Source organism: Euprymna scolopes, chromosome 46 (genome assembly GCF_053919585.1).
Source record: "Euprymna scolopes isolate OS-2025 chromosome 46, ASM5391958v1, whole genome shotgun sequence".
NCBI classification, from domain to species: domain Eukaryota; kingdom Metazoa; phylum Mollusca; class Cephalopoda; order Sepiida; family Sepiolidae; genus Euprymna; species Euprymna scolopes.
In genome coordinates, this window is record NC_136527.1 from 44,480,214 (window position 1) to 44,547,061 (window position 66,848).

At 34.3% G+C, this 66,848-nt stretch overlaps 1 protein-coding gene across 1 annotated transcript; it reads left to right on the forward strand.

Annotated features, from left to right (window-relative positions):
• The first annotated feature begins 24,500 nt into the window (after positions 1–24,500).
• On the forward strand, positions 24,501–38,170 carry LOC145270956 (uncharacterized). The gene is made up of 2 exons (XM_080126501.1): positions 24,501–24,602; positions 35,941–38,170. Exon 2 carries the CDS (start codon positions 36,100–36,102, stop codon positions 37,552–37,554), a length of 1,455 nt encoding a protein of 484 aa, XP_079982627.1. The 5' UTR covers positions 24,501–24,602; positions 35,941–36,099; the 3' UTR covers positions 37,555–38,170.
• The last annotated feature ends 28,678 nt before the right edge of the window (positions 38,171–66,848 follow it).

The window sequence follows — 66,848 nt, forward strand, 5'->3', positions numbered from 1 at the left end:
TCACAACATTTTCTTTATTTCTTTAGGTGTATTTTTTTACATGTTGAAAAATTCTTTTTATTTTTCCTCGCAATAATGGAAATTCCATATTTACTTACGAGATTATGATAGATTTTAACTTTAATTTCGTTTTGAAGACAACATAAAATTAAATTATTTTTTATTTTGTTGAACATTAACTGTGATAGATGAAAACGGTCAGAGTTATTATTAATGGGTTTTCATAAGTGGATGTAATGAATTTGTGTAGGGAAAATCATGACTTACTTGGCTAGCATGTGTGTGTGCTTCAAAGTGTTGGTTGTGTAACAAAAAAGAAAGATCAAAATAGCAGTTGGTTTTAATGTTGACATGTTACTATGTATGTTGTGATTGTTGTGTAACGGCCTATTGTCATCAGATCTTTAATGTCTATTGTAGTGACCTGTGATTCTTCTAGGTGGTGGTGTGTACTTTCATATTAATATATGTACATATATAACATAACATGACGTCATACCTGTTTCTGCTACTTCTGATAGATGTGTCATACGTCCTTGAGGAGCTTGAATCTGTTTAAAGGAACGCTTCAAGACAGGGCCCAAGACAATGTAGGATTTTATATCTTTGGATTGGGGATTTCTTCTATGCTTCCATATTGAGACTTTAGTCATTACATTTTAGTCATTACATTTCAAAAACTCAGGCCCGCATATTGTCTGGTACCATCGCGGGAACAAAAAACAAGGAAAGACATTAAAATACGACTCCGCATTTTTTAAGTGCATACAAAAGCATTTATTCCAGTAATTTCCAACAACACACTTTGTGTTTCAGAATATCACTTTGGTGTCGAACATGTTTCTCAGAAATGCCCTTTCATGCATGTCTTTTTCATCACCCTCCTTATATTTTTTTCTAACATGCAGCGCATTTTCTCTGCAGATGAGTCAAAACCTGTCTGATTGCTTTCTTTTTGCATCGTGCTGTCCTTTTTCTGACTGTTCTTCTCTGTTTTAGGACATCAGAAAGAAGAGAAAATTAAGAATATGCAATCAAAAATGCAAACTGAAGTCCTAGAGTGATATGATCACTGTTAAAAGGAGCCAATATTATATGGGATATGTTATTGATATTATTAACCAACTCAATAGCATTCAGATTACCTTGTATGAATGAGCATCAAGTTCTGTCCTTTTTTTGCCCTTTCCTTCTCTTTTCCAGGACATCAACGTTGGGCACACTTTCTTAATTTGCATATTTGCTAAGATGGTTTCTGCTTATATTTTCACTAGTGAGCTATCCAGCTGCTGATTGTCTCACACATATGCCATGCAGGTTGTATTACAAGAACGTGTTTGTGGACAGTTGAATTATATATGCAGCATTTAAATCAAATTTGAATATTATATCTCTTGTTTCTTTCATAATTTATTTCAGCTGGTAAGACTCTTCTGGAAAGTTTTTTAATCCAGGGATTTTGAAAGTTGTTTTAAAAAAGTGAGATTATTTCAGTTTTTCAATAAGTGAGATTAATTTATTGGATTGTAAGTTTCATTGTTAATTCTTTTTGATATTTATTACTATTGCTGTTACTCCCCCTTTTGCTATTGTTATGGAATTTTATTTTTCTTGTGGTTATGACTGAAGGTAGCTTATGATAAAAGTACCTTCTTTCTTTAAGATCACTAGCCATTTATTTGTTATGAAATTTGGATGCGTTTCAAATGTTACCTATGGTAATCATCTGGGAGGATGTAAGCAAGTAAACTTTTTATCACTTTCCTCATTTTGAGGACAAAGAAGATCAACTCTTAGTTAATGTCACTTGTTAGATCTGTTTGGATATAGGGCGTCTTACTTTTCATCGGTCACTAAAAAACATCATTTCTCATAGTAACATATTTGCTGACACATGTGAAATATTTCAACTGCAAAATTGTCAAAATAGTTTTCTGTCCAAAAATTTTCCCCTTAAATGATATGAGAAATTTCTTCCCTTCCTCCCCTCTAGTTCATATGAGAAATTTCTTCCCTTCCTCCCCTCTAGTTCATATGAGAAATTCCTTCTCCTCCTCCCCTCTAGTTCATATGAGAAATTCCTTCTCCTCCTTCCCTCTAGTTCATATGAGAAATTCCTTCTCCTCCTCCCCTCTAGTTCTCTTTTGATATAAGCCACCTTATTTCCATCCCTCCCTCTTTCCACAGCCGACTTTATGCCTACATAGGTAAAAGAACATAAGAAAGAAGAGAAAATTAAGAATATGCAATCAAAAATGCAAACTTAACAGTCCTAGAGTGATATGATCACTGTTAAAAGGAGCCAATCTTCTATGGGATATGTTATTGATATTCTTTACCAACTCAATAGCATTCAGATTACCTTGTATGAATGAGGAAGGCTTGATTGTCGGCTGTTAATATATTCAGAAACATACTTTGCTCCAGTTGACTTTAAATTTGTCATGTCGAGGAACTTGATTTATATTAAGCTTAGGTGCATGTTATTTACCGTTTTCTCTGTGATCCGTCCAAACTGATGCCTGCCACTTTATTTATAGTTGCAAAACTGATTAAGTTAATCAAGAATGATGAAAGTCAGAAAAGATTTATTCAATTTGATATTCAAAATGACTGAGATGTGTGCTAGGGGGAAACAGCCAATCCTTATCATGTTCATTCATTGTTACAACATTTTTCATTTACAACAGAAAAAATCGTTTCTTTACTACATCAAATTCATCACTCGACTTCTTTCTCATTTTCCAAAAAATATCCATGTGTATTTTTTCTTTCCCCAGTCTCAACGCTCTCTAGCGTCCCATAAATTTACAGTTTTTTTCATAATTCAACAAAACAATAATTACAATACATAAATAAATACAATAATAAAACTGTCCAACAATGAAAATCAGTATAAAATGCATATTATGAGTCTGCAATTCCTTTGTTAATTATATAAATCAACAAAACACTATAACAAAACATAAATAATATCGAACATTATACAGCGTTTGAAATTAAATTTCATGGGACACTTTTCCCTACATTATGATATGCGTGTATTTTTTCTTTTTCTTTTTGCATTTACTTTTTTCTTTACTTTTTTTTATTTACATGAACATAAGATATTCATTTACATCAACATAACCATATTCACATTTGATAAAACAAAAGCTGCATTCAAATACAAATATATATATATAATTTATAAATTTATTTATTTATAATTTATCGACTCGTTTCTGTCTTGTTAACTGACGTCATTACAGTATTATTTATTTATTTTTGTTTCCAAAAATAATTTGTTTTTTCTTTTGTCAAATGTCTTAATACGGGAAACACCCAATGGCTGGTCATTGACCTTTTTCACTTACCTATCTTAATGAATGGTGGAAACACGAATGAGTAGGATTACAAGTTGGTTTTTCTTTTGTACATAATTGTTATTTTATCAACTTGTATGAAAAGAGGTTTGTAAAAGATGCCTACAAACTCTTTGAATTATGCAAATACTATCATTAGTTCAAAAGTTATGAGAATTTTAAGTGGCAAAATTTATGCTTTTCCGTGGACATTTTTCTTTATTAAAAATGGACTAAATTATGGACCTAAACATTTCAAGAAATTCGATTTATTTTTCAAGCAATTTGGTACTCTTATGTAAAATTATGAGCTCTTTCTGATTATGCAGTCAAATCTGATGTATCTCTTTACCATAACCCATGAATTATAAATTCAGATGTACAAATTTTAATTTTTTTAACTCACGCATGGTATCATACAGTTGTTCTATTCATAAACAAAACTTTTATAGTGTTATTTGAATATAGCGTTATTGAGAGCAGACATTTTCCTGCCTCATCACCAAAGGAGAGCTTAATCTGGGTATAGCCATTGAAGAGCTTTCATGGCCGGTATTTACTACTTCCTCAAAGAAAAAAAAATGAGTAGATATGAATTAATCTCTGAAATAAATCGAAGAAAATTTTTCATATAGATTTTAGATTTCTGTAAAAGATGGAAATTCCCATAGTCAACCAGAACTTATGCATTTTGGGACCAGTCCAATTTTCAATTTTGTAAATCCTCTCTATCTCTTGGCCCAAAATATACCCCTATTTTCTGAGATGCAACCAAATATCGTACTCTACATGAATCCTTGATGTAGCTTTCACAGTAGCAGGATAGCAGGAATCCTGATAAGCAACAACTATATATTCACCAGTTGATGGTAATTTTTGTTATTTCTATTCAGTTGTTTTGCTGAAAATTCAACTATGTAAACAAAGAAATAAAACGGTAATGATTTACCTCGTTTCCACCTTAACATTTAAAACGGTTACTTTTATATGTTTTGGGGTATGCTGAAAACGAATATAGCATTTAAATTTTCAGCAAAATAGTAGTTTTCCGGATAAGCAATGTCATTTCTTATGCTATTGCTAGTGGCCATCTTGGTACACGCGAGTGCACAAACCTAACCCAGAGAAACGCATGTACCAAGATAGCCACCAGCAATAACATAATTAATGACATTGCTTAATATCCGGAAAGTTAATTATTTGCGGAAATTTCAAGTGCAATATTCGTTTTCAGCATACCCGAAAACCTTAAAAGATAGTCATTTTAAAGAAAAATGTCAAGTTGGAAACCAGGTAAAAATTTACTAAATGTATCACAATTAAATTCTTTATCGAACCGCCCAATTATTGTTATTATTATTATCATTAATATTATTATTATTATTATTATTATTATTATTATTTAGGTATCTTCAGTTAAAAAAACGGGTGTGTTTTACAGATTCGAAAAAATAGTCTTGACGGTGAGTTAAAAATAAATTCAAGTTTCACAATATAATTAAGAATGTGTTTCTAAATAATAACATTATTATTTCAGCATGGTAGCATAAGTGCACAAGTACCTTTTATTTGTAATATATTTGTTTATTTTTTGTTTGTTTTTTTTACCACTAAAAAACAAACGCACATATTTAGTACATTTTGTTGTTTTTTAACGCTTTTAGTACATGTGTACTAAAAGCGTTAAAAACAACAAAATAGTATTGTTTGGAAATCAAATTTGAAAAACTTGATAATCATTTTTTTAAATTGATGAACACAGAATAAAAAACTGAAACTTTTTCTGCTTTCGTTTTGAAAGCAGAAAAAACAGTTTTTTTTATTTTTAAGAGAATACAAACTTGTTAATATGCTGACAGCGATTGTTAGCGGATAGCGAGCTGTTATCTTTAAGTGATTTGAATTTCTATAAAAGGTAGCACATTAGGTATGTAATATTGCCGATGTCCACGAAAATACAGCATATGCTTGTAATGCCAAAATTATATTCATTTAATTTGAATTTCATTATTAAGAAATGTATATTTATAAAAATTAACATAACCAATACAATTTAACTAAATTAACTGTATTTTTAAAATTTTATATTTTCAGAATTTGCAACAATGAAAACAAATATATTAAGGGAGAAGAAGGACCTTACGTCATTGGTGATTTAAATCAGTTTATGATAATATAATTTCTTCATATGAATTTAAAGTCGAAATTTATTAGTGTCTCATCAGACTATCCATTGCATATATATTTTGTGGAATTAAATGCGAGCAAACATGGGCGACAAACCTCATTCTTGTGAAGTATGTGGTTATCCATTTGCACGGAAATCTAATTTGTTAAGTCATATGACTACACACATGGGAGAGAAACCACATATTTGTGAAGTATGTGGTTCTTCTTTTGCACGGAAGTCATATTTGGTGAGTCATATGAAAACACATACGGGAGAGAAACCATATTCTTGTGAAGTATGTGGTTCTTCTTTTGCACAGAAATCAACTTTGTTGATTCATATGAAAATACATACGGGAGAGAAACCACATTCTTGTGAAGTATGTGGTTCTTCTTTTGCATTGAAGTCAAATTTAATGACTCATATGAAAACACATACTGGAGACAAACCACATTCTTGTGAAGTATGTGGTTCTTCTTTTGCATCGAAGTCAACTTTGTTGCATCATATGAAAACACATACGGGAGAAAAACCACATTCTTGTGACGCATGTGGTTCCTCTTTTGCACAGAAGTCTACTTTGTTGCATCATATGAAAACACATACAGGAGACAAACCACATTCTTGTGAAGTATGTGGTTCTTCTTTTGCATGGAAGTCAACGTTGTTGCATCATATGAACACACATACGGGACACAAACCACATTCTTGTGATGTATGTGGTTCTTCTTTTGCACAGAAGTCAACTTTGTTAACTCATATGAGAACACATACGGGAGACAAACCACATTCTTGTGATGTATGTGGCTCTGCTTTTGCACAGAAGTCAACTTTGTTAACTCATATGAGAACACATACGGGAGAGAAACCACATTCTTGTAAAGTATGTGGCTCCTCTTTTGCACAGAAAATACATTTGTTGCGTCATATGAAAACACATACGGGAGACAAGCCACATTCTTGTGAAATATGTGGTTCTTCCTTTGCACAGAAGTCAAATTTGTATAAACATATGAAAACACATAAGGGAGAGAAATCGTATTCTTGTGAAGTATGTGGTTCTTCTTTTACATGGAAGTCAAATTTAATGACTCATATCAAAATACATACAGGAGACAAACCACTTTCTTGTGAAGTGTGTAGTTCTTCTTTTGCATTGAAGTCAACTTTGTTGACTCATATGAAAACACATACGGGAGAAAAAACACATTTTTGGTAAGTATGTGGTTCCTCTTTTGCACACAAGTCAAATTTGTTGCATCATATGAAAACACATACAAGAGACAAGGCAAATTCATGTGAAATATGTGGTTCTGCCTTTTCACAGGAGTTAAATTTGTTAAGTCATATGAATATACATACGGAAAAACATAGTGATATGGGACAAGAAGGAGAATGTAGCAACCCAAGTTGAAGTAAGTGAAACAGAGCAGAGAGGAAGAAAATAACAAAATACCAAGGACTTATGCACGACATGAAAAGAAACTTGAATCTTTTGGCGGTATCAATTATACCAGTCATTATAGAAGCAAGCCGGCTAATGAAAAAGAATTTCAAAATCTATCTGGCAAGTATAACCGGTGAACAAAGTGCAAAAGAAATACAAACAATAGCACTTAAAGGGATGGTTAGAATCTTTAAAAGATCTCTCAGTTGGAGTAACTAAACTAATGGGAGAATGTTTTGCATCTGTTAGAATGCCCCATCCCCAGGAAAAACAAAGTGATAAGAAAATCAAAACAAAAGAGACAAACAACATTCTTGTGAAGTACGTGGTTTCTTTGGACAGAAGTCTTATTTATTGCATCATATTCTAACACATATGGGAAATAATATCTCATGATCTTCCAAAATCCATACCTCAAAATTGTATACAACCTCTATCACATAGCAAACTATTTTTGCACAATACCGTCTTACAAATATGATAGAATCAGAAACAAGTCCGCTACAAAAATCACGAAAACGAGTCTTTAGCTTTCATTACAGAAAATTGAATAAATAAGCCAGACAATAGCATGACATTTTTTTTCTGGATTTCTTCACTCAGAACTTTATAAATAAGGAAGCCTTTATAGACATTATAGCGCCACTATTATCAGGAAAGTTTTATGGCCAATGCTTCTAAGATGAACCATCTAAGAATGACAAGTGTATTTTGTGCAACAGAAAAGTTAGTTTGAGCCATTTGACATTTGCTAGAAATACAATGGATTGTGCAAATATATCCACATCATCTGTAAAATGTTGAATATTGAATGCTGCAGCAAGTTCTGGGAACAACAGTTGGACATATCATACACCATCGACTATAACTGTTGGATTTCTACAGCTACATACTTAGAAGATGGAGTTTTTTACATTTTAATATCATGTATGACAATAGATAGAACTGCATTTAACTATACAGTATAACACTTAAATACGGCATTAAAAATTAGTAACAACATACAGTACAGTATAAACAAAATACAGCACCGTCTATAATGCACATGTATATAATCAAATAACATAAATAACATAAGTCTAAAACTCACTACATTTCAAGTTTATTGCATACATACGCAGCACATTTTCTTTTAACTCGCCCTCTATTCTGTATACATATTTTAAAAAATTCTTTGGAGTAGAAATGGCGACATTCTGCATCATTGTTATGATCGTTACCCGTAAAACCGATTTTAGGCTTTCTTTCTATTTTTATTACACAACCGACCTTTTAAAGCATGCATACATACTAGCTAAGTAAGTTTCAATTTTCACTACAAAGAAAAACTAAAAAGCTACATTTTTATAATTTATGTGACACTTCTCTGACGAGAAAAATAATATGATCCCTTGATTTAGTTTATAATTTTCTTTAAATAAACAAACTTTTTCTCATGTAAATTTTCAAAATGAAAGAACATACAACTTTTATGCTGAGATCACGTCTTAACAGTTTTTAGGAAATCAGTTTAAGACAAACATTCTTTCTATTTTTTTTACACAACCGACCATTTGAAGCATGCACATATGCTAGCCAATAAGTTTTGATTTTCTCTACAAAGTAAAATAAGAAAAACTGAAAATATTTTTGAAATGTAGGTCTACTGTTTATATGAAAACAGCTTTAGACAAACATGCGAACACATAATTGTACTGTTTTGAGATTTTTTGAATGTCTGACATCTGGTAGAATGTTCTATTTACAAATGATAAAATTTTGAAAAAAATTAAAAACCATATTTTGGTATTCTTGTTATATATGTGTGTGTGTGTTGGTATTCTTGTTATATGTGTGTTTGTTAGTATTCTTGTTATATGTGTGTGTTATATTCTTATTATATGTGTGTGTTGGTATTGTGTTAAAAATTTCTGTTACTTATGCAAAAACGAAATAATCTGACGGATTTTCTCACAACTTTCCCGAAGCAAAAAACGCGTCGATTACCATACTGTCCCCAAGCAGCATTCACTCTATGTGTGTTAAACTGGTATCCACATATACAGGAGGAAATATATGTAAACTATAAAAATCAAGAGGTTGGGCCGGATCAGCAAATATCCCCCTGCAAAATATTACACCGATGCACAACACACTTGTTTGAGATCAGAATTGCAGACGTCTATGAAATCCTTTGCCATGCACTTACTCTGCATCACATTGTACCATCCGATGTTCACATTTTGAAGCCAGGAAATTGTTTTTTGAAAGGAAAGCCTTTGCCAGATTATGCAGCTTGATTTCTAAATTTTTGCATTTTCTACAAAAACTATCTCAGGTCATGCATTAAACGATGCAAGAAATGTGTAACTCTGTGATGTTTTTATCAAGGAAAACAAACTAATAAGTGGCAATTTTTGTTGTTTTACTTATATTAGAAATTAGACTGTGGCATTATCATTTACTGTTGCAGCATCAGGACATCGATAAAAATTCAACAAGTATAAACTGATGAGCCGTATACAGCCTCGGCATAGATTATTTTATATTTATGTTAAATCTTTCTACTTAAAATTATTGATCGATTATTATTGGATTAAACTACTTTGTATGGGATGTACTTCTACTTAGTTACTTACAACTTCTCTCATATCTAAATCATTTAAGCGTGTCAAAGTAGCGAAAACATGTAATAAATTGAACAAAATGTTAAAATAAACATTTTTATTATTTCAACTAAAGTTAACAAAATTGTGTTTTTCATTGACTATTGCTAGATTAGTTTAAGAAGAACACATTGTGATGTACATTTTTATCGTAAAGGCAATTAATTTAACATTAATGAATATTACGGTCACCAGTTAGCAAGTGCTAATTAAAACATCAGAATTTTTAAATGATAATTTGAGGAAAACATCTCCAATTTTATATGGATATAATAGTTATTTTACAAACAGTGAGCGCTCTTTATTAAAAGCCGCGTTTGATGCAGAAAGCAAAGTAATCACAATGCTTAGATATGTATAAGTCAATATGTTCATAGTGTGAATAATATACACATATAAGTAATATATTTATGTGAGTGCGTGGCACTGTGTATGTGTGTTGATTTACCTTGCTGTCATTCTCGTGATTGTTGAGCCTGAAGTTGTATGTGAGTTATTGAAGATTCATTTTCGGCCCAACAAGCTTGAGAAATTTGCAGAAATCTGATTGTCTTACCCGAGGTACTAGTTATATATGATTGGTTAATTTTAATGTAACATTTTAATGTTCAACACCTGTCTATGTGTGTTGATTTACCTTTTTCTTTTTAGTTTGTGTATAGCTGTGTGTTGTAATTATTTCTGTTCGCCAGATTCTCGCTAATGTGTAAGAATATATACATTAGATAAAGGCATGTATATAAAAGATTCATTTTCGCCTCTTTTCCTCCTCCAGTGCCGAGAAAGGTTTATTGTTTGGCAGACATTTTGGGTATTTCGGCCCAACAAGCTTGAAAAATTAGCAGAAATCTGATTGTCTTACCCAACGTACGAGTTATATAGGCTTAGTTTTTTTTTTACCTTAATGTAACATTTTCATAAACTGTTTGTTTTAATGTTCAACAAAAGTTTGTAAACGGTCTTTTTTTCTCACTTCACGGTCTTTTTTGCCTTCAAGCGATCGATATTTTTGTTTTATAGTCGATTTGATTATTGTGCCTTACTTTTACTATGCTTGTGATTGTTGACCCTTGACCCTAACTGTAACTAAATCTAATTAAACTCTCTTCTATCCTCAAACACACAAGATACTTCTTTGCCATATCATGTGACAATTGCATATCCTATGTGTTTATCTAGGGAATGAAACTTTAAACCCCGCCACCTGCAGCACGGCATATTTCGTTTGTCGACAGGTTATCCTGACATGTACGACTCTAACCCTTGCTTAAATGTACATGACTTAATAAAATTGTTATGGAGGTACGGTTCCAATATATAACAATTAGACTGAAATTTTTCTAGTTTAAAACAATCGTCGAAGGTTATGAATATTTTGGGTTAACACATTCTTGCAAGAACCAACTTGGTTTGGAAATGATGGTAGGAATTTATCACCACCATAAAGTATACGTAGGTAGTATGCCAAGTTTCTTCTTCGATCCTCAAATATAGCACATCCATCCATACACTACATAAAATTTAGTCACCCTAATAAACTCATTGGTAATAATTTTATGGTAGAATGTGATTCATCGTTTACTGTCCCAATGATGCGCTTGTTTAGAAACATACGATCCTTAAACAGTTAGCATAAACGCGTACTAGCAATCAAAACTCTGAAGACAGGAAATCCCATAAACAGGTTTATTGAAGGTAGATACGGAAAAAAAACTGAAAGAAAAAAAACATTGTTCAGAATACAAAGAGAAAAATTCCCGAATGAAGTTATAAAAGGGCTTAATCGGGGAGTTGTATGTGTAAAGTTCGTAGTTAAAATGAAATAAATGAAAAATAACATTAAGGAAGTAAAATGTGTCTTTAAAAAGGGGAAATATAATGTTTCTTACCAGAGATGACTTAAAACAGAGAAGGATAATGAGAGATAACAAACCTTACCAGTTAAAAGGCAAAACACCGGTCAATCTGCCAGGGGAAACTCTATAAGAAAAATGTCCGGCCAAGGGAGATAACTGTTTAAGGAACAAAACTGAGAGACATAACATATAGTTATGTAGAGTCGAAGAAAATGAAGGGAGGAAGCGCCCACGTGTCTGCGTGTCATGCCTTACCTTGGAACGCTCCTACGGTGTGCGTACGTGCATGGCCGAAACATGAAAGAAATTCCAAAATGGCGCCGTCCTCATCTTGTAGATTGTGCGATCATCACTGGGCCCCACGTGACCGTTCTTTGGCTGCTGATTGGCCGAGGACGAACGCCGGAAGGATAAAGGGAGTGTGTTTGGAACATGGGGGGTCTTTTCTAGGATCGACGTCAGTGTGATCGTATCGGTGAACTGCTGCAGCTTTAAGAGTACTTTAGTGTGTGTGTGATTTTTTGGGACTTGCTCGTCTGCTGACTTTACAGGACTTTCTTTTCTGCTGATTCTACAGGACCTGCCCTTCTGCAGAACTTGGAACAAAACTTCAAGCCTTTTCTTTCTTTTCACACGTAGTCGCCTAAAAAGGTAGAATCCGACTTACTTGTGAAACGGCTTTAAGCTATCTCGGCGAAATGGGGGAAAAAAATTGACCTCAAATTAATACCGGAGTTCGATGGATCAAACCCGGTACTTGACTGGGTGGAAAAGTTGGAGTTACATTGTGTTTTGTCTGGCGTAAAGAACTTCAAACGTGTTGTCCCGCTGCGCTTGTCCGGTGGCGCCTTTGCCGTGTATCAACAGCTCAGCCATGAGGGCAAACAGGACTACGAGACAATTTAAGCGGCGCTATTCAAGGCGTTTGCGATTGAACCCGCCACTGCTTGGTAGCAACTTGAGGCAAGGACCCTACGTCCGGGCGAAACGGTCGATGTATACGTGGCAGAACTGACCAAGTTAACGGTCTGGTTTGGTGGACTGCCCGAGCAGGCCTTAGCATGCAAATTCCTAGCAGGACTCCCGGCAGAAGCAAAGCGACTATTACGAGCCAGCTCAAGTGCGGATTCGTTGCCCCTTAATGACCTAGTGGATCGGGCCAGGACTGTAATGAAGAATTATTCCGAGATGAGGGAACCGGTAATTGCTGCTGCCTGGTCCACGCCGAATGATAAGAAACCGTATCAGGGACCCGGTCCACGTGGCGGAATCATATGCTACAAATGCAATGGACAGGGCAATATTGCAAAGAACTGCCGGCAGCAACCAATGGCCGTTTGCTGCTACCGGTGTAAGGAAGCCGGCCATATAGCTCAAGACTGTCCAGGAAACAGAACCGGGGACAAGATTTCAGCATCAACCTCTTCCCCACGCAGAAATTAAATGAGACGCTGCCGATCGTTTCGATATATGTCAACGAAACACTGCGCTCAGCACTCCTCGACTTCGGGTGCTCCCGCACTATCATATGTGCAGATCTCTGCCACACTTGGAGAAAGAAGAACGTCCGAGTGACTACCATCAGTGGAGAGACGCGCACATGTTGCGGGGTGGGCAGCGTAAACATTTGGACGAAAAATGGAATCTCCGCTAATCTTGAGGCGCTGGTGGTACCAGAAAAACCCCTGAGTTTTGACCTGCTCCTAGGATATGATGCCATCAGAGCTCTTGGTGGCGTCTACATAACGGCGACGGGGGCGGTACATTTTCAGGAGAAATTCCCAGTGTGTGCTGCACTAAAGATCGACCAACCAGACTTCACCGTCGAATTTGACGAGCAAAAGAGGGCCTGGACTGCCTCATGGAAGTGGTCGGAAGACCGAGAACCGGCCAAACTGCAAAATGGCATAACGGAATACCATGTGCCCGACCACATGAGGCCCGCGTATGAAGAAGAACTTCGCAAATGGATCGAGGATGGCTGGTTGATTCCCTACCCCTACAAAAAACTTGGACCCCCCAAGGGTCTGATCCCATTAATGGCAGTTGCTCAACAGAAGAAAGCAAAAGTCAGGCCGGTGATGGATTACCGAGAACTGAACTCATATGTTTATGCGTTCACAGGCGATGCCGACGTGTGTGCTAGCAAACTGCGAGAATGGCGCCAGCTGGGTTCTAATGTGTCCCTGTTGGACCTTAGAAGGGCATATCTGCAGGTCCGGGTTAGCAAGACACTGTGTCCGTTTCAGACGGTAGTGTTTTCCGGTAGGAGGTATTACCTCACGCGACTGGGCTTTGGGCTGAACGTTGTGCCCCAAATCATGAAGACGATCGTCAATGCTGTATTGTCACAGGATAAGACCGTAAAAGAGGGGACATCAGCATACCTTTTTTTTTACAAAGGCATATACGTGAATGAAGACGTTGTGCCATCATCACGTGTGAGGGCTAAGCTTGCCGAACTTTGACTGATTTGTAAGGATCCAGAACGCTTGGAGGATGGCGCTCGTGTTTTGGGGTTGAGCGTTCAACAGGAGCGAGGGACCTTGAGGTGGGGGCGCGGAACTGCAGTCCCCGAAGTGCCCCATATCCTCACTAGGCGGGCCATATTTTCCCTGTGTGGAAAACTGGTAGGACACTTGCCAGTATGTGGATGGACCCGGGTCGCAACAGCCAGCATGAAGAGGAGGGCGAGTGCAGTTACTAAAGGCTGGGATGACGAGACGGTGGACAATCTGTTGCTTCGCATGGTAAAAGAAACCATCACAAGAGTCAAGCAGGAGGACCCCGCTGAAGGAGATTGGTGCGTCCAGAGAGACAGACTAAATGTGTGGGTGGATGCGAGCTCCCTCGCAATCGGGGCACTATTGGAGATGAACGGGTCTGTGATTTAGGACGCCTGCTGGTTGCGACCACTGGATGATGCAACTCACATCAACCTAGCGGAGTTGGATGCGGCGATAAAGGGAGTAAATATGGCACTCCAGTGGAAGGTTAAAGAATTGTGCTTACACACAGATTCGCTGTGCGTGTACCACTGGATAGTTGACACACCAACAGGCAAAGCGGGAGTGCTCACCAAGACGGCTACCAAAATGCTAATCAGACGAAGGTTGGAGACTCTAAGGAAGTTGGTGGAAGAGTACAACCTATCGGTGAACGCGGTGCTTGTCGCTTCCACCCGCAATCTTGCAGATAAACTCACCCGTGTGCCCCAGAGGTGGTTCGACGCAATGAAGAAAGAAGCCGAACCAGGATCGTTATGTGCTGCCTCTATTGAGGAGACGGATGAGATCAAGAGGTTAAACCAGGACACTGGACACCCCGGAGTGAGACGGACATATTATTTCGCACACTTAACCAACCCGTCAGTGTCCAAAAACAGAGTAGAATCAGTGGTCAAGGAATGCCAAATATGCCAGTCAATCGACCCGGCTCCCACCAAATGGCAGAAAGGTCGGCTGGAAGTCGACGGGACTTGGAGCCGGCTGGGCATGGACATAACCCACTATGGTGGTCAGCACTTCCTCACACTAATGGATTGGTTTGCGATCTGGCGACTGTTTACAAGACAGGATTCGGCTAGTGTCATCCGCCAATTAGAGTCTATATTTTACGAGCGGGGGCCACCCGAAGAGCTTCTCACGGACAACGACACAGCCTTTTGCAGCGGGGAATTCAGGCGTTTCATGGAGGAGTGGGGGACCCGGCTTAAACACAGGTGTGCGTATGTGCCGAGTGGCAACGGTATAGTAGAGCGGTGCCACCGAAGTGTGAAACCTATAGCAGCAAGGAAGCAATGCACGATTGCGGAGGCGGTATATAGGTACAATACAACGCCAAAGGATGACGCGACTGCTTAAAGTGCACCTGCTAATGCGATACATCGCTATCGAGTGCGTGTTAAGGACATTGACGCCTTCCCACCTAATCAGAAGAAGACGCAAGGACGGTACAAGTCAGGGGACACCGTCTGGGTAAGGCCTCCCAATAACCGATGCACGACCAGGTTCAGACAGGGACGGATCACCGAGATAATCGGTGAGCAGGCTGTGCTGGTTGATGGTGTCCCACGCCATGTAAGGGATGTCTGGCCCGCCCTTGATATAAACCAAATGGTGAACAGTGAAAGTAATGAATCATCCAGTGATGAAATGTGGATCCAGCCTATGGCTGAGAACCTCAGCATGGATGGCGATAGGTCCAGCACCACTTCTGAGAGCTCGGATGAAGATGAAGATAAAGCGCAGCCGGATGGTAGGACTGTGGACACTGACCCAGGTAGCTCGGAGGAAGATGAAGTGCAGCCAGATGGTAGGACTGTGGACACTGACCCGGGTGGCACTGGTGGAGATGAAGAAGCCCAGCTAATCCCCCTCTGTAGGACCGCCCGCATCAAACGACCGCGGCTGCAATGCTGCATGTGTGATCTTGAGACCAGGGGGGGGTGTAGAGTCGAAGAAAATTAAGGGAGGAAGCGCCCACGTGTCTGCGCGTCATGCCTTACCTTGGAACGCTCCTACGGTGTGCGTACGTGCATGGCCGAAACATGATAGAAATTCCAAAATGGCGCCGTCCTCATCTTGTAGATTGTGCGATCCTCACTGGGCCCCACGTGACCGTTCTTTGGCTGCTGATTGGCCGAGGACGAACGCCGGAAGGATAAAGGGAGTGTGTTTGGAACATGGGGGTCTTTTCTAGGATCGACGTCAGTGTGATAGTATTGGTGAACTGCTGCAGCTTTAAGAGTACTTTAGTGTGTGCGTGATTTTTTGGGACTTGCTCGTCTGCTGACTTTACAGGACTTTCTTTTCTGCTGATTCTACAGGACTTGCCCTTCTGCAAAACTTGGAACAAAACTTCAAGCCTTTTCTTTCTTTTCACACGTAGTCGCCTAAAAAGGTAGAATCCGACTTACTTGTGAAACGGCTTTAGAAAAGTTACAATTTTACCTACCTGGATAAGTTATGTATTTTTATGCTTTTATTCGGTTCGATAAGTTACTCTTCTACCTACCTGGATAAGTTATGTGTTTTATAATGTTTTTATTCAGTTCGATAAGTTACCCTTCTACCTACCTGGATAAGTTATGTATTTTTATGCTTTTATTTGGTTCAATAAGTTATGTCGGAATTTTATCTTGCTTCCAGATAAATTCGATGCTAAAGTAACTAACCTGAAAAAAAATTACCGCATGGGATAAAAAGGGGGGGGGGTAAAGAATAAAATATAAAGGTTTTGCTTTGAAACGAAGAAGAGATTTTATTCACAATAAAATTAGTTGCAAAGTTTTCCCTTTGTGGGCATTAAATTTATGAAATGCCAAGGTAACATATAATAATAAAAAAAACACTGGTTCTTATAATGAAATATGAAATAAATTTGTGGAGTGTATCTACAAATTGAAAGCCAGTCAGGCACGTGCCTTTTTCCTTTTTTTTCTTTTTTCGTTTAAAGTCCTTTTAGAATTTTCTCTCCTCCATTTGCGTGCAAACTGTAGACACACAGATGGATTTCAGAAGTATGGCCGCGTCGCATAACCGGGGTTTTCTTGCCAGGTTTTCTTCTTTGTAGGAGGTTCCAAAATTCCTTGTCACAGAAAATAAAGTCTTTTCTAAAAATAATTGCCCTCCTTCAAATTATGTGGAAAACCGTAGCCACATAGATAGTTTTCAGAAGTATGCCTCGTCGCATACCCGGGTATTCTTGCCGGGTTTTCTTCTTTGAAGGAGGCTCGTCAAAATTCTATTTTCAGCGCCGAGCAATGAAACAAACGTCCAATCTCCACGTCGGCGGAATTTCAAAAGAGGCCGAAATTGGCGCTGGGCTCGTGACGTCATCACAGAGCTAGCATTCCTCTTTTCTCCAAATAAAAGGGAATTTCGTACAAACCCAAGATATATGAAACTAAAAATCATAAAGGATACGAAATACAAAAATCATATATAAGAACCAGATAAAGTAATAAATGTAAACGGGGGGGATGCACCATTATTGGTACAAAAAATAACAACATTCTCTCCCAACAGGAAATGGCAGTCAACCTACTGTTGGATGACACCTGTAAAATTTACAATACAAAATTTTTTCTATATATATACATATATCACACAATGTATGGTCAGAAGATCTCCAGGAAACAAATATCAGAACAAAAAAAGAAAAATTCAAATAGGCTTATTCTAAAAAACAATTCACATGAAACCCTTCCTGTTTTAGGTTTGAACAGAGAAGTACCTAACCGGATTCATAAATTTAAAACGAAGGATCAGATGCAGGTTTGCAACAGAATTTTGAACTGAGAATATTTCGCCAGATAATTAATTATTTGCATATAAAAGAGTATAAAGGTTTGAGGAGTTCACATAATTTATCATCCAAACTCCTCATCCCTATAGGATCTCTAGCGAACACCAAAATATATCAGCTCCCTCGTAACCACAAGAGCCCAGTGAGATCAACACTTGTGCTACAAGAGGGACGAACCCAATCAACCCTATACTTTGATAAGTTCTTCAACTTAGTGGAATGAAATAAAACTGAAACCCAAATTCTGCACAAATTCTGCAAGGCAATTACAGCTTTAAACGTTTGCATAGCCATATACATATAGCAAAACAAAGTTGAGTATAGGTATATATATATATATATATATATATTATTCCTTAATTGGAATTTTTTATTTTGAGATGAGCATTTTTATGTTAATTTTATTTTTATTTCGGACTATTAGTCTCATCTTTATTAGTTGTTGTTTGTTTTTTTTTTTTATTGGTTCACAACGTTTCGGCCAACTTCCTCTGGCCTTCGTCAGGTGGTAACCGCGACGGATAGGAACTTCGAATCTCCCAACTGCATTCTCAGCCATTCGGGGCCCGTGGCGCAGTTGATAGAGACGTTGAATCTCTACGGTTCCAGATGAACATTGTCTGAAGATAGCGGTTTCAATCCCACCCAAAGCGTGCCAGAGGTAATTGGTCAAAAATGTGGTGAGACGACGACAACTACGGATGACAGTGATGGCTGAGAATGCAGTTAGGAGATTCGAAGTTCCTATCCGTCACGGTTACCACCTGACGAAGGCCAGAGGAAGTTGGCCGAAACGTTGTGAACCAATAAAAAAAACAAACAAACAACAACTAATAAAGATGAGACTAATAGTCCGAAATAAAAATAAAATTGAGTATAGGTGTCAGAAACTCCTAGGCAACTGGAGTTGTAATACTTATGGAAGACCCCTAGCAAGCAGAAATCCAATCTTTTTGTGTTCAGCACTGAAACAAACATCTCAGCATTAGAAAACTCACTTCTAAGTATAAGATGGTCCTGAACGCCTCAGAAACAACCCAGGACAAATCGAGCTTGACTTCAATAGCTCTTGCAATTCTGCAGTAGGCTACGTCAAGGCAGATCTTCACAAAACATTTAAAAACAATGACACCTGCATGTGACTCCAAAGCAGGAAATGTTATGCCTAAAGGAGCAACTTCATAGAATGAAGGTTCTGCAAGTAATGTCTGCACAACATATCCTACATTCTCGTAGGAGCTGAACTACACACCATGCAGTCAGCAAATTCGACAGGATCCCTCATGGGATTCTTTATCGAATTACACTCAACCTGAATCTGGACGTCCCAGTCCAACTTGAGTTCACGTAACTCTTAAAAAAACATTCTTCTCTTGGTTTTTACAAGTCCACATGTGGATATAGTGCTTTTTGCCCTATACCCTTGATGAGGAATTTCTCTCCCAGTGCTAACATTAGCACTTAAAGAAGTGCACAAAACTTGCACTTTCACACAGGATAGACTCCTGTCCTTTAACTACTGGCTACTGTCAGAACTACATGACCTGAGTAATATCTCACCGTCATGACTAAGATATTCAGTATTCTGACAAGGTTGTGGAAGATAACCACACATGCAAGTTTTCGAACTCACATGGTTAGAGGGTAAAACAATTCCAACATTCCATGGAAATCCCTCCATGAATTTCACAATATTCATGCCCACGCTTAACAAGTCGTGGACACGAGTGGTATCATTCATGATACCTGGGAATCTCACTCCCAAGACATTTTTCTTTAAAATATTACTGGCAAACTGCCTGCCAGAAAAATCAAACTTCAGCACCTGACTACGCAGATCCTCTGAAGTGGAACTTGCAAAACTGCTTTCAGACTGAGATGCAATATTTTCCAAGCCAAACTTGCCAGCACTCAGCAAATCGTCTTCCGAGTCTGGACATTTGGGCCTAGTAGTCGGTAACTCGCCAAGCATCTCCCTAGGGGTTTCGAATATCACAGGGTTGCACAAGGAATCACACTCCACACCATCTGCCAACCTCGAGAGAATGAATCGAACCTGGGACGAGCACACTACAACATTAACAGCATCCGCTTCTAGAAACGAACAGTCCACGTCCTCACGCAAGGAACGATCACTGAACACCTCAGTTATACTATCTACTGATGCTAACCATTCATCAACATCGGCTTTCATTGTCATAAAATAAGGCTTACGTAATTCCTTCTGCAACCGCAACAAATCTAAGACAACGGTAATCTTCCCTAAATAAAACTTCTGTTTCCTTACAAGGAATCCGGAAGAACGAGTGACCAACATCGTGCAGCGTTTGTTTGTTTTTTCAAAAATATAAACTAAATCAAAACAAATACAAAAAATAGGCGTTCAAATATTTTACACAAAAAATGCACACACAAAGGTTACAAAGGTATTTGCATAAAATTCCTTCCTCATAGCACAAAACTAACAAGACCAATACAGCATGTTGAACCGTGAAAATATCAAGGGCTACAATCCCCAGTTACAAATTAAAAGGGTCACTATGACTCAAAATTAAAATTAAGTGGATTTAAAATGCAAATTTCTATTTGGAAGTTAATTGACTAGAAAATGAATAACGTTTAACACTTTTATAGCAATATCCTCACTGCAATTTAACCTAGGAAAAAAGTGGGAAGAGAGTTTAAATATACTACGTCGGGGGAGGGTACATGCCACTTATGTCACATGTGTATCTTCAAACGAATTCAAATAACCAAATGCAAATACAGGTCAAGGTAAAGAAAGGGGGATTGTTTTTTCACAAACTCTTTGAATAACACAGTCCGCAAAACAAATCGGTATAAACTCGCTATTGAAAATTTTAAATATCTTCAACATATAAGAAATCGTTTTCTACAATAAAATACGAAAGTAATCGCACATATGCGAATGCAACAAGTTTTAGGTAAAGTAGACTTCAACACATAATACAATATCTGTGATACTATCGTCCGGTTTCGGACACAGCATCTCTATTTACTAGGCACCCCACGAGGGTATAGTTAGATAAAAGTCGTTTCTTAAAGTGAGGAAAATCCAGCTTCCAAAAAATATCGAACACGCTGAATTAGGACGAAAAATAAAATTACCTCAGTCTAGCAGGATCTCTTATTCGCTGACTAGGGAAGAAAATGCTATAGTTTCTCCCAAGATAAATCGCAATACCCGTGGAATTTACACTAATGCGATTAAAATGTAGATTATATTTCGAAAGATGGTTACGAAAGTTACAACTTCAATTTTAAAAAGTAGTAAAAGGAAAGTATATATGTATTCCTTAATCTCTTTTTATAAGGAAAATATGTGCAAAACTGTGTGCTAGGCGTACGTAAAATATATTAGACAGATATAAATAAAGACATTAGACGTACATAAAAATGCTAAATTCAAGAATAAACTAAATATAACATTGCAGTCCCTGTACAGACGTACTATGATAAATTCAGGAATCTTTGTTAAGCTAATGTCGAATATTCGAAACATACAAATTACATTACACGTTTTCTAAACTAAGGACATAGTAGGCGTCGTGTCTTTTAATGGGACGTTGAGATACATGCCAAGTTACAACTTAAGTGGGAAGGGAATTTAGTAGTTGAAATATCTATACAGACCGTTTCTAAATACAGGCGTGGGGTACGGGGGGGGGCAACAGAAAGAGTCAACAAGTGGGCCAGTTTATTAACCCTAGCTAAGTAACGCATTGACAGAATGAGAATAAAACGGGTCTCGACATAGGAAAGATATACTTAATTTGAAAAGTAATCTGAAGGGACATGAATTTACAAAATGCCTTCAAATAAAAGCAGTAAACTTACAAAATGCTTCTTAATAAGGGAAAATAAATTTGGAAAATGCCTTTAAATAACGGAAGAAATTCACTATAGTCGAACGAATCTAAGAGACAAATTGATAGTGTCAGGTAGCGGAGGTAGCAGAAATTTCAAGAGGTTAAATTTAATCCTAACTTGAAAGAAAAAGAATTAAAACCTATCTCGATTAGTAAAGGGCACACTTAACATTCAAAGTGTCTTAAATAAGGGACAAAATTTGCTAAATGTGTTTAATAAGGGGGGAAAATTGCAAAATACATTAAATATAGGGACAAAATTTGCCAAATGCTTTCAAATAAAAGCAGAAATTTCCCAAACTAAAGTACTTTTAGAAATTTCTTTCCTTCCATTTACGTGCAAACCGTAACCACACAAAATAGAAACCTTTTAAAAAATTATACTCCTTCCAAATACGTGCAGACCATAGTCACGTAGATAGTTTTCAGAAGCATGCCTCGTCGCATATCCGTGGTATTCTTGCCGGGTTTTCTTCTTTGAAGGAGGCTTCAAAATTCCTTGTCTGCGCTGGGCAATGAACCTGCATCCACTCTCCACACCGCTGCAACCAAAAAAGAGGCTGAAATCCTTACTGGGCTTATCAAACCCAAAATGTATGAAACTAAGAATTATTACAGATACGAAATACAAAAAATCAAATACAAGAACCAGATAAAATATAATAAATGTAAACAGGGGGGGGCACTATTATTGGTACAAAAAAATTCGAACAATAGAGTGATGTGGTTCTCGGTTGATTAACTGTGTCGGATATATACTCGAGAGTCAAAACAATGATAAAAAGGTTCTCTTGTCACAGCCCTAGTTATAAAATAAAATGGACTTCCTGATTTTTTTTTTGGGGGGGGAAGGGTTATAGAACTTATGAGCGACGCGTTATCTTTTGTTTTGATTAAGCAAAGCTGGATCTGTTACGAACTTGACGGGTTAAGCTTTTTTTCTAAAAACAATGTCTTCTTTTTTTTAATCCAATAAATATCTTAAGACTTTATTTTATTAATTATCTTTGAAATAGTACCAGAAAACTAATATTTATATTTCAAGGGATGTTTTACAATAAATTTAATTTCTAAATTTGAATTTGTCAGTTTCTGACACCACCAGGAAAACATTTTCATTACAACTTTTTTTTTCATGTATATTTTTTAAACAGTTTTTACGTTAAATTAATATAGAAAAGTAATCTCCAGTAATTTTAAATTTGAGGGTGGAATCGTTACTTAAATAGAATCCCCCCCCAAAAAAACTAATAAAAATAAAATAAAAATAAAACGAAAACAAAAACAAATTTCATTTCGATAACAAAAGAAAGAGACAAAAACAAAGCTGTTTCATTTCATTTCATTAATAAAAACTGAGAAAAATGTATTTTTTTAAAACATTTTTTTTGTTATAACTAGTGGTCGTTGTTGTAAGCACAAACGCTCATTTTTGCTGGTTGGTTGGTCACAATTACCAAATAAACACTCTCTTAAGAAAATTACCCCCCCCCGCAAAAGGTGGCCGTAAAGAGGGTGCTTATTTTACGTTACATTAATATAAAAAGGTGATCCCCCTCATTTTCACACGATAATTTTTTCATGTCTGAAAAAATATTTGTTTACTGAAATTTTAAACGTTGTTTTCGTTTTCAGCAGCCAGAAAAACCTTAGTAGTAGTAATTTTAAATTTGAGGGTGGAACCTTTATTTATATAGAAGACCCCCCTCCCAAAAAAAACAAAAAAACTAATAATGTGAAAAAAAAATTAATTTTCCCTAAGAATCCAATGACTGGGAAGAATCTCCCTTTAAATAACAAAAAGCTCATGTGATTAACTGTCACCTGACCTGTGAAAAAAAAGCTTTAAAAAGGCAGTCTCTTTTTGTTAGTAAGCAAGGTAAATGCACAACGCTCTCCCTCTCGTGAGCAATCATTACCCCCCCCTTTTCTTTCACAATAAAAATGAAATAAAATAAAAATAAAAGGAAAACAAAAACAAATTCCATTTCGATAAAAAAAAGAGACAAAAAAAATAAAAATAAAGCTGTTTCGTTTCATTTCGATAATAAAAAACTGAGAAAATTGGGGGGGGGGGCGGGGGAGAAACGAAACGTTTCGATTCATATTTACATTTCCGATTCGATGTTTTGCTGTCTTAGGAGAATTCGGGATAAATTATTTCCTTGAACCGAATTTAAGTAACCAGTCAATATCATCGATTAACTTTAAGCTTTAATCTTTAAAACACGATTAAAAAATATGATAAGGCTTATCATATTATCATTGATAAGCTTTCAAAAATATGTTAAGTTATCTGTTCCCGCCATTAAATTGCACCTACAACGAATTAGAGATTTAACACGATAATGTATATATATATATATATATATATATATATATATATATATATATATATATATATATATATATATATATATATATATATATATATATATATATATATATATATATATATATATATAACTAATGTTCACCAATATCTTCATTTTTAATGAGTTTGGTAAACTGCACAAACATCAAACTAACTTTAGGCTTAAATGTTTCAAACAATTTAAAAAAATCAGGGATATAAAATAAATAAATAAATAAAAATACGAAAAGGCGGCTTTAAATCAGTGTCAGCCATTAAATTGCACGTGCAACGAATTAGAGAATTAATAAAAAAAATTAAACTTGTAATCTGTTCTCTCTCATGTAAATATTAAAATGTTAAATAAAATAATACTAATTTTATCCGTGATATTCACCAAATAGATCGGCTCTATTTCGAGATGATTTCTTTTTTATTTTTCCTCTTCAATTTTGTTGTCTGTGAACTTGCTCTTCCGTTCGTCATCTTGAATGTTAAGTTGAGCTTGTAAAGTCAATCACATTTGAAAAATCGTTTCCTTTATAAAAGCAGATAAAGTTAATCGAAAGCAGATTATAAAACAAAAACGTAAGTATTACTACATGGCGCACGTATGTGTATTTTTTTATTTTCATGTTTTTTTCATCGGATTATTATCGAATGGTCACTAATTTATCAGATTTTGTTTTCAATACTGACTTAAACATAAAAAAAAACGTTCAATACGTAATTCTTTATGTTATCAGTGGTGACCAATTCTGTATGATAACATTTTTCTTGTTTTTTTTTTTGTTCTTTAATATCGTGTTGTCTTTATCAAAACATGAAATCAGAAAAAAAACAACAAAAAATTTTTAAAAAAAAGGCCCGCCTTACTAAATGGCCATAAAGTAGGTGCTCATTTTACATTAAATTTATAATGAAAAGTTATCCCCCACTTTTTGAAAAAGTAATTTTTTTATATCATGAAAACTATTTCTCTGCGCCACTTTTAATGTATATATTCGTTTTCAGAACTCCTGAAAACCTTAAAAAGTCGTCATTGTAAAATATTTTTTGAGGATTGCAAAGCTTTTAGATGTGGACTAAAACAACCTATTTATTTATAAATTTTCTTTTTTCAATTTTTTTAAATTTAAATGTTTTTCACTGATTCATATGTTTAAAGTAAAGTGTATTTTTTTATTTTCATCTTTTTTTGCATCGGATTATTATCGAATGATCACTAATTTATCAGATTTTGTTTTCAATACTGAATTAAAAATACAAAAAACGGTCAATACGTAATTCTTTATGTTATCAGTGGTGGCTAATTCTGTATGCGTTTTCACGTACAGAATTGATAAAAATTTTTCTTGATTTTTGTTTTTTAATGTCCCTGTGTCTTTATTGAAACATGAAATCAGAAAAAAACAAACAAAAACAAAGTGTCCGCTTTGCGCTTTACTAGGTGTCCATAAAGTGGATGCTCATTTTACATTAAATTTATAATGAAAAGTGATCCCCCACTTTAAAAAAAATAATTTTGTTATATCATGAAAAATATTTCTCTGCGCCACTTTTAAAGTATATAACTCCTGAAAACCTTAAAAAAGTCGTCATTGTAAAGATTTTTTTGGAGGATTGGAAAGATTTTTGACGTGGACTAAAACAACATATAATTATAATTTTTTCTTTTTTTCAATTTTTTAAATTTAAATGTTTTTCACTGATTCATATGTTTAAGGTAAAAAAAAATGCTCGATGCACGTATGGAAGTTGTACCCTTCCACTGTGTATATTTTTTATTGTCATCTTTTTTTTAAATCTTTTTTCAACGAAGTCTAATACTCAGTAATCTACCAGATTATATATAAAAAAGAATTCAGTATTTACTATTTTTAGGTGTACTCTGTTTCTAATACAACACTATAGTAAATCAAACCCCCATTTTGGAAACATCGACTTTTTTAGCCAAATTTCACAAATTAAGTAATGCAGTTATTGTTTTCTCATTTTTAAAAATTAAATGTTTGTATTCTTGTTGAGTTTTCCTGTTAATTTATTTGGAAATGCAGTTATTAAATTTTCTGTTCGTTTGTTTAAAGAATGCTGATAATTAAAGAAACTTATTATGTATTTTTAAGTTCTTTCAAAAATACATTCAACAAACCTTACAAATAACTTTGATTAAATTTTAAAAAATAATAATGTTTTTTAAACAAATTACAATATTACGGTTCTGAATTTCTTTAGATGAGGAATGATTCTTTGTCTTATTTAGATTATTCAGACTACTGTTCTCATCTTGAGTGTTATTTATTGTGCAAAAATTGTAAAAATAACATTTAAGATGAGAACAATAGTCCAAATGATACGTGCCAATAACATTTTTCTTTCTTTACATTTTTTACATGTTGAAAACTTGTTTTTGTTTTTCATCACAATAATGGAAATTTCATATTTACTTACCGGATTGTGATAGTACCCTTTAACGTTTTGAAAGGTGATGATGACATAAAATTAAACTATTTTGTATTTTATGAAACATTAACTGTGATAGATGAAAAGGTTGGAGTTATTATTAATGGGACTTTCATAAGTGGATGTTCTGAATTTGTGTAAGGAAAATCATAACTTACTTGGCTAGCATGTGTGTGTGCTTCAACGTGTTAGTTGTGTAACAAAAAAAAGAAAGGTTAAAATATCAGTTGGTTTTATTGTTGACGTGTTACTATGTATGTTGTGTTTTTTGTGTAACGGACTATTGTCATCAGATCTTTAATGTCTATTGTAGATGCCCATGATTCTTCTAGGTGTTGGTGTGTGATTGCATGCCAACATATATACATATATAACATAACATGACGTCATACCTGTCTGCTAATTCTGATAGGTTTGTCATACGTCCTTAAGGAGCTCGAATCTGTTTAAAGGAACGCTTCAAGACAGGACCCAAGACGGTGTAGGATTTTATATCTTTGGATTGGAGATTTCTTCTATGCTTCCATTTTGAGACTTCTCCTTCACAGGGGTGACCCATTTAATCCCATCTGTCTTTATCGGCGTCTCTAATCCAACTTCAGCTATGCTTGCACAGACTGGAACACAAAACATGTCATCGAAAATGACTTAAAATCTCTGTTGTCAACTCATCGCTTGATAGGTAATTATATAGACAGATAGATACAGAGATAATTAGATAAACAGATAGATCAACAGATAATTTTCTGCTTCTGCCTTGTTATTCTCTAACAGACGGCCACTTGTGCAACACAGACTCACTATTTCTATGCAAATGAAATGGGTGAATAAAAACGTTTGTGAAACAAACAGAAGAACAAGTTGGATAAAGGCGTGCTATGTGCGTAGTCATGTGCAAGTTAACTTGAAAGAGTGTTGAATTTTTAAGTTGGAAGTTTTCACAATAGAGTGTCGAGTTTTGGAGTGTGATGTTTTGACAACAGTTTCAAGTTTTAAAGTTGGAAGTTTTTGACATCTGTATCGAATTAACCCGAGAAATTGTTAGTTTAACAATAAATTGCTAATTTATATTTATCTGCTGAAAGGATTGTAGTATAGAAAGACTCATTCTAACATTGAAAAACAACTTTATTAATTTTATTCGTTAGTAAAAATGTAGAAAATAAGAAAAGGATTGTAGAATGAGTCCATGTTTCAACCAATCAAGCAATTAAATGTGATAGATGAAAAGTTTAGAGTTTTTATTAATGAGGCTTTCATAAGTGGATGTTCTGAATTTTTGTAGGGACAATTGTAATTGACTAGCATGTGTGTGTAATTATTTTTTATTTTGTTGAACATTAAATTTTTTTGTTTTTCCTTGCAATAATGGAAATTTCATATCTACTTACCGGATTGTGATAGTACACATTAACTTTAATTCTGTTTTGAAAAGTGAGATGACATAAAATCAAACTATTTTGTATGTTATGGAACATTAACTGTGATTATTAATGGGGTTTTCATAAGTGGATGTAATGAATTTGTGTTTTTGAGTTGGAAGTTTTTACAATAGAGTATCGAGTTTTGGAGTGTGATGTTTTGACAACAGTTTTAAGTTTAAAAGTTGTACGTTTTTGATAGCATTGTATCGAATTTACCCGAGAAATTATTGGTTTAAAGAAGGGTTGGCAGCATTTTTAAGTGGATACACAAGAATTTATTCGTTAGTAAAAATGTAAAAAAGAAGAAAAGGATTGGTTGTAGAATGGGTCCATGTGTGTAACTGACTTGGCTAGCATGTGTGTGTGTACTTCGAAGAGTTGGTAGTGTAAGAAAAAATAAAGGCCAGAAAAGCTAAAATGGCAAAACGGTTTTATTGTTGATGGTCAATTGTGCAATGCAGACTGTCGCCATTTCTATGCAAATGAAACAGGGAAATAAGTTAGTAGAAGCCTCATTCAGTGTGTTCTCAGTGCCAAGAGCTGGAAAGGAAGAGAGGATTGCCAATGTTTAATCGTTTCATGAATGTTGTCATGTGCTCAGCTTGCCAATGAAACAGGGAAATTAGTTAGTAGAATCACCATTCAATGTGTCTTTTTTTCATCACCTTCCTTTCCATTTTTTGACCACTGCAGATGAGTCCAAACTTGTGCAATTGCTTTCTTTTTGTGTCAACTTAAAAATTAATTTCTTTTGTCTTTGTCATAATCACTTTCAATTACTTTTTTTAATCATGCATGGAACGAACCCGAGAAAGGAATATTCTTTTAAAAACAGAAAATATATCCTATCCAACCTAAACAATTCAATTTCACTTGTTCCTCTTCCCCACTTCCAAACACTGAACCTACTTTGGGCCTTTCTGAACGGATCCTAATATCGTCTTTGACATCTAACCCTAACCACTTCCAAACACTGAACCTACTTTAGGCCTTTCTGAACGGATCCTAATATCATATTTGATGAAAATAGGGGATAATTCGTGTCTAAAATATATGCAATTTTCGACGTTATGCTCTGTGTTATGACTCTCCTCTTCATCATTGGTACATCAGACTCCTGATCCGATCTTTCTTGTTGATGTTAACTCCTCCATATTAAGATAACAGCCTGTACTATGCCTGAATTGCTATCCAACTCATACGCTCTTTCATAATGGTATTTCCATGCTGGGAATTTCCCATTCCTTGATTGCCGTTGTCCACAGATGTTACACATGCACGTTGTCATGGAGCCCTTCAAAAGCTACTTAATCTTATATAACCACATAATATGTTTTCTTACATAATAAACCAGATCTTCAATCTTAAAATCCATTGACTTTAAGTTTTTTCCTAGCTTCCTGAATGTTATCCCTTACTAAAGTAAAAGATCGATGCATCTCTTTTAGAGCGACCTCGTGTTGCTCGTCCCCATAGTTTACTCTACAAGGCATTAATATATTATCCAATGGCAGGATCACGTCTCTGTTGTAGACCAAGAAGTATGGTGAGAATTTCATTATTTCGCTCACATGGAATCTGACAGTCGCCAACATTTGGTTTATGTATAAATGCCATGACTGTTCATTGTTCGCTAAAATGTCATACATCATCCTATGAAATCTTTCTATTTTCCGTTACTTTAGGGGAAATAAAATGATGTGGTCACGTGATGTATGTTGAGGTCCTCCCATGACTTCTTCATCACTTTGTTAACATTTATGGACCATTGTCTGTTAACAACTGGAGTTGTACCTTGAATCTTGGGAAAATCTCATCCAACAACAGATGCACCACCATTTCTGCCTTCCTGTTAGGGATCGCAAAAGTCTCCACCCAAGCACTATACATATCGATGAACGTCACTATGTACTAGTTACCTGAAAGTGTAGGGTAGGGCCTGGAAATATCCAATATCAGTTTTGCAAAAAGAAAACGAGGCAAACCACACTTCTGCATTTGTAGTTGTTGCTTTCTCAAGTTTCTGGTTTGGCATGAAATATATTTGCCTACATATTCATTCACCTCCTTAAATGAACACGGACAGAAATACTTTTACTTATTGGCGTGAAATATCTTTTCCACGCCCATGTGACCATTATTGTCATCGTACTGCACAGTCTTTTTCTATGATGTGACGGTACATATAACCTTATCAATAGTTTGTCGTTGAGTTTCGACATCATCTTGTCTTTCACTATTAATAATTTTTGTTGCATTATAGATGATTTACCTAAAAATTTCCCTATCTGCCTCTTAAATCTACTCACGAAATCATAGAACGTTCGGACGATACTGATGAACACTCAACCCTATTATATGACGCAAACTTTTTTGGCTCCAAATGATTCGATTTTATCATTAACTTTATGTGATGACTAGTAAATTGGTTTTTCAGCCTCTTTGCTCTTCCTTTGATCATATGACAATTTGCGACAGATATTTCCCAAATACATGATTCGATTTTATCATTAACTTTATGTGATAACTAGTAAATTGGTTTTTCGGCCTCTTTGCTCTTCCTTTGATCATATGACAATTTGCAACAGATATTTCCCAAATACATGATTCGATTTTATCATTAACTTTATGTGATGACTAGCAAATTGCTTTTTCAGCCTCTTTGCTCTTCCTTTGATCATATGACAATTTGCAACAGATATTTCCCAAATACATGCTTCGATTTTATCATTAACTTTATGTGATAACTAGTAAATTGGTTTTTCAGCCTCTTTGCTCATCCTTTGATCATATGACAATTTGCAACAGATATTTCCCAAATACATGATTCGATTTTATCATTAACTTTATGTGATGACTAGTAAATTGGTTTTTCAGCCTCTTTGCTCATCCTTTGATTATATGACAATTTGCAACAGATATTTCCCAAATACATGATTCGATTTTATCATTAACTTTATGTGATAACTAGTAAATTGGTTTTTCAGCCTCTTTGCTCATCCTTTGATCATATGACAATTTGCAACAGATATTTCCCAAATACATGATTCGATTTTATCATTAACTTTATGTGATAACTAGTAAATTGGTTTTTCAGCCTCTTTGCTCATCCTTTGATCATATGACAATTTGCAACAGACATTCCCCAAATACATGATTCGATTTTATCATTAACTTTATGTGATAACTAGTAAATTGGTTTTTCAGCCTCTTTGCTCATCCTTTGATCATATGACAATTTGCAACAGATATTTCCCAAATACATGATTCGATTTTATCATTAACTTTATGTGATAACTAGTAAATTGGTTTTTCAGCCTCTTTGCTCATCCTTTGATCATATGACAATTTGCAACAGATATTTCCCAAATACATGATTCGATTTTATCATTAACTTTATGTGATAACTAGTAAATTGGTTTTTCAGCCTCTTTGCTCTTCCTTTGATCATATGACAATTTGACAACAGACATTCCCCAAATACATGATTCGATTTTATCATTAACTTTATGTGATAACTAGTAAATTGGTTTTCAGCCTCTTTGATCATATGACAATTTGCAACAGATATTTCCCAAATACATGATTTGATGCATCGGTGTACAGCCGGTTGTCCTTTTCAGGATCAAAATACGCCAATATAACCATATCTGCAAACTTCGTTTTTAGGCAAACATTAAAGGCAAACAAAATTTTTTTGATAAATCATTGATAATATGACGTGATGTTGAAGAAATCTCTAATTTTATCGATTTGACTTTGTTAAGGTCTGGCTCTATACCCTGTTTACTTACTTTGAACCACAGATACTGTACTTCTCTCCTAGAAATCTCACATATTATGGTTTTTAACCTGAGGTTGTGCTTATGTAAACTGACTTGTACCCTATCTATGTGATCTAAGTGACTTTCCATCGTATCTGAGAAAATTAAATAAATTGCATAAACTGGCTAGTACCCTATTTATATGTTAGTATCTGAAAATCTTAAAATATCATCCAAATACGGCAATGTATAATCTTGCTGTACCTGTATAACTATGGACATTAATTCCGGGAAGACCCTGGATACATTTGCAAGTCTGAGTGGCATCAGGTTAAACTTAAATAAACCCTGGTGGCAGGTGAACACAGCTTTCTTTTTATTGTCCTTACTTAATTTAAGCTGCTAGTACCCTGACTTTAGGTGTATTTTTGAGAAATATTTTGCTGGCCCAAGCAAGGCTAGTATATCGTCAATAACCAGTAATGCTCAGGCATATTCTTGGTGATTTTGTTTAAAGCCCGAAAATATACACAGAATTCTTTCTACTAACACTAATAGAAAACTCCACGGGCTATTCAATGCCTCAATGACACCTGTCCGCATCATTTTGTCTATTCTGTAAGTCTACCAACTTTTATTGCTTTTCAATACGGGCGTCTCAGTATGAGTTAATGCCTTCCAGTATTGATATGCTTCTCCAGAGTATCGGTTCTGTCCAAGAAAAATCCTTATTCTACTTCAACATATCAACTTCCAACTTGAATTCTTGAGGTATTTTTATTCCCTTAAAATTTTTTTTCTCTTTTGTCCATCATTCATGGTAATCTCGATAATGTTACCAGTCACACTACACTTAGTTATTTTGCAGCTCCCTCTCAAGTATGTATGTAGATGCTGGTGTTTTAATGTAATTTTCTGTGCTAACTGAACTATTGATGAAATATTGGCAAAATCTTCCAAAGCTATATACTCATCAAATAGTCTTATTGCTTCTTAATCAAAGTACATCTTAACCCATTTTTCTTAAGTTGTGGTATAGTATGACACTTGTACTGATATTCTCTGTAACAAAGAAGTCCTCGTGGATAGACTGACTTCCTATTCCTAATCTTAATCGAAGGATCCCTTCTACAATTAATTGGCACCCATTAGCTGTTCTTAAACTAATGTTTTTATCGCATAGTTATGTCTCTGTCTGAGTGCTTTAAAAAAATTTATTACTGACACCTCTGCTCCCTTATCCACCAGAGTTCTATAATTCTTTCCCTGAATTCTTATTGAAAAGGAATTTGATGCGCCCATATTACCAACTATGTGCATTGATGCCCTTGTTCCGTTTATAAGGCATCACAGGAATGGAGCGCCCTTGTTTCCTTGGATATTCCTCCTGCAGAATCTCTGTATATGGCCCAGCTCGCCACAATAACTAATATCTAATTATCTACCTGCCTATTTACTTCTCTTTACTTCATGTACTAGTCCCTTACTCCTCTTTTATGTCTCCATATCTTTGGGGACTGGCTGGACCCATATCCTCAACTAGAATCCACTGTCTCATGTGAAAAACCTTCATGGGATTTTCTTCGTACTCCTTCCTTATGTCGAGCCAGATCTTCCATTTAACTTTTGCAAGGGCCTTCTGACATTTTTCCCCATCCACTACTCCGGTCACCCTGAAATACCACAAGGTTTCAATAATCCACCTCCTTTTTTCCACTGTCTCTTTTATTTCCCAACAGCACTATTTTCCTAAAAAGAGATTTCTCTCTTATTTATATTGTTACTGACACCACTGCCATTTTTTCAATAGTGAAGTCAGTCCCTGCACAAAATTTGAAAATAGATACTACTCCATTATAACAACAAAGTGCTACTGACGAAAGAACAAAATAATAATACCACTCCAAATCAAACTCTTGTCTCTTATTTTCCAAGTCATCTCATACCACATCATTAAAAGACTCTAATAACACTCTATATATCTTTAAATATGTAGCCAGTATAACACTTCAATTCTCACAATCTATATAATATAAAGAAACTAACAGTCTGTTTCCTAAAACACCGAGCAAAATCAATACATACTAATAAAAATATACTAATATACTAATAACAATACGTATTAAAATGAGGTAGAAAGCTTAAGAAAAACTCTCCACCAGAAAGCAAGATAGTCAAATCTCTTCTGAATACTGCCATTATGATATACGAATAAAAGTTTGTATATCATATACAAAGGACATGGCAGAAAAAATGAAAGAATTTGTAATTTTTAAAACATCAGGTTAGTATTAAAGAGTGCATGTCAAATGGTTTATAGAAAAATCATGAAAAAGAGATTCCATGTAAATGTTGAAAGTTATACAAATTTAATCCATGTCACTCACTTACAGTAAGATTAGAAAAACATTGAAGAGATTGAAAAAACCAGTTATGGCAGAATATATGATTTAAAAGGCAAACCATCTACCCTTATGGGATGAAATAAAAATTATAAATGAAGAACAATAAAGAGTAATCTGGCTTAAGGAATCGATATATATTCTGGGTGATGAGCAATTACTAAGCCTAGTATAGTATTTAACACGATATGGGAACAATTAATTATACATAATATAGTAAAAAGCAGTTAAAAGTTTCCATAAACTCTTCCGATACTACAATCTAAAAGGTTATGGAAACAAAAAACTACATTCTAAAGATTTATTTTTAAAATTTACATTTTATGAAATTAGGCTTTTTACACATGATCAAAATTATAAGATCAGCGACAAAAATTCTATTAAATTGTCAAAAAGTGTACGAAAAGTGTATGAAAACATTCAACAATAAAACTTAATAATGAGTTCTACCTCCACTGCTTTTGATGACTTCAGAAATTTTGGGGGGCATGTTAAAAATAAGGATTTCCATTAAGGTGCGAGGGATCCTGCTCCAGTTTCTGAAGATGGCTTCATGAAGTTCATTTTTTTTTAATATTGTTTGCCGTTTCAATAAACCTCTTTTTTCATCCATCCTTAAACATTTTCAATTGAGTTCAAGTCTGGTGAGCATGAAGGATGTCCCAAGAGATGGACTCCATTTTCTTGTAGAAAGCTCAAGGTCTGTCTTGCATTGTGGACTGCAGCATCAACCTCTTGGAATAACCATCCATCCCCACACAAACGATGTCCCTCCATTATCAAAGATGCTTTTTGTAGCACGCTAATATAACCAGCTGTTGTCTGACGACCCTGCACCATCTGGAGTTCCATCTTACCATCTGTAAGAAAAGGCACCTCCTACCATTATGGACCCTCTACCACTATGAGGTGTGGAAAAAATTTCAAAGGACATGCTTTTGTCATGTCAATATCGCTGTAACTCATAAGGACCATCTAAATTGAATTTTTCTCATTAGAAAACAAGACTGTCTTCCACTTCTCAACGTTCCAGATTTGGTATTCACAACCAAATCTTAAGCGTTCCACTGTGTGACGTGGAAGCAATAGAGGAATTTGTTTACACTTTTTATTTACCATGACTTTTTTTGTAAGTGTCGTCTGATTGGACTGTAATCAGCATCTGTAACCGACTTAATTTGACTAGAAGAAAGTCCTCTGTCATTCATAACAACCTGTCTGATTTTCCTACTCAATGCAGGAGAAATTTTGGGGGCATACTAAAGGATTTTGCTTTTCCATAATTCTCAATGTTCTTTAGAAAGTTGACAATAACAGTTGCACTGCGATATACCTTAACTGCTATCACTCGCTGTGACAAACTTTGCTTATGGAATCCTAGAATTCGAGGGCAGTCAACTTCGGTGAGTTTTCTTGGTTTAGGCATGGTAACACCTTTACACAGTGATTGCTAATCTCTAACTGAACTAAAAACATTAGACGTACCATAAATCTAAGAATTTAAACCCTTGGTCTTATAATTTTGATCATGTGTAAAAAGCCTAATTTAATAAAACTGCAGATTTTTTAATAACATTTTTGGAATGCACCTTTTTGTTTCCACAACCTTTTATATTGTAGTATTAGTAACATTAAGTTAGAAGAGTTTAAAATCTATCCTTAAAAAAGTGCTATGGTTAGAGTACTTGGTAAAAATCAGTTGTAAGTTAAATACTCCTGAATGCTGAAGTTTCAATCTTTAGTGATATTTAAAATAAAATTTCAAATTACATAGGATGCTACTTCAAATTACATAGGACGCTATATATATTTTAATAAAAATTAAATTTTGTCACACAAATTTTATTTTTTCAAATTTATTGTATATTTTCAGAATTTTCAACACTGAAAAGAAATCCATTAAGAGATAAGAAGACCTTTTCTTCCTTGGTGATGTAACAGTTTTAATTCCTTCAAAGAATTTTTAAGAATTATTAGCGTGCTTATTCTCATATACACAACTCAATATACTTTTTGTGGAATGTAATCAAACATGGGAGATAAACTACATTCTTGTGAAATATGTGGTTCTTCTTTTGCAGAGAAGTTAACTTTGTTACGTCATATAGAAACACATATGGGAGAGAAACCAGATTCTTGTGAAGTATGTGGTTCTTCTTTTGCACGGAAGTCACATTTGTTGCGGCATATGAAAACACATACGGGAGAGAAACACCATTCTTGCAGAGTATGTGGTTCTTCTTTTGTGCAGAAGTCAAATTTGTTGCATCATATGAAAACACATACGGTAGAGAAACCACATTGTTGTGAAGTATGTGGTTGTTCTTTTGCGCAGAAGTCAAATTTGTTGAGACATATGAAAACACATACAGGAGAGAAACCACATTCTTGTGAAGTATGTGGTTCTTCATTTGCACATAAATCAGCTTTGTTGAATCATATGAAAACACATACGGGAGAGAAACCACATTCTTGTGAAGTATGTGGTTCTTCATTTGCACATAAATCAACTTTGTTGAATCATATGAAAACACATACGGGAGAGAAACCACATTTTTGTGAAGTATGTAGTTCTTCTTTTGCGAAGAAGTCAAATTTGTTGAGACATATGAAAACACATACGGGAGAGAAACCACATTCTTGTGAAGTATGTGGTTCTTCATTTGCACATAAATCAACTTTGTTGAATCATATGACAACACATACGGGAGAGAAACCACATTCTTGTGAAGTATGTGGTTCTTCATTTCCACATAAATCAACTTTGTTGAATCATATGAAAACACATACGGGAGATAAACCACATTGTTGTGAAGTATGTTGTTGTTCTTTTGCGGAGAAGTCAAATTTGTTGAGACATATGAAAACACATACGGGAGAGAAACCACATTCTTGTGAAGTATGTGGTTCTTCTTTTGCATTGAAGGCAAGTTTGTTGACTCATATGAAAACACATACGGGAGAGAAACCACATTCTTGTGAAGTATGTGGTTCTTCTTTTGCATGGAAGTCATGTTTGTTGAGTCATATGAAAACACATACGGGAGAGAAACCACATTCTTGCGAAGTATGTGGTTCTTCATTTGCATGGAAGTCAAATTTGTTGACTCATATGAAAACACATACGGGAGAGAAACCACATTCTTGTGAAGTATGTGGTTGTTCGTTTGCACAGAAGTCAAGTTTGTTGAGACATATGAAAACACATACGGGAGAGAAACCACATTCTTGTGAAGTATGTGGTTCTTCTTTTGCATGGAGGTCACATTTGTTGAATCATATGAAAACACACATGGGAGAGAAACCAAATTCTTGTGAAGTATGTGGTTCTTCTTTTGCGCAGAAGTCAAGTTTGTTGAGTCATATGAAAACACATACGGGAGAGAAACCACATTCTTGTGAAATATGTGGTTCTTCTTTTGCACAGAAATCAAATTTGTTGACTTATACAAAAACACATACGGGAGAAAAACCACATTCTTGTTAAGTATGTGGTTCTTATTTTCCTTGGAAGTAAACATTGTTTAATTGTAGGAAAACACATACAGGAGAAACCACATTCTTGTGAAGTATGTGGTTCTTGTCAAGTTTGTTTACTCATGAAAACACATACGGGAAAAAAAATTAAGCATTCAATGTAGCAGCAAGTCCTGGGAACATTAACCGGAAGAACAGTGGGAAATGACTTATATACCATACATTACTATCATGTAATCCCTACAACCACCTATCTTAGAAATGCTGCTGTGAAACCTTACATACTTATCTATATAAATAAAATAGTACATGTGTGTGATATCTAACAGATAAACCCTTAAACTACTGGTCACATAACACTGAAATTCTCAGAAAATAATATTCATGCACCAAGGATGGTTTATATTGAGTTATATCTTTGTTTACATACATGAATAACGTGTAGACATTGGCAGAATTTACACTTATAAAATGTACATTAACCACTAGCCGACATTATTTGCGTTTATGCACACAATACAGAAAACAATATTAAACTGGAACGCTAGACATTTTGACTTTATTCTAGTTGATGACAACTCCTTTTTTATGTCTTTGTATTAAAAAATAAAATAATATGTACATTTTACTTACGGTTTTGAATTTGTAAGTACAAAGACAAACCTATATTTCTTCTTTTTAAGATTTCATATTTATTTTATTTCAAATATATTTTTAAGGCAGAGGGGATGGAAAATAACACACTGAATACGGACTGTGCTGAAATAATATTATTTAGGAAGCCATTCTTAATATGTGGAGGGAAGGTATTTTTCAACAATTCTGTACTTTCATCTAACAATTTATTAAATAAGAAACATGTATACGGAATATGAACTGTGTTGAAGTAATAATGTTATTATTTAGAAAGCCATTCTTTGCATGGGGAGTGTAGGGTATGTTTTTTAGTATCCTTTATTTTCTTTTAACAATTTAAAATAATTGTCTCAGTCATGAAGAACTTCTCCACCAACTGAAAAAAAGTGAAGCAGAGCATCAGAACAGATACTACACTTTAATCTTAGCCAAGTAACCAAGTAGTTTTTTTACCAGGCATTATTTTCTCCTTGAAAAACATATGTGGGGGTGAGATCTCTGAACTGCTTAGAAAAAACCAGGTAGATTCCTTTCATGTTTATCTCTATTTTTGTTTTATTATTGTTTTCATGTCAACAATAAGTATCCATTTCTCAATCTAATTTCATACAAAATACAAAGTCTTGAGTCTCAATGCTATTATTAAAAAGTCATTTTTATATGGGAGGCATATGTTTTTAACTATTCTATACATTCACCTAACAATTTAATAAATAAAAAACTGACATGCGTATTACAGACCGAGCTTAAATGGGGAAGATATGTTTAAACTATTCTGTACTTCCACCTAACAATTTAATAAAAAACTGACATATTGAATACGAACCGTGCTGAAGTAATAACATTATTTAAAAAGCCATTTTTAATATGGGTAGAGTGTCTTTTAACTATTCTATGCTTTCACCTACCAATTTTATAAATAAAAATCTGACATTCGAAATACAGAGCATGCTGAAATATTAACGTTATTATTTAGAAAGACATTCTTAATATGTGGAGTGTATGTTTTTTAATAATTCTGTACTTTCACGTAACAATTTAATAAATAAAAAAACTGGCATATGGAAACGAACCGTGCTGAAGTAATAACATTATTAGAAAGCCATTTTTAATATGGGGAAAGTATCTTTTAAATATTCTATGCTTTCATATGGATTTGAAATAATAACGTTAATATTTAGAGCCATTCCTTATATGGGAAGCGTGTGTCTTTAACTATTCTTACAATTTAATAAATAAAAAACTGAAATATGGATTAAGGACCATGCTGAAATAATACCGTTATTATTTAGATAACTACTCTTAATATGAGGAGCATATGTTTTTAACTATTATGTACTTTCACCTACCAACTTAATAAATAAAAAATGACATATGTAATAAGGAGTGCGCTGCAATAATGACGTTATTATTTAGAAAGTCATTCTTAATATGGGGAGAGTGTATTTTTAACTAATCTGCACTGTCCTTTAAGAATTTATTAAATGAAAAATTACCATACAGGATACGGACCGTGCTGAAATAATAACATTATTATTTAGAAAGGTATCCTTAAGATGGTGAGCGTATGTTTTTAACTATTCTGTACTTAAACCTAAGCATTTAATAAATGAAAATATGGCATGTGGGATACAGACCGTGCTGAAATAATAACGTTATTCTTTAGAAAGCCAGTCATATAGAGAAAAGAAGGTATTTTTGTAAACTATTCCATACTTTCACCTAATATTAGAAGTAAAAATTTAACATGGAATACGAACTGTGCTGAAGTAGTAACTTTCACATTATTTTATTTGTCATAAGTGAAACTATTCAGTTATTTTTATACAAAAGCAGTGCCTCAAGGCTATATGGAAATCATTATTTCTATAGCAAAAGTACCGACACCTCATGGTTTAGAAATCCAGTCATATGGAGAAAAGAAGGTATTTTTGTAAACTATTCCATACTTTCACCTAATATTAGAAGTAAAAATTTAACATGGAATACGAACTGTGCTGAAGTAGTAACTTTCACATTATTTTATTTGTCATCTAATATATTAAATGAGACTGATGGAAATATATACTACCATAAGGCCCAGCGTCGCTGGTGATTGAATGAAATAAATGGAAATATATACTAGCAGATGGCTCGGCATGACCTGGGATTGAATGAGGTAGATGGAAATATATACTAAGGCAGAAGGCAGAGCGTCGCCACTTGAAATTTTATGAAAATCGATCAAGACAAGGCATGAAACCACTTGATATGTTTTTATTGAAATCGCTCAAGACAAGACACAAAGCCTCTTGAAATGTCTTATGGAAATCGTTCCAGACAAGACATCATGCAACTGAAAATGTTTTATAATAATCGCTTCAGTCAGGGCTTGGAGGCATTAGAATTTTTTTATGAATATCAGTTGTCTAATTATTAACCAAGGCAATGTATTTATGTATTAATTTGGAAATCATAACGATCCATCTAAAAATGACTTCATTTTAAAAAAAATATGGTTGCCTTGGTGGGAAGTGAAATTATTTCATATATGTTGCACAATACCTGTCGAGAGTACGTTAAATTCTTTTGCTCGAAATAGCAAATTATACATGGATATTAAAAATTCCTCTATCCTAAGAATAACAGATATGTTCAAAATCAACTTCAATTTTGTAATAGTTTATATGGTCCCGAGCAACACTGGGTAGCCCTGCTAGTGTAAAATAAGCACCCACTTTCTGGCCACGTGATAATTTTTTTATTTGTTTTGTTGGCCTGCCTGAAAGCCGATTTGGTAAATTGTTATTTACTTTCCACCTTAACAATCATCTTTAACATTACAACTTCGATTGGTTTTCGGGTATGCTGACAACGAATATCGCATTTAAATTTGGTACAAGCAAGAAAATATCTGGATATTAAACAATGCAATTGTTTGTTATCAGTGGTAGCCAATTAAGTATTCACTTGCACATACAGAATTGGCCATCACCGATAACATAATGAATTACATTGCTTATTATTTGGAAAACTACTTGTTTGTGGCAAATATATGTGCGCACTTGCACATAAAAATGGTCACCACTAAAAACACAAGGAATGACACATATCTGTATAGAGATTATACTTTATTTTTGTTCTGAAATATCCCCGTGGCTTTATTGAGAGAACAAAAAGCCAAAAATACTTTTTGCCCAAAAACAAAAGCAAAAAGTAACCCCCTACGTAGGTGGCCATAAAGTTGGTCCTCATTTTACGTTTAATTTATATTCAAATGTGATTCCTCACATTTTGAAAAAGTACATTTTTCATATCATGAAAACTATTTCTCGTCACCATTTTTGGAGCATATATATGCTTTCATCACCCTAGAAAACTTGTAAAAGTCATCATTGTAAAGAGTTTTTTTTTTGGGGGGGGGGAGTTGGAAAGATTCTAGACGTTGACCAAAACAACAAACCTTAAAAATTAATGAATTAAAAAAATAATCATGATTCTTAAATGTTATAGTGTTAAATCGTAATAAAACGAAAGGAACACAGGACTTTTAGAAACAAGCATGTATTCACATATATTACAGGCAAGGCAGGTTGAGCAATACCATTCCTCAACTGTTGGGCGTTTGCACACAACCTCCTTGGCCACATACCAATCTCTGCTAGGCACCAGTACTCATTACCCGAAGTGACGTCACCAGAGGAAGTGACATCATGAGATAGTCCATTAATCCCATGGAGGGGCGTCTCCAACATTAAACCAATTATAGTATTACGATTCTGAATTATTTAGATGAAGAATGATTCTTTGTATTACTTAGATTCTTAAGACTACTGTTCTCATCTTGAGTGTTATTTATTGTGCAAACATTGTAAAAATTATACTTGTCAAATATTTGCTTACCGGATTGTGATAATACACTTTTATTTTGTTTTGTAAAGTAAAGGCGACATAAAATTAAACTATTTCGTATTTTGGAGACATTAATTGTCATAGTTGACTTCTAGCTGCAATCATCACAACTTACAAACGAAATATTCAAAATCTCAAACCGTGACGTGTCGCTACTTTTGCTATAGAAATAATGATTTCCATATAGACTTGAGGAACTGCTTTTGTATAAAAAATAACTGAATACTTTTAATTATTACAAATAAAATAATGTGATTAAAAAACTCGCTCCTGCACATTGATACCATCGCAGGAACAAAATACGAAGGAAGGACATTAAAATAGGATTTAGCATTTTTTTAGGTGGATACAAAAAAAAACTATTCCAGTAATTTCCAACAACGAACTTCACTGTGTTTAAATGTATCACTCCCGCATTGCACATGCCTGTCAGAAATGTCCTTTTTGTGTATCATTTTCCCCACCTGGGTTTCCACTTTTTCAACCATGAAACACATTTTTCACTGCATATGAGTCAAAACACGTCTGATTGCTGTCGTCTCTCATCATGTGTTCTTATTTCTGTCTTTTTCTCTTCTCCTTCCCGTGACATCAGTGTGCACACGCTTTGCATATGTACTAAGATGGCGGCTTCTCATATTTTCACTAGTCAGCTATTCTACAGCTGCTGCTGATTTTCTCACATAAGCATCATACACGTTATGCAAGTTAAATTATATATGCAGCATTTAAATAAAATCTGAGTATTATATCTCTAATTTCTTTAATAATTTATTTCAGCTGGTAAGACCCTTATGGAAAGTTGTTTAATCCAGGTATTTTGAAAGTTGTGTACAAAACTGATATTATTTTACTTTTTTTATAAGTGTGATCCATTATTTATTTTGATTGGTATTGACCATAGAAATTCAGTAAGGAACCATTATATCCCTCTTGTTATTTATATATTCTTTTATTTTTCTTTCAACTATGAGTAAAATAACTTGTGTATCTATCTTTTAGATCCCTAGCCATGTGCTTGTTATGAAATTTGGATACGCTTCAAATGTTACCTATGATAATCATCTGGGAGGATGTAAGCTAATAAACTTTTAATCCCTTCCTAATCTTGAGGTCATTATCAGATTAGCATGAAAACAGCTGATCATTTCCTGACATATTTTCCCTGCAATCATATGAAACTAAACTCCTAATGATTGTCACATCTTGAAATCAAAGAGGATAAACTGCTAATAATTTTATTTGGATATAGGACACCTTATTTTCATCGGTTGCTAAAAGAAACTCATTTCTCAGAGTAGCATAAAAAAGCTGATCATTTCCTGACATATTTCACCTACAATCATATGAAACTAACACAAATTCCTTCTCCTCTCTACCTGCTTAGGTAAAACTCTCCTCTGTCCATATATGAAGAACAGGAGAAAGAAGAGACAATTAAGATATGCAATCAAAAAGCCAAAATGAACAATTCTCCTGACCATGCGATAGGTCATCATCTCGCAATCGAGTTACTTATTTAAAATCCTGGTAGTTGCATGATTGGTCCAAGTGATGAGCTGTTGGTTGGAGTCTAAAACTATATGAAACGTGCTACAGGAGGAAAATGTTGATTGCTTTCATATTTCTCCTCTCTTAACAGTCCCCCAAAATTATGTGATTAAAAACAAAAAAATACATTAAGACGGTTCTAATTAAAATACATGAGTACTTTTACAAAACTTTAAAATTGACACCCATTATAGATATTGGTGGTCAGTCCTAAAGTAATATGATCACTGTTAAAATGGGCCAATATTCTATGAGATATGTTATTGATATTCTTAGCTAGTATGGATTGAGCCACACATGGGCTATGTTGATTGTCGGCTGAATGCAAGCTTCTTTTTTGTTGTTTAACCCTTTGGTCGGTCCTGCCAATTTGGTGGCTAAAAGTTTTAAATTCTGTTACTTACCCTGAAAATGCTTTAAGATACGAAAATAAAATATTCCAATTTTACTTCTAGGAAACTGCCTGTTCTTCACTTATAGAATGCCCCTGAGCCCTATATGTCCTCATTCATTATAAACGGTATGCCAGCAAGCATTATTTTCAACAAAGTCTGACTCCACATTCGCAACACCAAATTGTAATCTTTGTGCATTTGAAACCTTCATCTCAGTTATTCCTTTAGGTTGGTCTAACGACAATAATGTTGTCTATTGTCTTAGCAGTGTAACGAAATGTCGTTTAACGATGTGCTTCATTTATGTGTATGTAACTAACACCCCCCCCACTGAAAATGGTACAGTCTGGTTATTTATTGATGACTGAGGTAGCTGACATTGTCACTGGGTAAATAGTTGGTATTGGAGTCCAGGTTGGCCTACAATGAGCAATGAAATTTCTTCAACAATGACATGTCATCTCACTCATTCATCAATAATGTCACCAGACTACCATTTTTCAGTGGGGGTGTTAGTTTCAAAACATGAATGAAGTACCTGGTAAAACAACATTTATGTCGTTACACCACTAAGACGATAGGCGACAACCGACCTTAGGGTTAATGTCTTTATATGGGAACACCCAATGCATGTTGAATATCATCTGACGGTAAATTAACACCAGTAGATAACACTCGATTACTCCCATGCGTGGTTACTGCTTGAGTTAATAGTTGTGTTAATAAAAAAAATCATTTCTTTTGTCTTTCCAATAATCGTTTTTCATAACTCAATCCTAACACTTCACATATTCTGTCCAAACGGTTAGATATAATCATATTTCAGTCTCATGCATGAAACGAAGCTCGAGAAAGAAATATTCGGTACTCTTTCATAATTTGACCTGAATTCTCGGAAATTCCCATCAAGCATAGATCAGACAAGACCAGCAATCATTGGTTTAATCTGAACGTTGTAACAGACACTAATTTCAAAATGAAAAAAACCCGGAAAATTTGGTACTTTTCATAAACCAAAATAATAATAAAAAGTGATTGAAAAAAAAATTTTTTGCAAATTATTTATCAGCAAAATTTATTTTTCTTTTTTCTTCAAGAAAACATGAACATTTTTAACTGTAAATTATTAGGTGAATGAACAAGTTTTTTTGGGGTTTTTCTTGACATCATTTTCTTCATGAATATCTTAACATCATTTTCTTCATTAATAGCTTGTCATCATTTTCTTCATGAATATTTTGACATCAGTTTCTTCATTGACATCTTGACATCATTTTCTTCATTAATATCTTGACATCATTTTCTTTATGAATATATTGGCATCATTTTCTTCATTAATATCTTGTCATCATTTTCTTTATGAATATCTTGACATCATTTTCTTCATGAATATCTTGACACCATTTTCTTCATTAACATCTTGACATCATTTTCTTCATTGATATCTTGACATCATTTTCTTCATTGATATCTTGACATCATTTTCTTCATTGATATCTTGACATCATTTTCTTCATTAATATCTTGACATCATTCTCTTTATGAATAGCTTGACATCATTTTCTTCATTAATATTTTGACATCAGTTTCTTCATTAATATCTTGACATCATTTTCTTTATTAACATCTTGACATCATTTTCTTTATGAATATATTGGCATCATTTTCTTCATTAATATCTTGACATCATTTTCTTTATGAATTCATAAAACTTAAAAATTTTAGTTCAGAAATATTTTCCAATTGGATAAAATTTGTTGATTTAGCTTAAAACGAAAACTGTTTTTCTTTTGTTTATATCATGTGACACAAAACAGCCAATCAGAAAGCCAAAAAAGTCGTCTGCAGAATTCAAATAAACCGCTCAAATTCACAAATATTGGAAAAAATCTTAAATCCGTTTTAAAATAAATTTTACAATTTTTCTTTTTTTACTGAGCCTTTCTGTTTTACTTATTTATTTTTTATTTAAAATAAAATTCTCAAACTATCCTGTCAAAAAAAGAAAGGAAAAAGAAAAAAATTCCTCTTATTCAATTTCTTCAAAATTTTATAATTGACCATTTTTTTTATGGCAATACAAAATACACCCTATATCAATACGAAAGATAGTAATCTTTGGATTTACAAATTCTTGAGATTATTTCTTTTAGGTCTAGTATTAATTTCCGTAGTAGAACTGCTGGTAGCAGTTGCATTATCACTGTCTACTTCCGTAATTTCCTCAGGGGGGAGTTTCTATTTGGTGAGAATGAGTTATCGACAGCTCCAAAGGAAACAAATGTTTTAGAGAATGTAACTGAATATTGCAATCTGGTTTCTTAATATAGGCAGACCTCACACAATTGTCGCTGCCAACTATAACCTCGACAACTCTACCTCATGACCAATAAGGTCTGGACTTGGCTGGATTTTTGATAATCACCACATCATCCGTTTTAATAATATTTTTAAAGTCAATTTGGTAAAGGTTACGAGATTGTTCTCTTATTTGAGGGAGCCACCTTGGCTTTGGCAAATAATAAATTAGCTTCTCCCCTTTGGAAGACATAAACAGTAAACCCAAATGCCTTTCATGAGGCATCACAAAATATAATTAAATCTAAATTAATAGACGTATCCATTACGAATCTGGGAAACCTCAAAGTGTTCAAAGAGAGTATCTCCTTAAATATCCCGCGCCAAGCATCCTGGACATAAATGGGCAAGGGTTGATCCCAATGCACTTTGTTTTTCCACAAAAGACTGAGGAGTAATCTCCCTTTGATAGTAACAGGCAGGCAAAGAGACAAGGGATCATAAACACTAGAATTTTGTGATAATATTCCTCTTTTAGTATTTGCAGCCTTTTCCTCCAAATCGAGTGAAAGGTGCAGATCATCTTCTGTGGTGTTATATAAATAACCCAATACTTTCTCATAAAGGGAATCATGGGTAATATCGCTAGCATCTCTTTCGATGGGACATCCGGATATTTCTCCACATGATGCTTAATTATAAAACAGACAAATTCATCTTATCCAAACGTTTTTGAGAAGAACCCAAAAAGGTTTTAATCAAAAAATCCTTACTATTAGAATAATCATGTTCGAATTTAAACATTCTACACATCTCGCCGGACAGATACGAACGCTGGCTACCAGTGTCAATCAAACAATTAAAATTTAATTTAATATTATTCTTAGTAGCTGATATTTCCAGCAGGGGCAAAATAAATTGGCCTTCTGCCTGCAAGGATTAGAGTTTACGGGCGCTAGATCTAAATTGGGTCACAAAAAATCTGCATGATCCCTTTTACCACACTTTTAACAAGACCTAAATAAATTTTGATTTCCTTTACACTTCTCGGTGGAATGATTAGGGCTTCAACATTTTTTACACAACTTGAGGACAGTGCATTGAGACAATCTGTCCTGCAATGTAGGATAAACTTTACAAAGGAAACCTGCATGACTATCAGTCTTACAAAAATTACATTTAAAGTATGTACCAGAAGATTTAGCATGAAAATTCTTCAGAGTAGAAATCTTATCCTGTGATTTATCTGGAACATTTGTTTTACAAAGAGAATGATTTCTAAGAGGCACATTAACCGAGGAAGCATTTTTAAAAGGAAATCTTTTCGGATATCTATTCATTTCTGAAGAAGTCTTATAGGAAAGTCTAACTATTACTAAAGTCCTGATAATTTCGGTATAATTATCAAATATGTTGTTAAGGGAAGGATAATTATTCCCAACTATTCTAATTAATTCTCTTTCTCCCAAGACATTTTAAAACAAATTCTTAATATTTTGACTCTGTCAAAATATTAAATTTTTTTACGGAGAATTCAAGATTCGAAATTCAATCAATTATTTGAGAACAATTTGTCTCGGCCCATCGCTACATTTCTAGAAAGATTTTAACGAAGAAAACATTTTAAACAGGTATCGATATTTTCTCCGGAGAGCAGAAAAAAATCCGAACCGATCAGTTCAGAAATATTTTCCAATCTGAAAGAATTTGTTGATTTAACTTAAAACAAAAACTCTTTTTTGTTTACATCACGTGACACAAAACAGCCAATCAGAAAGCTCAAAAAGGTCGTCTGCTGAATTCAAATACAGCGCTCAAATTCAAAAATATTGGAAAAATTCTTAAATCCGTTTTAAAATAAATTTTACAATTTTTCTTTTTTACTGAGCCTTTCTGTTTTACTTATTTATTTTTTATTTAAAAATAAAATTCTCAAACTCTCCTGTCAAAAAAAGAAAGGAAAAAGAAAAAAAATTCCTCTTATTCAATTTCTTCAAAATTTTATAATCGACCATTTTTTTATGGCAATAAAAATTCACCCTATATCAATACCAAAGATAGTAATCTTTGGATTTACAAATTCTTGAGATTATTTCTTTTAGGTCTAGTATTAATTTCCGTAGTAGAACTGCTGGTAGCAGTTGCATTATCACTGAGCCTTTCTGTTTTATTGAGCCTTTCTGTTTTACTTTTTTTATTTAAAAATAAAATTCTCAAATAGAAGGAGCCTAACATTTTTCCAGCGATGTTGCCAACTGACTTGATGTACGTATTCTATTTCATGTCAGGGGTACAGGTCAAGCCCAGAAGCTTATCAAAACATGGAACTTGCCCTAGACGAGAGCCACCCATATCAATTGATGCCAGATGGGAATCAGAGCATTGATGATGTAAAAATAGGAGCTTGGTTTTAGATGCATTAAAAGTAATCAGCCACCTCCTCCCCCACTGAACCACACGCTCAAGATCAGAGGAGAGAGAATCTGAGAGAACTTTGTCATTTACAGCCTTTTGATGTGTTGCCATAGATGGTCGTGTCATCAGCATAGATGTCAACAAATGATTTAAGGATGTGTTTTGAGAGATCATTGATGTATATCAGGAAGAGAGTTGGGCCTAGGATGGACCCCTGAAGGACTCCAGCATTAATATTGATGGCCTCTGATTTCTGCCCATCAACTACTACTCTTATGAGTCTATCAGAGAGAAATAATTTTATGATTGAGAAAACATTTCCAGTTATAGCGTAGCTGGAAATCTTGAGAAGTAGGCCCTTAGGCCATACCTTATCCAAAGCCTTTGATATGCCAAGAGCAATTGCCCTAGATAGGAAGCCTTTGTCAAGAGATTCCTTATTTCTATGAGATATAACAGTTAGCACATCTGCTGTAGATCTGGCAGAACGGAAACCATATTGCATGTCACTAAGAATGTAATTTCCGCTGAGATGGTTGACAACTTCTCTATTTAATATTGATTCCAGCAACTTACTCATGACACACAGGAGACTTATTGGTCTGTACTGAGAGAGAGAGAGAGGGGGGGGGGACTTATAACCTAAGTTCTTAAATACAGTGCATACTGATGAGGTTTTCCAGGGTGTTGGAAAGCACTTCTCTTTAAGGCACCGCTTAAAGAGTTTTGTAAGTATGGGGGCAAGTTCTGGTTGAAACTTTTTCAGCACAATGATTGGAATGCCGTCAGGGCCAGTTGCTTTACTTGACTCAAGGTTCTTGATTAGCTTGGCAACATCACGCACAGATATGTGTATGTTGCAGAGCATGTTGTCCATTATAGGAGGAAATATGGGGAGTTGATGGCCTTCGTCGCATAGGGTAGAATTAGCTGCAACGTTCTTGGAAACTAGTTTGGCCTTGTCTGATGATGACGAGATGAACTCAGGCCTGTTGATGATGGTTAGGATAGAACACACACTTCTGTTCAGGATCCTGTTAGCTATTTGCCAAAACTGGTGGGAACCAAGCTGCTGCTGTGCTACTTTGGATTTAACGGACTGAGCATATAGCTCTTTTGCATTTTTTATTACTCTTTTGCAGTGGTTGCTGGCAGTCCTGAATGCAGCGTTAGTCTCAGCGTATCTATTAGGTTGGTAGCTATGGAAAAAGTGACTTCTGTGTGCGATGGCAGCAGCACTTTTTGGGGAGAACCATGTCTGGCTGGTAGGTTTTTGTTGGAATTTTTTGGATGGTATGAATCGGTCTATGCCTACAATTAACCATTCGGTCAGGTCTATATACTATGGAAGACACATCTTTTTAAAACATGGAATGCAGTGGTAGATCGGATATAAGTGTACGGAAGCTATCACAGTCAGCAGTAGACTATCGATATACAGTACAGTGGAGAAGTCCATCTTCAGAATTATTACATTTAGTTTTTATCTTAACTGATACAACTGCGTGGTCGGAAGATCCCAAAGGTGACAGAACAGAACATGAACATAGCTCAGGGGAAGTTGGGAGAAAAAGGTCTAGAAGGCAAGCATACTGACCGGAAGTATCGGGCACTCGGGTGGGTTCGTGGACAATCTGGGTGAGGTCATAGGCAATGGCGAAATCATGACAGAACCTCCTCTCATCATCTGTCTTGTTCGAGTGGGTCAGCCATTCCACATTGTGGACATTGAAGTCACCACAAATGTGGATGTTAACTGAAGGTGCAGACAGGATGTGGTCAATCTTTTCAGATATGCTCTTAAGGATATTAACTCCGCTGTTGGGGAGGCGATAGAGAGCAAATATAAATGCAGTGGTGTAAGCAAGTGCAACCCAAAAGCACATATAAGGTAAATTAGGGTCTTCTCCAGAGATATCCCTACCACACAGAAAGCCATTTTTAAGGTAAGCATATATTCCATGTCCATGGCGATCATGGGGATGTAATTTAGATGTTAAGTTAGAGTATCCTTTAATTCTGAATTCGTCAAGGGGAGCGGTCGGCCTAATGCCAGTTTCACTTAGGAAGAATATGTTTGATTTCGTCTTCTGTAATTGGGTTTCAACCTCTGGAAGGTTGGAACGTAGACCCCGGATGTTGAAGAAGGAGACATGGTAGTAGTGGTCTACGTTGGAGGATGGAGTTCTAGGTTAACACATGTTATTTTTCTGTATTCTATATGTTGATAAACTTATTGTGTTATTTTCATATATTTTTATCATTTTTCCTATTAATTCACTCGTATCTGTGCCATTATTACCTGTATTAATTTTTACAGCCAGGTTTTCGGTTCCCGATTGGTGAAGATCAAAGGCAAGTATGTGTTTTATTCATAAATCTCTTATCCCAGACATTATCAACTTATTTCGGATCACAGGTTTTATATTACTTATTGTGTGAATTATGGCGATAGAACTAAGACGGTTGTTTTGCAGCTGGATTAATTTTACGTTTTGAAAGCTTAATTCTGAATATGAATTGAGCTAGTGTACAACTTATGCCGTACAAAGAATATAAACAAATAAGACTTTTGTGGTAATACTTCAGTGTAGTGTTTGTTCGGTCCTAGAACTATATACTTGGGATGCTGGTATACAATTTTTATGTATAGATAAGTGTTTGCATATTATGCAACAATGTATGTTTTTTCACATGACTTAACAAATGTGACTTCTATGCAAAAGAATAAACACCCACTTTGCAAGAATATGGTTTCTCTCCCGTATGTGTTTTCATATGATTCAACAAAGTTGACTTCTCTGCAACAAATGTGACTTCTGTCGAAAAGATAAACATATACTGAATACAAACGAGGTTTGTCTCCTGAAGTTTTCATAGGACACAATAAATTTTACTTCCATAGAAAAAACATACTTTACACGAATTTGGTTTGTCTCCCATACATATTTTCATATGAATCAACAAAGTTGGCAACAGTGCAAAAGAACCATACACTTAATTAGAATGTGGTTTGTCTCCCGTATGTGTTTTCATATGACGATACAAAGTAGACTTTTGAGTAAAAGAAGAACCACATACTTTACAAGAATGTGGTTTTTCCCCTGTATGTGTTTTGATATGACTCAACAACGTTGATTTCTGTGCAAAACAAGAACCACATATTTCACAAAAATATGGTTTGTCTCCTGTATGCGTTTTCATATGACGCAACAAAGTTGACTTTTGTACAAAAGAAGAGCAACATATTTTACAAAAATGTGTTTTTTCTCCCGTATGTGTTTTCATATGAATCAACAAATGTAACTTCCGTGTAAAAGAAGAACCACATACTTCACAGGAATGTGATTTGTCCACCGTATGTGTTTTTATATGATTCAACAAGGTGGACTTCTCTGCAAAAGAAAAACCACATACTTCACAACAATGTTCTTTTTCTCCTGTATGTGTTTTCATATGATTCAACAAAGTTGACTTCCGTGCAAAAGAAGAACCGCATACTTCACAAGAATGTGGTTTTTCTCCAGTGTGTGTTTTTATATGATTCAGCAAAGTTGACTTCTCTGCAAAAGAAAAAGCACAAACTTTACAAGAATGTGGTTTGTCCCCTGTATGTGTCTTCATATGACGCAAAAAATCTGACTTCCGGGCAAAAGAAGAACTGCATACTTCACAATAATGTGGTTTTTCTCGTGTATGTGTTTTTATATGATTCCTTAATGTTGACTTCTCGGCAAAAGAAGAATCACACACTTCACAAGAATGTGGTTTTTCCCCTGTATGTGTTTTCATATGACGCAACAAATCTGACTTCCGGGCAAAAGAATAACCACATACTTCACAAGAATGTTGTTTGTCAGCCATGGTTTCTTTCCACTGATTCCACAAAACTTATACAAAATGGAGTGTATGATGACAGGCACGCTAATACATATCAGCTTTTGAAAATTTATGAGAAGAAATTTCTAATTATTTTAAAACTTTTTAGATCATCAATGGAGAAAGGTTCTGCTGATCCATTAATGGATTTCTTTTCTTTGTTGGAAATTCTGGAAATAAAATATGAAATGAATTTTAAAAAATACATTTTGTGAGGTAAAATATAATTTATTTTACTTACTTTTTTTAAAATATGCAAAAAAATGAGTTTAGATGGAATTCATTTTAGAGATGAAGATTATTCATATAATTTGGATTTTTTTCAGAATACTGTTCTCATCTTGGGTGTTATTTTCACAATGTTTATATGTTACTTCCATCCTGTTCAGGTGTATTTTGTAGAACTTGTGAACCTTTCTGTTAAACTCAGACATCTTTACATAATTCTGTATGGAACCGTTTATTTAGTAACTCTAACCTGCTCTTTTAATGTATGCGATGACTGAGTAAAAGTCCGACATAATTCGAAATTCTATTTCTAATCTCACTGAGGATTGAAACTTAAACGTTCAGGAGTAACTTACCCCTGAATTTTACCAAGTACTCTAACCATCACATGACGGGTCCTAGCTAACAATCCTTGTACGAATTTTAGGAAATATTTATTCTAGATGTTATCACTATTTATTAATACATTATATATATACATATATATATGTATATAGTGGAACCAAAAAGAAAGTCCACACAATTAATATTTAAAAAAAAAAAACTAAGCTAAATTCCATGTAACTGTCTAAATTGATTCGCCTTTTATTCATCTATAATTTTACGTTTTCATATTTCACTTTTACTTGACGTATCCTAGACTTCACTTCAAAAATTAAACTTTAAATCAAGAAGGCAAAAATTTAACTCTGCAAAACATAAAATTGTTATTTCAATATAACTTTAGAACATTAATTCAACACAAACACAACAAGAACACCATGACCTATTTCATTTTTAGTAACATAGCCCTTCTGCAATTTGATAGCCTGCAATATTTTGGGCATTTTCTTGAATTAGTCTGCAGCAATAGTCCGGTGAAAGGGCATCGCATTTCTCTTAAATTTGCGTCCAAAGTTCTTTTAGATTTGACATTTTATCATTGCATAACTGTCGCTTGATGTAATGCCATACGTTATGATAGGAGTGACATTTTATCATTGCATAACTGTCGCTTGATGTAATGCCATACGTTATGATAGGAGTGAGGTGTAGATCTGGTGCAGGCTAATCCATACATGGACTATCATACTCATCAAGGAATCTCTTGACATTCTCAGCTGTGTGAATGGAAGCATTATGCTGCATGAAGATGGGATTATCATCCAAATTCCCGCCAACATAGGGCCAATTCTCAGTCAATATATTAGTGTTTTTGGTATAATAAAGATGACCTTGCAAGCGAACTATATGCCCGGGAGAATTGGAACTAACACTGTCCCATACCAAAACTGGACGTCCTCCACCTTCCAGCCAAAAACTGTGCATCTTTTGCAGCATAGAAAATATGCATCTTTTACAGCATATAACCTGTGCATCTTTTGCAGTATAGAAAATGTGCACTTTTTGCAGCATAGAAACTCTGCACCTTTTACAGCATAGAAACTGTGCACCTTTTGCAGCATATAAACTGTGCATCTTTTGTAGCATAGAAACTGTGCACTTTTTGCAGCATAGAAACTGTGCACTTTTTGCAGCATAGAAACTGCAACTTCTGCAGCATATAAACTGTGCACTTTTTGCAGCATATAAACTATGCACCTTTTGCAGCATATAAACTGTGCACCTTTTGCAGCATATAAACTGTGCACCTTTTGCAGCATAGAAACTGTGCAACTTTTGCAGCATAGAAACTGTGCACCTTTTGCAGCAGAGAAAGTATGCACCTTTTGCAGCATAGAAACTTTAGCTTTCTTTCGTTGTTAAACATCACTTTCGACCAATATAAAGAGTCATAATCTTCATTGCATCTGATAAAGTTCAAACGACGCTTTCCTTACAGTAATCATTGGCTTGGGCTTTACAACACAGTTTTACAAATTATATTCCTTCAATCTTAACTGTAGAAAGAGAGCATTTTAAACAAGATTACACTGTTTTTGGATTTGGGGAGCAGTTTCAAGTCTGTTTCTCAGGCTGCGGATCGTCATAACATTGTCAGCCCTGTAAAAAGTAAGTCTAGGATGACAAAATTTAGGGAAATCACGACTACTGACGTAGCTTTGGTGCTTTGCACAGCATGTGTACCATTTTCTCATCATATTTCAACCTGCGGCTGATTTCTTGAGTAGCTGAACCAGAGATACTGATAATCATTAAGAGAAAGTCGAGGCATGTGGACTAAATGTTATGTTGTCTAACCCGGAACAACTACGATTACGATTAGAGATGCTTTGTAACCTAAAATATAGAGATTTTAAGCTGATTTTAATCTGATTTTAAGTTCATTTGTTGCTATATGGAGATATTGAATCGTCCATGGAGTTTTGTGATAGTGTTAGTAGAAAAGAAAGATTGCAATAAAAGATTTTGCATAGATTTTAGGGCTTTAAAATAGCAACAAAGAAGTATGCCTGAGCATTACTGCCCATTGATGATATACTAGCTTCGCTCGGGTCAGCAAAATACTTGTCAAACTTAGATCTAACGTCAGGTAAAATTAAGGATAATAAAGAGAAAACTGCATTCGTTTGCCACTGGGGTATGTTTTACTTTAACGTGGTGCCGTTCGGACTTTCATAGTTCTGCAGGACAGGAAGATTATGCATTTGAAAGTCATTTAGATAACATAGAAAAGGTATTAGCTAGTTTACGAAAGCACAAACTCAGGTTGAAAGCCATAACGTGTGAGTTTTATAACAGAAAAGTACAGTATCTGGGGTTCAAAGAGAACGGGATATAAAACTCGAAATGGACAAGCTAAATCGACGAAATAAATTTCTTCTCAAATTACTGTGAGACAAGTCAGAGCTTTTATCAATATGACATCATATTGTCTGTGATTTATAAAAAATCTTCCGAGATTGCCAAGCTGTTAGTTCGCCTAACAAGGAAATATGCGAGGTTCCAATGGGTCAACACATGTAAGTCTGCCTTTGATGTTTGCCTAAAAAACAAGTTTGCAGGTTATAATGTCATATCCCGATCCTGAATAGTACTACTGACTGTACACGAATGTCTCTGATCATGTGATTGGGGCATGTATTATGCAAATGGTCCATGCTCAGAGGAAGGTGAAACAGGTTGAAAAACAATTTACTTCCTATCCTGTAAACATAGTGATATGCAGACAAGATGTTATATATATATATATATATATAAATATATATAAAATTGAGAATATTTAAATATATATATATATATACATATATAAAGAAGCATATGCAGTACACTTTGTCCTTAATCTGTTTAATCCTTATTTGCATAATGCGAAGTTCATTATCACAGCCCCCTACATCATATGGTCACAATATATATATATATCAATGTATCTATCTACATATATATATATATATATATATATATCAATGTATCTATCTACATATATATATATATACTTTACATTATACAAGCAAAATATTTATGACTATGTTTATTTAAGGAAGGTGAATGAATACGTAGGCAAATGTACTGCAGCATATGGTCACAATATATATATACATTATACATTATATAATATATATATATATATACATTATACATTATATATATATATAAAATTTACATGATATAAGCAAAACTATTTCTGACCATGTTAAAGGGGGTGAATGAATACACAGGCAAACGCATGCCAAACTAGAAACATAAGCAAGCAATAACGGATCAACATTACAGGAAAATCACAAATGTAAACGTAGAGTCGTTAATGTTGATGTTGTTCTCCACATTATGAACCGATCTTGTATCTAACTCTGAACTTGTGAAAAGTTGGGAACAATGAACAGTCATAGGATATATACATTAATTAAATGTTGGCAGCTGCTAGATTCAAAAACAAAATTAGGATTTGTTCAGGAATTTTTTTTTGTAGCACATAAGGTAAAGCCGTTAAAATTACCCACTAGTATGGCATTGAGAGGCCCCACCAGGAACTACTGCATGGTCCAGAATCCATCCGCAAGATGGTAATACAGTAGCCACAGTACTTTGCACCTGCTGATAGGACAGTCTCCTTAATGGTTAATCCAAGGTTCGGGTCACTATAAGGCGGATAACGTCAACCCGGATGAGATGTTTACCTCCAGCACCCTTACAAGTGACATGGCCACAAGAATAGATATACAAACAGAAGATTTCCGACAGCTTAAGCTACTGTTCTCGAAGTACTGCCGTCCTGGAAAGCAGCCTTTTCTTCACCCTTTGTCAGAAAAACCACTCATTCGAAATAAGCACTCAGGGACAAATAAGGAGAAGCGAGAGTAACGAGAGCTGCCAATAACGCCTCCACAATTCGTTGTCTACTCTCCATATCCTTTGGCTAACATTCACATTTTTGGTGACTTCAATGTCCACAATGTGGAATGGCTAACCCACTCGAACAAGACAGATGATGAGGAAAGGTTCTGTCATGATTTCGATATTGCCTATGACCTCACCCAGATTGTTCATGAACCCACCCGTGTGCCTAATGCTTCCGGTCAGTATGCTAGCCTTCTAGACCTTTTTCTCACAATTTCCCTTGATCTGCGTTCATGTTCCGTTCTGTCCCCTCTGGGATCTTCCGACCATTCAGTTGTATCAGTTAAGATAAAAACGAAATGCAATAGCTCTTCAGACGTACTTCTCCACCGTACTGTATATCGATACTCTATGGCTGACTGGGATAGCTTCCGTAAATTCATATCTGACCTACCTCTGCATTCCATGTTTAAAAAGGATGTGTCCTCCATAGTATCAGACCTGACTGAATGGTTTATTGTAGTCATAGACCGGTTCATAACATCCAAAAAATTCCAGCAAAAACTTAACAGCCAGCTATAGGTCTCCCCAGCATGTGCTGCTGCCATCGCACACAGAAATCCCTTTATCCATAGCTATCAACGTAATAGAAGCCCTGTAACTAGAGCTGCTTTCAGGACTGCCTGCAACCACTGTAAAAGAGTAATAAAAAATGCAAGAGCTATATGCTCAGTCTGAAAAATCCAAAGTAGCTGAGCAGCAGCTTGGTTCCCACCAGTTCTGGCAAATAGAAAACAGGATCCTGAACAGAAGCATACATTTTATCCCAACCATCATCAATGGACCTGATGTCATCTCGTCAGCATCAGACAAAGCAAACCTATTTGCCAAGAACTTTGCAACTAATTCTACCCTATTCAACGAAGGCCATCAACTCCCCGTATTTCCTCCTATAACAGACAACACACTATGCAACATACAAATATCTGTGCATGAGGTTGCTAAGCTAATCAAGAACCTTGATTCCAGTAAAGCAACTGGCATTGACGACATTCCAATTACAGTGCTGAAAAAGCCTCAACCAGAACTTGCCCCCATACTTACAAAACAGTTTAAGCGTTGCCTTAAAGAAAAATGCTTCCCAACACCCTGGAAAACCTCATCAGTATGCCCTGTATTTAATAATTCAGGTGATAAGTCATACCAATAAGTCTCCTATGTATCATGAGCAAGTTGCTGGAATCCATATTAAATAGAGAAGTAGTCAACCACCTCAGCAGAAATAACCTTCTTAGTGACATGCAATATGGTTTCCGTTCTGCCTGATCTACAGCAGATGTGCTATGTGCTAACGGTTTTATCTCATAGGATTAGGAAATCTCTTGACAAAGGCTTTCTCTCTAAGGCAATTGCTCTTGACATATCGAAAGCCTTCGATAAAGTATGGCATAAGAGCCTACTTCACAAGATTTCAAGCTACGGTGTCACTGGAAATGTTTTCTCAATCATTAAATCATTTCTCTCTGATAGGCTCATAACAGTAGTGGTTGATGGGCAGAAATCAGAGTCCAAACTCTCTTCCTGATCTACATCAATTATCTCTCAAAACACATACTTAAATCATTTGTTGACATCTATGCTGATGACACAACCATCTATGGCTACACATCAAAGACCGTAAATGACAAAACTTTCTCTGATTCTCTCTCCTCTGATCTTGAGCACGTGGTTCAGTGGGGGAGGAGGTGGCTGGTTACTTTTAATGCATCTAAAACCAAGACCCTGTCTTTACATCACCAACGCTATAATCCCCGTCTGGCATCAATAGAAATGGATGGCTCTATACTAGGGGAAGCGCCATGTTTTGATAAACTTCTGGGTTTGATCTTTACTCCTGACCTGAAATGGAACATGTACATCAGCATTCTTTAAAAAAACGAACAGAAAATTTGATAACTGCATTTTCAAATAAAATAACATGAAAACTCTTTGGTGCAGTTACGTGCGTACACAGTTTACATCAATCCCTCATATATAAACTACTAGACAACAAACATTTAATTAAAGAAAGGAGAAAACAACAACTAAATATCAAAAAGGCTAAAAAAAAGGCTTAATTCGCAAAATTGGCTGAAAAAGTCGATGTTTCCAAAACGGGGGATCGATTTACAAGAACTTTGTATTAGAAACAAAACACAACTTAAAAATTGTAAATATTGAAGTTCTTTTGATAATCTGGAGGATTAGTGAGAAGTACACAGGAGCATGTGTCGAACATTTTGTTTTTACTTTAAAAAAAGTAAAAATATTTAGAATTCATTGTTTTTCATTGTAAACTATAAACAAGTTATTCTGATCAATGGCTAGAATATTTTACCCCCCCCAAATAACTTTTACGATTACTATTGTTAAAGGTGATTAAGGTCGAAAGTAAACAACAATTTACTAAAACGGCTTTCAGGCAGACCCCCCCCCCAAAAAAAAAAATTATCACGGTGTGGCCTGAAACTGGGTGCTCATTTGGTGTTAATGCACTTGTTGATCTGCGCTTTTTTTAAAAATAGTTTTTCAAGTTTAATTAAAGTTTTATGATATCTGTTTTATTAAATTGTAAGCTTAACGTACAGAGTAGGTACAAAGCACTCTCCCCATCTTAAGAATGGCTTTCTAAAAATATTATTATTTCAGCATGGATCAATAAGTACACTAGTACCGCTCATTTTACATTAAATTCATATTTTAAAAAAGTGATTCCCACTTTTAGAAAAAGCAATTTCCTCATATCATGAAATCTAATTCTCTGAGTCACTTTTGAAGTATATATTCGTTTTCAGCGTACCTGAAAAACTATAAACGTTTTCATTGTAAAGATTTTTTGTTTTTTGGGGTTAGGGTTTTTTTTTTTTGCTTTACGGTTCTAGATCGTTGTTTTTTATGTTTAAGTATTGAAAATAAAATAATAGATTAATGATAATAATCCATTGAGAAAATTGAAAAAAGATGAAAACAAAAACCATTAAACAATGAAAAACATTTAAGATTTATAGTTTTTGTTTGTTTGTTTGCTTTTGGTAAACAAAAAAAAAACATTAGTTAAAAATATTTAAAATTTATAAAATTATTTGTTCCTTTGGGAAACGATAAAGAAGTTGTTTTTATGCTTAAGTCAATATTGAAAAAAAAAATCGACATCGAAAAACATTCAACGATAAATCAACATTTTCTTTAGGATTATTCGTTTGGTAAATGTAGTTATCTCCCTTACATTTTTAACGTATTCTGCAAATGCGCAAAAATTGATACTAAATTCATGTAGTAATACTTACGTTTTTGTTTTATAATCTGCTTTCGATTAACTTTATCTGCTTTTATAAAGGAAACCATCTTTCAAATGTGATTGATTTTACAATCTCAACTTAACATTCAAGATGACGAACGCAAGAGCAAGTTCGCAGAAAACAAAATTTAAGAGGAAAAATAAAAAGATATTATTTCGGAATAGAGCCGATATATTTGGTGAATATCACGGATAAAATTAATATTATTTTATTTAACATTTTAATATTTACATGAGAGAGAACAGATTACAATTTTCATCTTTATTAATTCTCTAATTCGTTGCACGTGCAATTTAATGGCGGAAACTGATAGTTTTTAAAGCCGCCTTTTCGTATTTTTATTTATTTATTTATTTATATATTTGGTGAATATCACGGATAAAATTAATATTATTTTATTTAACATTTTAATATTTACATGAGAGAGAACAGATTACAATTTTCATCTTTATTAATTCCCTAATTCGTTGCACGTGCAATTTAATGGCGGAAACTGATAGTTTTTAAAGCCGCCTTTTCGTATTTTTATTTATTTATTTATTTATATATTTGGTGAATATCACGGATAAAATTAATATTATTTTATTTAACATTTTAATATTTACATGAGAGAGAACAGATTACAATTTTCATCTTTATTAATTCTCTAATTCGTTGCACGTGCAATTTAATGGCGGAAACTGATAGTTTTTAAAGCCGCCTTTTCGTATTTTTATTTATTTATTTATTTTAGATTCCTGATTTTTTTTATTGTGTTTGAAACATTTAAGCCTAAAGTTAATTTGATGCTAGTGTAGTTTACTAAACACATTAAAATGAAGATATTGAAAAAGAACTATATCGTCCGCGCCTAAAGTTAATATCTATACGGAAAAAAATACACATGAAAGAAAAAGTTATTCTGAAAAATGTTTTTCCGGCGTCGTCAGAAACTGTGAAAAAAAATTATATTCCCTTAAAATCCAATGACTGTCAGTCGAGAAAAGGAAGCAATGTGCACATACTTTAGGTTGCGAAAGAATTGCCCCCCCCCCTCCGTGGCGTGACAGTCTGTTAACAGTCTCTAGCCAGCAAAGTTGAGGTAATCAAAGAGTAGCTTTCCGGCACCTGCCACAAATGTATGTATATATATATATATATATATATATATATATATATATATATATATATATATATATATATATATATATATATATATATATATATATATATATATATATACTGTCATGTATTGTATAAGTCAACTGAATTAAAGGAATAGCTTATAAGATTGTCAATATCATGCATGTTGGAATATAATTTTTACTTATTTATTTGTGTGTGTGTCTCTCTCTATATATATATATACATCTACATATATATACATATATACATATACATACATACATCTACATATATACATATATATATATATATACATATATATATATACACATATATACATATATATACATATACATTAGGGTAGGTTGATTTTTCAATTTTTTTTAAATTTTAAAACGAGGCATGAACCGAAAGTTGTGTATTAGTATATTAAGTACTCATACAAAAAATTAGATCAAATGCTTCTGCGGTTTTTTGAGCATTTGGTATCCAAAATCCTAAACAACGGAATACAGAAAATTCTTGTTTTCTGCATATTTTCACTTGAATATTTGTGAGAAAAAACAAACACTTTTACTATTTACATCACAAAATGTCCTTTTATTATATAAAAATGATATAAATAAAAACAAAATAATTAATCTTGAAATTGAAAATCACCCCCCCCCCATTTTCAGCATTTGTTTTTTGTTTTAACTGCCATTTAACATAATGAATTAACCTGTAGTATTTGCATAGGTTAAAAATTATGTTTTTACTTTTATAAGTGAAAATATAACATACAAACAAATAAGGATAAACAAACACTATTTTAATAAAGCCTAGTAAATAGTCAAACTGCGCTATATATGAGCCTTTGGACAAAAATGACGGTCTCAACTTTTGACTCAATAATTTTCCTATTCTTTATTTACGCCTCGCCTCAAAACCATAAACACTCAGTGAAGCTTCTGTTGTTTACTTGACTGCCCGTTCCACACCCTGAGAATGTGAAGGCAAATCTGGCAAGTCTACTTTAGTTCCATTTAATAAACAATCACGAAGTTCGGAATCAGAAAATTCCTCCGTCATTGCTGGTTCATAAATTCCACATGAAGTTAAATTTATTAACCCTGTCCAATGAGTGGCATCAAAATTTATAATCGGGATTCTTTTCAATCGTTTCCCGGTTGGTTCTGCATTCCTGAAAGAATATAAAAATTAAATAATTGAATTATTAAAAAATTCTAATCTTCACTGCTTTAATAATTATGATGAAAATAGATAAAATGATTCTATAAATTAAAATAATTAAATCAGTGATGTGACTAAATATTTACTTACCTAATGGCCAGAATTCTTTTTGAAGCTTCTTCTCTTACTTCAACTTCCTCAGATTTGAGCATGGAATATAAAAAGTTTTCGGGCAGTAAACAAAATGCATTCCATTGAATGTTTCTTAATGTGATCTTTCACCAGGCTGCTTTTTAATCCTCTGGATCATATTAAAAATGTTGACTTGCTGGTTGTGTAATTTATTATATCTTTTAATTTCAAACCAGCAAGTGGCATACACATTTACAACAAAATTTATAAGACTCTGCAGTTTTGTTGTGAGTCTTTGTGGGTATGCGCCACGAGTCCGTAAACACATGAGCCTGATGGTCAAAGTTAACCACCTTGCTTGGTTTAAAGGGACAATTTTCCAGGAAGCATATCTAGGGTCAACTTGACCTCTAGAAATGCCTACTGTGTATTCAAACAAAAGTCTTTGATCACAGCTGAGATCATTTATTTGATCAATTTTTACAATTGAATCCAGAGGACTGCTAATGGGGGAAAATGCTATTTGGGGTAAATCATGATAATCATTTGAGCATAATTTCCCCAGGGGGCCACTGAAGGTTGTAGGGCCTTTTGCACAGCCATCTAGGTTTTTAAAAAGGGCTCTGATGGGCAGTTCATTTTGATGCAAAGAGAAACCAATTGTATGTAGATTTTTGTTTAATTTATTTTCTAAAATTGATACCAGTCCACCTTCACAATCTGTGTTTGAATTAGTATTATCAACAAGGATGGCCTTTATTGAGCTCTCACTATCGAATTCCTTTAGAACATACAGAACTTGATCGGCTTGAACAGCACCTGTTGCACCAGTTTTAGGTAAAATTCTATGAGTCAGGTAATGATTTTCAGATAGTGTCTCCTTTGTAAAAGCCAAATGCCGTTCAGGGCCCTTAGTTTTTTTCACAGACTTTAGTCCATTTTTATCGACAACTTCTTTATATTTTAACGTGTGCTTATCAAGTCTCCCGTCAACTCCAATACAAATGAGGTTCCCCACACTTTCTTCATGCTTTTGTTGAGCTGTTTCTTTCACTTTGGTTTTTGCTTTGTCAATTTTTCATTTATCAACAATATTTTTTATATCAATATTATGTATCAGAAGACCCATAGCCTTCAAATCCAAAAGCAAAGCATTAGCCAGGCTGGCTCCAACATTAGAAGATATGTCGCCTCTGACTAATTCAAGGGCATATCGGGGAAATTTCGTAAGGCTATAAGGCCCTTTTTCATCCGTTTGTGACTAATTCAAGGGCATATCGGGGAAATTTCGTAAGGCTATAAGGCCCTTTTTCATCCGTTTGTGACTAATTCAAGGGCATATCGGGGAAATTTCGTAAGGCTATAAGGCCCTTTTTCATCCGTTTCTGACTAATTCAAGGGCATATCGGGGAAATTTCGTAAGGCTATAAGGCCCTTTTTCATCCGTTTCTGACTAATTCAAGGGCATATCGGGGAAATTTCGTAAGGCTATAAGGCCCTTTTTCATCCGTTTCTGACTAATTCAAGGGCATATCGGTGAAATTTCGTAAGGCTATAAGGCCCTTTTTCATCCGTTTCTGACTAATTCAAGGGCATATCGGGGAAATTTCGTAAGGCTATAAAGGCCCTTTTTTCATCCGTTTGTGACTGGAAATATGTTTCTTCTAGTTCTTCTTCACTTGGGCGAGATGGGGAGGAGGGAACAGGAACAATATCCCGGGGATTTGATGTTGAAGCTGTTGGTGTTGGTGTTGGTTATTTTTTTCTTAATCTTTTTTGTTCCTTTTTACTTTTCTTAATAGCGCATTTATCGATGGGGCCAAGTTGAAAAGTACCCTTAGGCCCTATTTTGCATCTCTGATCCTTTAAATATTCATGATCCTCAACTGGAACCTGAAAGATTAGATTATAATTATATTATATTTTGATATAACTAAACAGATTAACATAAAATATGCATGAAAATTAAAGAGGAAAAATTTGTTTAAATATTTAAATGATATTTGGAAATTAATTTCGATATAAGATTGACTCACAAAGACATTTCAAAACAAAAATAGAAAATAACTTTACCTTTTTTTGAAGAGAGCAAGTGCAAATAATGTGCTCACTGCAGCAATTTTCTTTGTTGCATTTTACTCGATAATCCTCACACGGTAGAACAGGTAATTCGCAACAACAGGATTAAATGTCAAATAATAAATCCAGTTTTACCGTCAAATTTTTCACTTTCGAAACAGGGAGAGATCTTTGATTTATTTGTTTCTCGAAGCATAATATATTCACCTTCTAAAACAGTCAGTTCTGTTAACAGAGGTAAACGTGGATTAACTGCCTTCCATATATCCATTGCATTCTTTGTTATTAATTTATTAATAGCAAAAGTTGAAAGGTGAGGATAAGTATTATTTAAATAGTAACAATATTGAATAATTTGTCGGTAAATTGGAGGTTCCGTTTTATTTAATGGTGCAGGTGGACCTCCAAATTTCATAACATTTTTACTGCGAGTTGCTGAAATTGTAGATTTTCCGGACATTTCAAATAAGAAACCTAAAAGAAAAATGTATTCGAAAAAATTAAAATGCAAAAATATATTAAATAAATAAATAAATTTGAAAGAAATACATTAATCTTAAAAAGTAATGTTTTGTTTACACTTACCTTAAAAGTACAATTCTTTCGGAGTTCAGCACGTAAAAAGCTTTTTAATAATTAAACACTGACTTTAAAAATATAAACAAATCAGAATATTTAAAAATGTTATATTCTTTAATAATTAAAGATTCTTTTTTGTTTAATTGGAAAAAGAAAACAGATAATCGTTATAATTAAAAGCGTAAACAAAACCACGAGGCGAATAACAATTGCCGGGAGAAGTAAACAAGATTTTTTAATGATTAAACACTAACTTTAAAAATATAAACAAATCAAAATATTTACAAATGTTATATTCTTTAATAGTTAAAGAATGGTTTGTGTTTAATTGGAAAAAAAAACAAGAGATATTCGTTATAATTAAAAGCGTAAACAAAACCACGAGGCGAATAACAATAACAATAACTTCGACCGGTGAATAGTGTAATATTAACCTATTAATGAAACGTTATATGTAAATAGATAGTTGCATATTAAATTATTATAGTATTTTTATTTCTTTGTAATTTTAATATTTTCATTTAATTTATGAAAAAATTGATATACTAAACATGAAAATATTTATTATTAAGTGTCTTTTATGATTTCATTTTTGTTAATACACGGACTTTTTGGTAATCTCCAAAAATACCGTTAGGGCTTACAACATGGCCGCCAGAAGAGTCACGTGATCCGGTTGATCGAAAACATGAATCGTGCAAATGGAAAACGCAGCCTTGAAGGCAAACTTTGACAAACAATCACAATTTGTTTGTATTTAATTTTTTGTTGATATAATGTTGTTATAAAAATAGGCAAACTTTGAGAAACAATCTTAGGTTGTTTTTAGTTAAAACAGTGTTTATAAAAAGTATTTTATTCAGAACAAACAAGTGGTCGAGTTACCCGGGACTCGTAAGCGATGGGTGGAGCGCTTATGCAACCGTAGCAGACATTGACTTTGGTATTTACCGCCACGATGTTGTTGTCCACGAAAGAAATTTTGTGGAGCCTAACGACGCGACTATAAATACTCAACTTATTGAAAATACGTGAATGCGAGCGAAGAAAAAACTTCGCCGTCAATTCGGTACATCAAGGGCTCTCTTCACTTCATATTTAAATGAATTTATGTGGCGTGAAAGAGTCGGCCCAAATAAATTTTGTGAGCTAATTTGTTGCATCGCCTCCATCTATTCTGTCTAAATTTATAAAATGAAAATTAAAAATATAAACTGTTTTTTTTACATCATATTTTTATAACATTACATCTTAAAAAAAAATGAACACCTTGTTTTAAATACCATTTTTATGAAAAACTCTGAATAAAATATTTTTTATAAACACTGTTTTAAAAAACAAACAAACTGTGATTGTTTCTCAACAAAAAAATTAAATGACCGTTCTAA

What these genes read in the sequence shown, in the direction of transcription:
- LOC145270956 (XM_080126501.1), top strand. Translation starts at nt 36,100, where the DNA reads ATGGGAGATAAACTACATTCTTGTGAAATATGTGGTTCTTCTTTTGCA.